Source organism: Pan paniscus, chromosome 16, assembly GCF_029289425.2.
Source record: "Pan paniscus chromosome 16, NHGRI_mPanPan1-v2.0_pri, whole genome shotgun sequence".
Classification (NCBI taxonomy): domain Eukaryota; kingdom Metazoa; phylum Chordata; class Mammalia; order Primates; family Hominidae; genus Pan; species Pan paniscus.
The window spans coordinates 82,167,521-82,239,609 of NC_073265.2; the positions used below are offsets into that span (position 1 = coordinate 82,167,521).

The following is a 72,089-nucleotide window of genomic DNA, read 5'->3' on the forward strand; positions in this document are numbered from 1 at the left end:
GGGACACAGACCACACCCCCAGCTTCTTGGTGACCTCCAAGGGAACCAGCTGGAACGGCAGCAAATGGGCTTTTCCCCTGGCTTTTTCTCAGCTCGCTGTGAACCCGGCCCAGATGCATCCCATGCTTACTCATAGAGTAAAGCAAGCCAGGTATGAGGCAGTTACAAGCTAGCAGTTTTTTATGTGATTGATTCTATCTTCTCTGGAGATGCCCCAAGATTCTCTGGAAACAGGCCTCAGTATTTCCCAGCCAAGGAGCAAGCTTCCAGGAAATGAGCGAGTGAGCCTCCAATTGTATACGTAAATGTAAATTGTGTATATAGACGTAAAAACAGCATGCATGCCCCTCCACCACCAAGCCTTTTTCATTTCCAAGCTTTTCTCTAATCACCAGGATCCAAACACCTCCAGCCCAGCTCCCATCCCCGCCCTCCTCCTCAGCCTTGGGCCCACCCACCTGTCTTCACAAAAGGTGCCTCGCTGGCCGGCACCACAGAAAACATCCAAGCCCAAGGTACTCATGGTTTGTGTGTAAAGGGTTTTTATTGGAGAGCCTGTAGCGCTGAAGTGCCACCAAGGATTTGGAAGGTCACTTTCAGCAGCCGCCACTTCTGCCAGGACCAGTGGCAAGCACCTGGCAGATGGAGCCCGGGTGTTTCTGCGTAAGGCAGAGGAATACAGCTTTTCCATGAGATTCAGCTGCTGTTGTCGAAAACCCCGTGTGAGCCAGCAGTTCCAGTTCAAAGGTTGAGGGGGCAAACAGCTGCGAAGTGGCCAGGCTCCCGTGAGTCACCACTCAGGCCTGAGTACACCGTGGAGAGGAGAGATAAAGCAGCCACGGCTGTTCTGTTGCCAGTCCCACCCCTCTGGCAAACAGATGGGGGAAAACAGAGAAGGAAAGTCAACAAAGAAGGTGAAATGCAGGGAGCAGAGACTACACGCAGGCCCCCCGTGGCTGGCAATACCATGCGTGCTGGGCCGGCTGCGCCACCCTCACCCAGGGCTTCCCACGGGCTTTGCTCTTTCCTGCAGAGGCGAAATTGCCTTCCTGGCAGGCGGAGGCTGCCGAGCTCCCATGCCCCTTCCCACATATCCCAACTCTTCTCAGAAAACTGAAGAACCGAAGATGGAGGTGAGTCAGGAAAGGCTGGAGTTTTCATCCAAAAAAAAAAAGAGCAGGACAATAAACAGGCAAATACACAAACCCTGGAGCAAAGCCAGGAAAAAAGGGGGAGATAAAAAATAAAAAAATAAAAAACACCTTTCTAGAGAGAGCAAAATCCCAGGGTCCCGAAGGCACTGCTAATAGACTAATAGAAGCATCTTTGTTGCAGCCAATCACCTCTAGCCTGGGAACACCGCTAGTCAGGAGGCCTCAATCAACCTGAGAAGTCAGCCCAAGGCCCTGTCTCCAGAAGCCAGCAGCAGATCTCTGGGTCATGTCACAGGCAAGTCCTCACTTCACCAGCTCAGAGGTGAGCCACTCTCACCTGAACCTCTGCCTTCCGGCAGGGACCTCCTGGGTCCTGTGGGGTCTCCTGGGTCCAGGTGGGTTCCTAGTCCAGCCCCGTCTAGACTGACTACAAATATAGTCCCCTGACAGTGTGCTTTTTTCCAGCCAGCCAAATCACCGTTCATTTTTAAAATGGTTTTTAAAAATCACATTTCTAAGGCAAACAACGTAGAACTGTGACAGAGCAGAGGAACAACAAAAAAGCACAAAGAATGTTGCTAATCACAGGCTGCCTAGCACTTTCCTTTCCCTTCAGAGAAGGAGAAACTGTTTTATAGGTATCACACACGTGCACACGCACACACGTGCGCGCACACACACACACACACACACGCACAGTTTTTCCCTGATACTGGAAATTCTTTGTGAACTAGCCATGCTGATTTCTGCCGAACCTTTTTTTTTAAAAAAAAAAAAAAAAAAGAAAGAAAGAAAAGGAGCCACAGACGTGTCCAGGTCTGGAAGGGGCTGACCAGCTCTAAGCACATCCACCTTGAACTCTGACACAGGTAACGCCAAAATGAGGCCAGGACCTGACCAAGCCAAAAAAGCAGCAAAGGATCAGATGGGGTCCAATGTGTAGATCCAGTAGAGAAGAATGTCAGAAATTCTAAATACACAGTTGGACATCCTTCAGGCTTGTTTTAGATTCTTGATCCTCCTGATCTCTTTTACTATTGTCAACAATTGTCTTAAAAAAACTTTTTTAAAATCAACATGTTTCTACCCTTTGCTCCTTAGCAAGGCACAAAGCCTCTTACGTGGGGAGTAGAAGTGGGGGGCACTTTAAAGGGATGCCCAAAGGGTGGCAGAAGCAACTCCACTGTGGTGACGTGGAAACGAGCTTGCCAGTGACAGTCTGAGCAGATGCCTGACACGCACGATGGAGCTGGGGTTTTATACATAACGTTCGTTTTGGTTTCAACACCTCCGACGCAAGAGGGCTTCCAGGTCCGGTCCTTCACACCCCAGGTTGCAGCTGACCAACTTTCCACAGGATGCCACCAGGCTGGGAAACAGGTTTTACCTAAAAGAAAGGGAAGGACAAGAGTAAGCCCCTTCTGGCAGAGCCTCGCACCCATTCTGACCCCTCCTGAACATCTCTATCCCTCACCCTCTCAGCCAGTGAAAAGGCCACAGTCCCCAGCCACAGGACCTTTGAGCGTGCTGTCTGGAAGGCGCAATCCACTCTTCCAGCAAACCCCCTCCCTCCCCACAGTTCCCAACTAAGGATCCCTCCCCCAGCTCCCCACACAGACTCCCTAGAACACAACCTCTTTCTCCTTATATCCCTCTCCTTGCCAGCACTTCCAGGGTGTTTACACTAGGGGTTGGAAAACTTCTTCTGTGACAGTCCAGACAGGAAATATTGTAAACTCTGCAGATCCCACAATCACGGTGATAACTCCTCAACCCTGCTGTTGGGGTGGAACAGCAGCCACAGCAAGAAATGCTTGGCCATGGCTGTGTTCCAGTAAAATCTTATTTATAGACACTGAAATTTGAATTGCATATTACTTTCTCATGTCATAAAATAGTATTCTTCCTTTGGTTCTTTTTCAACCATTAAAATGTGAAAATCATTCTCGGCTCCTGAGCTGTACAAAAACAGGCAGTGGGCTGGATTTGGCCCATGGGCCACAGTTTGCTGACTCCTGGTTTATGTATCTGATTAGTGTTGGTCTCTTGCTTAGACTGGGAGCTTGAGACAAAAGCCACATCTAAGCTTCCTTACCTTTAAACCCCGGGCCCACACCACAGTGTCAGAAAACATAAGAAGTACAAGAAATAAGTTTAGGCCAGGCACAGTAATCCCAGCACTTTGGGAGGCCGAGGCGGATGGATCACAAGGTCAGGAGATCGCCACCATCCTGGCTAACATGGTGAAACCCCATCTCTACTAAAAATACAAAAAATTAGCCGGGAGTGGTGGTGGGTGCCTGTAGTCCCAGCTACTCAGGAGGCTGAGGCAGGAGAATGGTGTGAACCCGGGAGGCAGAGCTCCCAGTGAGCAGAGATCGCACCACTGCACTCCAGCCTGGGCAACAGAGCAAGACTCCGTCTCAAAAAAATAAGCATAAGTTTAAAAACTAAATCTGTGGCCAGGCTTGGTGGCTTACACCTGTAATCCTAGAGCTGTGGGAGGCCACGGCGGGTGGATCACTTGAGGTAAGGGGTTCGAGACCAGCCTGGCCAACAAGGTGAAAACCTGTCTCTACTAAAAATACAAAAATTAGCCAGGTGTGGTGCTGCACGTCTGTAATCCCAGCTACTTGGGAGGCTAAGGCATGAGACTCACTTGAACCTGGAAGGCAGAGGTTGCAGTGAGCTGAGATGGCGCCACTGCACTCCAGCCTGGATGACAGAGCAAGACTCTGTCTCAAAAAAAAAAAAAAAAAAAAACGGACTCTGCTCAAGACATCATCTAAAGGGACTTAGAAAAGGAGGGAAAATTTGACCAGTTAAAGCTGCCACCATCACCTCCTGATGTTTGATTATGGGCATTATATAATCCCATGAGCAAAAATAACAAAGATTTAATAGAATTTATAAAATAATGAACTTCCTGTCATAATATTACATAATACCAAATATATTACCATATCAGGTAGCTATTTACTAGAAGATGTAAACATCCTATTTTTAGGAAATAGATACTTAATCATTTGCAGGAAAGGGCCATGGTATACATAACTTACCCTCTAATGGTTTAGTAAAAACCATTTGTGTGCACACACACATACATATACACACGGATGAATCAGAAAGCAAACAGGCAAAAAATGTTAACAGGAAAATATGAGTTAAAAGTATAGGGTGTTCCCTACGCTATTTTTATTTTTGCATGAAGTTTAATTTTTTTTTCCAAATAAAAAGTTGTTTAAAGAGAAAACATAAGCCAGGCACAGTGGGTCGCGCCCGTAATCCCAGAACTTTGGGAGGTCAAGGCAGGAGAATCGCTTGAACCCAGTAGTTAGAGACCAGCCTGGGCAACATACTGAGAGCTTGTCTCTACAAAAACTACAAAAATTAGCTGGACATGGTGGCGTGTGCCTGTAGTCCCAGCTACCCAAGAGGCTGAGTGAGATGATCACTTGAGCCTGGGAAGTTGAGGCTACATTGAGCCAATATCTTGCCACTGCACTCCAGCCTGGGTGACAGAGCAAGATCGTCTCAAAAAAAAAAAAAAAAAAAATTGAGTATCTTCATATTAGCCACTAAAGTCCCCTACTCAACCGACTAGAGAAAGAGAAAAAGAAATCTCCAGCAAGCCATGTCCAAGTTGTGTAGGAGGCTGGCTTTCTTACAGTGACCCCCTGGCCCCTTCTGTGGGTTGGGGAGTCGGGGGAACTAACCTCACAAAACCAACATCTCGGAGCCCAAGCACTCACATCTCCCACTGCAAAGAGGAAGGGACTAAGGACCCCCAACATTAAGGTTCCTACCAGGTCTGACTCCACCATCAGGCCTTCCACGGCATCTTGCTGGAAGGTCAATGTCAAGGATGAAGGGTGGGGGCACAGGAACTGAGGAGGAGCAGTGAAGATTTTAAAGACCAAGAATCGGAGCTGAGGGCAGGGACCTGATCGCCATAGCTGTGCCAGAGCAGATCTGGCCACGGCAGGCCTGCGGGCTCTGGGGAAAGCAGCCGGCAGAATCAACGGAGATGCAAACTCTGTACCGCTGCCATGCTGAAATTCACCTCCGTAAGTGTCTGGGCATCCCACGGGACTGCTCTGAATCTTACGGGGATCCCCTACCAGGCTCTCTGCCCTTACCTCACCCCCAGGTTGCTGTCTACATCCATGTGCTTAAGAAACGCCCGCACATACACAAGGTAGGGAGCCACACTGCTCATCGCAGAATCCTTCATGCGCCTCCACGGGGAGAAGTCCACCCGCACACACCAACGCCTGCCCAGGTCAGGCCTGGACACCGGCTCTCTGGGTCTCTCCAGGAGGTGGTAGAGCCATACCCCAAGTTTCAGCCGTGTAGTTGGCTGGGCCTTCAGGCTCTCTGGGGTGACTGGCACTCAGGAACAATACTCCAGGGACAGCGGAGGGGACAAGCTGTCTCCAGAGGAGGCTGGCTGTAAAGTCCTGGCTCTCTCAATGTCATCTAGCTGTTTCCCTGTGGCCATCTATTGGCCAGAAGCTTTGAGGTTCCCCCAAGGAGGGGCTTGGGGGGCAGGGGCTCAAAGCTGCCACTCACTGAAGATCCCTATGCTGGCTCAAACGTCCCTGTGCCTGCACCTGCTGTTACTTCTCCCTGGAATGCCCTCACTGCTCCCTGCATGTTGAGCCACCTTGGGCTCACTTCCTGGTCCTCTCGAACTTGTAGGTTTCACCTCCTCTGGGAAGAACTTATTGCCCCTTCCTGGCTGCCCACAGCACCCTGTTCCTTCCTCTGTGAGAGGGCTTGCCAGGTGGTCTTAGAAGTGGCCATGCTTGGCCAGGTGCGGTAGCTCACACCTGCCCAGCATTTCGGGAAGCCAAGACGGGCAGATCACTTGAGGTCAGGAGTTCGAGACCTGCCTGGCCAATATGGGGAAACCTCATCTTTATTAAAAACATAAAAATTAGCTGGGCATGGTGGCAGGCGCCTGTGATCCCAGCTACTCAGGAGGCTGAGGCAGGAGAATCACTTGATCCCGGGAGGCAGAGGTTGCAATGAGCCAAGATTGTGCCACTGCACTCCAGCCTGGGCAATAAGAGTGAGACTCCGTCTCAAAAAAAAAAAGAAAAAAGTGGCCATGCTCCTGCTGTCTCCCACTCTCAACACAGGCCCCTCGAGGGCAGGGCCAGGCTTACCCAGCCTGTACTCATGGTGAAGGGAATTATCAGGCTTACCAACTAGACATGCGCTAGGTGACAAGCAGAGATTCCAAGAGGCCTCTCTCAGCCCCCTTCTCATCCCCCAGAACCGCCAAACTGCTAGTGACATTCCTGCTTCATCATTAACATAAGTCAGAAAGAGTCAATGCTGACCACCACCCCCACCAAAGTCTCTATAGGAAGTGAAGGCATATTTAGCTGCCACGGCCCAGGCTTGTTCAGATTTCCCACCGTGCCGTAGGATGACACTGGGTTACAACCATCCCACACAAGGAGAGTGACAGGTCCCAACTTGCGTCTGGCCCATGTTTTACAAGAAGCTTGTCCGGCAGGCAAAATAGCCCTCAACACAGGAGCACCTGTTGCAGCACCTGTCAGTGGCGTCCGGCACCCTGGCAGCTGACCTCTCAGTGCAGCCGGCAAGGACACCCTGGGAAGAGGACGCAGTGGCCCTACGAGTGAACGACGGAGAAGCCGGAGGGAGGAGGCCTGGCCTGTCTGTGAGTATGTCTGAGACAGAGAAACGTGGGGACACCACCACCACGTGACAGGGAAGCCCCTGGCAGTTCTACTGCTTCCATCCAGGGACACACAAGAAAAGAACATCCGAAAAACATGGCTTGCTTTTGCAAAAGCATTGATACTTAGGATGATTTGTGTTGTTCATCTTTCCTTCCTTCCTTCCCTCTTTTCTTTTTCTTTCTTTCTCTTACCTTTTTGTTTATTTGATCAGATTCCTGTTCACACAGGCTCCATCCTCATAGACATAGACACAAGAATTTTTAAGGTGCCCTGGCTTTGAGTGAGACACCCTAAATGAAAATTGCCCGCAGGCTGCCAATATTGCTTTCCAAAGAAACAAAAATTCTCCATGAGATGCCCATTTTTAACACATATGCTCTGCATTTTGCAAGGAAGAGGACTGGCAGAGGTTTATTCACACTGGTCTGGGGATGGCTTCCGATGCTGTTTCAGATACAGTTACCCTGCAGGTCACCGGCTCCTCTCTGGTTCCTTCCAGGCCTTGGAAGCTCATGATGCCCATTGTTTCTATACCCACCGCCCAGGCAGCTGTCCATCTGCTGATGCTCCTAATAGTTTGCCCTCAGAAGACCACGAGGAAGCATGGGGTGCCTGGCCATTCAGAGGTCCTCAGTAAGTAGAAGCAGCTCCAAGAAGTCACTGCCTTGAGTGTGCTTAGCAACTGCCATGAGGGCATCCATGGGGACTCAGAGCTCTCGGGTAGCAAGCCAGGTCTGTTTTCCCATACTCCCTGCCTACCCTGCAGAGGCCTCATGCTGCAAACTGCACAAAAATGCCCTTTGTTTCCAAGACAAGACACTAGCCAAAGCCCGCAGCATTACAGTGGAAATCTCATGGGTTTCTAATTATACTCCCAAAGGAAGCCCTACCCACAAGAGGGTGGGAAGCAGGGATTTCTAGAATGCACGTCCACACCCCCACGGGGCCACATCTTTTCCACACATAAGAAGCGGGGACAGGGACCTCCCTCTTGGCGGGGAGGCAGGGCTGGCAGGAGCAGCGCGTTCTCCCAGCAGTATGCCTTTGGGCTGCGCCTGTCACAGCTGCCGGGCCGCCTGCCACACACACAGGAGGAGAAGCCCACATCTGTCTCTTCCTGGAGGACGCCTAGAGGGTGTAACAAAGTCTTCTGTAATAAACCGGGAATGCAAAGAGGCCCAGAGCATCCACACAACTGCACACTAGGCAACAAAGCTCAAAACACATGCAGCCGAAACCCAAACGCCTCTTGAAAGAACCATTTCGAAACCCCAGGGCACTCTTGTACTCTGGTTAGCTATCATTTCTTCTTTCTAATTAGCCTTTTTAAGTACAGAGTTAGAGATTCATTTCTATAGAACTCCCTCCCTCCCTCCCCAAACTCTGGCCCTACGCACTTGAGGTCTTATCTCCTACCCTGCCTGTATTCTTCCTCCTTCATTTCCTACCTGGCTGAAAACTTCGAGAAAAAAAAGCCTGTCTGATAGGCACAGGCTCTAAGTCACAAGATGTTACCAGAGAGTTACCTGGGAAATAAGAAGCAGGTTACTCTGCCTTACTGCCCTGGTGCCAAAAACATGATTTTCCTCTTTCCACTCAATCATAAAATAACCCAAAGCCATGATTCATCTGATTTAAATGTAGTCTGTTTCCTAGAGAGAACTGAAACATTTGGTTGAGTTATGTCTAAATGGGAAAAACAAGTACCTGTGAACAGATTAGCCATGTGCAGACAAAGAAGTTCACAAAAACACTAAACCAAACATGCAACGTCTGAAACTCTTTGTTCTTTCACACCTATTGGCCTGAAAAGTTGCTCATGATTCATTGTTTGGGTAGAAAAACGTGCCAAAACAGCATGTATAATACAGTCTTATTTCTATAAAAAAGAAAGTTTCACATCTATGTACTCACACACACTCTAGTGGTTACTGTTAAGTAGTGAGATGACAAGTAACTGTGTCTTTCCTGTTTATTATCTGTATTTTCTACAGCTTAACATTACCTCTGTAATAAGAAAAGCCAGCACTACTTAGTCTTTCCAAACAGTCAGTCATCTTTAGGCCTGAGGACTGCAGTGGGCTTGTGTCTAGTGACTCACCTCCAAGTTCACTCACATTCTGATTTTATTTCAACCACAAACAGCACAAACTTCTCAAGGAAGGGAAGCAGAAAAGGCAAAAGAAAAGCAAAAGAAGAGATAAAACGTTTAAGGACTTGGGAGCAGGGACAGGGACTCTTCTTCGTCCCAGATGACATATCTACACAGAAAACCCAAAGATTCCACATTTATCCTACAAGAATTAATAAAAGTTTAGCAAGGTTGCTGGATTTTTTTTTTTTTTTTTTTTTTGAGACGGAGTCTCGCTCTTTCGCCCAGGCCGGAGTGCACTGGCACGATCTTGGCTCACTGCAAGCTCCGCCTCCTGGGTTCACGCCATTCTCCTGCCTCAGCTTCCCGAGTAGCTGGGACTACAGGCGCCAGCCACCGCGCCCGGCTAATTTTTTGTATTTTTAGTAGAGACGGGGTTTCCCCGTGTTAGCCAGGATGGTCTCGATCTCCTGACCTCGTGATCCACCCACCTCGGCCTCCCAAAGTGCTGGGATTATAGGCGCGCGCCACCACACCCAGCCAGTTGCTGGATTTTTTTTAAAAAAATCAGCATCTTTTAAAAATAACTGCAATAAACAAAAAGTTTAAAAATAATATTTTTTAAGAGACATCAAAGTCATGAATCATGAGATGGCGGCTTGCAGAGAAATCTGTTTTTGACACTGTCCCCAAAATGACAGCAGAGAGAAGCTGGCAGCCCCAGAAGCAGAAACCCAGGCATGGAGACTGGTCAGTGGGACAAAGGGGTTCTTTACGGCTGATGGTCTGGAGCGGGAAACTTATACAGAGGGATTTGCAGGGTCCTGAGTTTCTGCCTAGAAGAGGGGCAGAGGAGACACTACTAAGGTGCTTCAGGGAGCTAACACTATTCCTGTATTAAAAACCACCAAGTGCTGGCTGGGCGCCATGGCTCACAACTGTAATCCCAGCACTTTGGGAGGCTGAGGCGGGTGGATCACGAGGTCAAGAGATCGAGACCATCCTGGCCAACATGGTGAAACCCCGTCACCACTAAAAATACAAAAAATTAGCTGGGCATGGTGGCACGTGCCTGTAGTCCCAGCTACTCAGGAGGCTGAGGCAGGAGAATCACTTGAACCCGAGGGGCGGAGGTTGCAGTGAGCCAAGATAGCGCCACTGCACTCTGGCCTGGGCAGCAGAGCGAGACTCCATCTCAAAAAAAAAAAAAAAAAAAAAAAAAAAAAAAAACCACCAAGTGTTGAAGGGCCCCGCACTATTGCTGTGTCAGATAGAGATGGAATGCACATCATTAAAGTGGCCAACGAAAATGACCCAGAGCGTGCCTGGAGACCAGATGTCTCGCTTACTTTTGCTCTCGCAACACGCCAGCCAGCAAGCCAACCTGGACTTTCAAAACACAAGCTTGGACTTATCTGTTAACTTTAACACCTACCAGGTGGTTTACCTTTAGTAGTTTGTTTGTTTCACAGCCAGCAGCAATGCCAATATGGCAGTCATTGTCAGCCTAGAAAAGGAACTCGCTCCATTATTTGAAGAACTGAGACAAGCTGTGGAAGTTTCTTAATCTGACACTGGTTTCAACGTGTGCCTTATCTTCATCATACCAGACACAATGTCAATCCAGCAACCAGGCCACAATAATATGGACGTCTATGCCCTCAGGGAAAGGCCCCTTTTCCCACCTTCTAGGAAACAGTCTATAAAGAGAATTTCTCAGCAGATCGATTGTCATATTTCCTTGTTTAGGGTCTTCTCTTATTTAGTGGGATGTGGAGACACCACAAAAATAGTTCTGTCTATCATGCTTCCCATGGAGTTAGTTCAGTCACCAAAGATTGATGAGACGCTGTTCACTGGCTCAGAATCAAAACAGTACATTGATCCACTCGAACCATTAAACGCTCCCTATTGTACAATATTCCCAGCCGTGCAGGAGGAAGCAGACTCTTTTGACTGTGAATAGTAATAAGGACATGGTTTTCTTCACATTATATTTTACTTCTTTGTAGTGAATGTGAGACAGATAAAATGGCTTAGCGATAAAATCAATACAATCACTAACTTTCCTATGTACACAGTCATCCCTTGGTATCCTCAGAGAATTGGTTCCAAGACCTCCTGCAAAGACCAAAATCCACAGATGCTCAAGTCTTTTATATAAAACGGTGTAGTATTTGCGTGTATCCTATGCACATTCTCTAGTATACTTTAAATCATCCCTAAATTATTCCTAATACCTAATACAATGTAAATAGTTGTTATACTGTATTGTTCTTTGGATTTGTATTATTTTCATTGTTGTATTGTTTTTTTCCCAAAATTTTCTTTTTTTTTTTTTTTGAGATGGGGTCTTGCTCTGTTGCCCAGGCTGGAGTGCAGTGGCATGTTCATGGCTCACTGCAGCCTTGATCTCCCAGGCTCCAGTGATCCTCCCACCTCAGCCTCCCAAGTAGCTGGGACTACAGGCATGCACCACCATGCCTGGCTAATTTTTGCTTTTTGTGTGTGTGTGTGTGTGTAGAGGTGGGGTTACACCATGTGGTCCAGGCTGGTCTCAAACCCCGGAGCTCAAGAGATCTGCACTCCTCGGCCTCTCAAAGTGCTGAGACTACAAGCATGAGCCACCATGCCCGAGCCCAAACATTTTCCATTTGTGGTTGCTTGAGCCTGCAGATGTGGAACCCTCAGGTACAGAGGGCTAACTGTGCATTATTTTGTGGTATGAATAAATATTACTAATTGATTTGATTCTTTTCAAAGGGTGCTGCCCTTTACCTAAAATGCAAATTACAGCTAATGGGATTTTTCTCCCATTCTGTTATCCATAACCAATCCGTTTTAATGCTTTCAGGTTCTTTATAAGATTTAGGTGTGATTCACTAACAAACTGAGCTTCCAAAACCAATATGTATGTAAACATGATAATACAGTCATTTTCTCCAGACATGAGTATAAATAGTACTTTAAAGTAAAAAATATACATATCAAAATGTAAAACACCGATGAGAATATATCTTAACAAAAATGTATAAAACATTTATACATAAATTTTTTAAAGTACTGAAAAACATTTTTTTAAATACCTAATAAATGGAAAATCATTCCGTATTCATGTATTGGGAAAGTCAATGTAAAAGTGCTGATTCTCCCTAAATTGATCCACAGGCAATGCAGTTCCAATCAAAATCCCAAACATTGTCTTCTTGAGTCTGACAACTGATTTATGCAGAAGGGCCAAGGACCGCCAAGGCTGTGCTGAGGAACACAGGTGTGGAAGGCTTGCCTTCCCAGACATGCAGAAGCCATGGAATCCGGGGAGCCAAGATAGGGACCAGCCTGCATTTCTGTTCCACTTTTACTACTAATTGGGACTTTGGCCAAGCAATGCCCTTTCTCTGGGTCTTCGAGCCCTCGTCTCAAAACTATGCTCATCCTCAGCTCTTCCATTAAGAAGCTCACATATTCAAAGTACACCTCAAAATGATCTGAAAACCCACACTACAATCCTAAAGTCACAAAGTCATTCTGACTTTCCTAGAGAAAGCCTTTAAGAAACACACCTGCCTTTGGAGCTCATCGGTAAACTCCATCCAAGCAGGAACGCCACCCACCCAGCCACCCACCCAGCCACCCACATCCTCAGCTATTGACATAAGCGAGGCTGAAAGAGAAGTTTCTGTTTGGGTGCCTGGTGTGTGGCACACACGGCTGCCTGGGCCGGACCCCCGACAACCAGTGGACAACTAGCTTGCTGTCTGAGGCACAATCCTCCTTTTCCTTCTATAAAGGTGACTTTGTGTTCTCCTTTGGGAAAAGTAATAAATAAGCAATTCTCTGCTGGGTTTCTGGGTGCAGTGTGTTCTAGGAAGGGATCTGATATGGTTTGGCTGTGTCTCCACCCAAATCTCATATTGAACTGTAGCTCCCACAACTCCCACGTGTTGTGGGAGGGACCCGGTAGGTAACTGAATCACAGGGCTGGGCATTCCCGGGCTACTCTCGTCCTGACAGTGAATAAGTCTCACAAGACCTGATGGTTTTCTAAGGGGGAGTTCCCCTTCATAAGCTCTCTTGCCTGCCGTCATCCACGTAAGATGTGACTTTGCTCCTCCTTGCCTTCCACCATGATTGTGAGGCCACTGCAGCCATGTGGAAATGTGAGTCAATTAAACTTCTCTTTATAGATTTCCTAGTCCCAGGTATGTCTTTATTAGCAGCACGAAAATGGACTCACACAAGATCAGAGCAGGTCTCTCCATGTGCAGAACACCCCAGGACCCAACACTTCACTAAAAAACAAGAACACATGGACACCATGCCTGACCTCGAGGTCCCACCAACCCACTGCCCCAAGCCCAGGAGGAAGCCTCTGTCTCCACCCTGTACCTGTATTTGATGTCAAATACTGTGGAGTCCTCATCTTCATCATCCTCTTCATTTAGTGGCGCCATTTCCACTCGCTCTGCTGGAGTGGTGATGATATCATACTTGCGTGTCTTCTTTAACCTCTTTCCTGACCTGCAGGAGAAGAAGCACATTCATGAGAACACAGCTGGGAGAGAAAGAGTCACTGGGCCCCAAGCCCCAGAGGACCCGACAGCAACTTAGCAGCTGGTGTTTAGTCACGTTTCCTTCCTCTGTCTGAGAGTGTGAAGATCTGATGGAAGGCAAACCACACTGCTGCCTCCAGCCTGGCTGCTGAGACTGCTCCCAGGAGATTCGGTTCACACCCTGCTGCCCCACTTATGGTCATGGGACCTCGAGTGAGTGACCGACCTCGCTAACCCTTAAAGCAGAGGTCCCTGGTCTGAGCACTAAAAACTCAGTAAGCAAGATAAATACACAAATGCAATGTATATTTTGTATATATATTATATAATATATATTTTGTATATATATTATATAATATATATTTTATATAATATATATTATAATATATTATATTATATATTATATTATTATATTATATATTATATATTATTAAATATATTATATATAATATATTACATATAATTTATAATATATTATATATAATATATTACATATAATTTATATTCTATATTACATATAATTTATAATAAATATTACATATAATTTATAATATAATATATATTATATTATATATTATATATTATATAATTTATAATATATTATATATAATATATAATTTATAATATATTATATATAATATATATAATTTATAATGTAATTTATATTATATATTCTATAATATATCATATATTTATATAATATAATATATTTATATAATATATTATATATTATATAATATATATTTATAATATTATATATTATATATTATATATAATTTATAATATATTATATATAATATATAATATAATTTATAATACATTATATATAATATATATAATTTATACTATATTATATATAATATATAATTTATACCATATTATATATAATATAATATATAATTTATACTATATTATATATAATATATATTATATATAATTTATTATAAATTATATATAATATAATATACATTATATAATTTATATTATATATAATGTAATATATATTATATAATTTATAATATATATAATATATAATTTATATTATATATAATTTATATATTATATATTATATATTATATAATTTATATTATATATAATAAATATATAATGTATATAATTTATATTATATACATTATATATATATATAATTCTTTTTTTTTTGAGATGGAGTCTCGCTCTTTCACCCAGGCTGGAGTGCAGTGGTGTGATCTCAGCTCACTGCAAGCTCTGCCTCCCAGGTTCACACCATTCTCCTGCCTCAGCCTCCCGAGTAGCTGGGACTACAGGCACCCACCACCACGCCCGGCTAATTTTCTTTTTGTATTTTTTGTAGAGACAGATTTCGCCTGTTAGCCAGGATGGTCTCGATCTCCTGACCTCGTGATCTGCCCACCTCGCCCTCCCAAAGTGCTGGGATCACAGGCGTGAGCCATTGCACCCAGCCACAAACGCAATATTTTAAGAAGGCAAAATTCATGCTTTAAAAAAAAGCCCCAAAGATCAAGATGGCCAATGAGGACCGGGTTTCTCACAGCCTGACGCTTGAGGGCGCCGCCCTATAGGCCAGCCAGGGGAGAGTTGGCTCAGAAACGGGCTGCTCTGTGCTTGTGTGATCAGGGGCAAGTCAGTTCATCTCCCTGAGCTTCCATTCCCTTACAAACCAAATTGGATAGGAATAGTCTTCCTCACAGGTGAGGGAGAATTGCATGAGATGATGCAGTTAAGCCGGCACACAGCAGGCTCTTGGCAAAAGTCACTATTAGGGATGATAAATAAAGAGGAGTTAAATACGCTACATCATTTCTCCTAGGTCAAGGGCTTGTGAAAATGAGTCAATTTTGTTTCCATCATGAGGATTCATGAGGAAAATGGTTACAACACTACAGTGTTCTGGTTTTGTTTTGTTGTTTTGTTTTGTATTTTAAAGACAGGCTCTCAGCCGGGTGCGGTGGCTCACGCCTGTAATCCTAGCACTTTGGGAGGCCAAGGCAGGTGGATCACGAGGTCAGGAGATCGAGACCATCCTGGCTAACATGGTGAAACCCTGTCTCTACTAAAAATACAAAAATTAGCTGGGCATGGTGGCATGTGCCTATAGTCCCAACTACTCAGGAGGCTGAGGCAGAGGTTGCAGTGAGCTGAGATTGCGCCACTGCCCTCCAGCCTGGGTGACAGAGTGAGACTCCATCTCAAAATAAAATAAAATAAAGACAGGGTCGCATTCTATCACCTAGGCTGGAGTGCAGTGGTGAAATCATAGCTCGCTGCAGCCTCAACCTCCTGGGCTTAAGCAATCCTTTCGCCTCAGCCTCCTGAGAAGCTGGGACTACAGGTGCACACCACCACACCTGGCTGGGTTTTTTTTTTTTTTTCTATCTGTAGTAGAGACGAGGTCTTGTTATGTTGCCCAGGCTGGTCTCGAACTCCTGAACTCAAGCGATTCTCCCGCCTCAGCCTCTCAGAATACTGGGGATGACAGGCTTGGGACACTGTGCCAGACCTAACACTATGTTTTTACCTTTAGGATGGTAGAGGGTCACTGTGGGCTGCAGGGAAAGCACTGACAGAAGCCACTTCAGCCTCTAGCCTAAGACTCTCTGCACGAAGGCTGCGATATGTATCAGAACATGGCTGGAAGGTCTAGGACGCCACTGGGAATAACACTATTAGTGTGATGACTGACGTTCTTTGTGTTTGTTCCTCCACTCTCTTGAACTTTCTCCTAACTGCTTTATATTCACTGATGTCCCTCCTTTTTCAGAATATTTAATACTGTCTATGAGAAACCAGCCAACCCAGAAAGTCATAAACGGGGCATTGAAGAATCAGGTTCCCTACACATTCTTCTTGCTGACCATAAGCTATTCCCGAGTGGAGACCACATCAAAGACACACGCGAGATCTCTTTGTCTTCAGCACGTAGAAACTCTCCAGTAAGTTGGCAAAATGAATGAAAACAAAACTTCACTTTCAGATTTTCTAAAAATTTCTTAACAACAGCAACTTGGTCTTGTCTTAACTGATATGATATGATTTACCAAAAACATGGTTTACCAAAGTGTCACGTCATGTCTTTGGCATAAAGCAACCGATACAACCCACAGCACCCACTTCTCATGGTTCCTTGGGTACGGAAAAGGAGTAAGATTTTGGAAGAGGGGGAACAATCAGCTGTAAAGTCTGATGATACCCAAGCCTTATCACAAAGCATTTTTCCTCTCTGCTTTCATCACCGGTATACACACACACGCACACACAGGCATGGGTGTGAATCTACCCGGATTCTGAACACAGGATAAAGCATGGTGCAAATGCCAAGCCTGGTGATAAGAGGATAAACCAAAGGGGCACACTGCCAGTCACCTTGCCAGTAGCCCTGGGACAACAGTATTTAGAAATCAAGCTTTGTGTGGGACTTAAATGCTAACTTTATAAACAGTTGGATCCACATTGTCTCTCCCAAGAGATTCTTCTCTCCACATCCCTCCAAAGGAGTAAAATAAATCTCTGCATTCTGCCCTAGATGACTTATAACCCCAGACCAATTCCATCTCAACACTGGCAGGAGGAAATTTAAGCCCAGAAGTGGATCCAAATGCCACAAGCAATCCAAGACAAAACCACATGAAAAACCACCCATCCTCAATCCTTTGAGACTAGGGTCAAACTCCCGATCTACACGCCTTTCTCAGAAAGACAGCCCTAAATCTCTGTCCGGACAAGTTGCGGCTGTCTGGCAGGAGAGCTTGGCTTCTGCAAAGGGACAAGGCTGGGCTGTCCATTTCTGACATGCAGCTAAACAAGCATCTGCAACGGGAGAAAAGAAATGTCCTTTAAACCCAAGGACATGAGAAAGTCCCCTGTGGACCCTCAAAAGGACACACCCAGATGGCTTCAGGCTGAGGAGTCATAGTCATGTTTGTGACTCTTTTTCAGGCACCACAAAGCCCAGAAAATGCAAAATCGGATTAGCAAACCTCATTGCATACTTGGAACTTGATGCCTCGTGTAGTCATTGGCCCTGGGGCAGGACTGATGGCTGACCCTGGGAGAAAGCTCCGGAGGCTCTGTCTTCAGCCCTAGCCCTGCCTCATGGGAGTGAATCCCTAACACCTATAAAATCACTTTCCTTCTCTATAATCTTATCATTCACGTATATAGAGTCTTACAATAAGAAAATTAGCCTGCTGAGCTAAAATAAGGCCCTTGAACACCAACCCATGGGAGAAGGAGGAAAACTACGCTAGCATCCAGAACACTGTGGCCCATGATGCTTTAATGCCAGCCTCTGCAGCCAAGCAACCCCAGGAAATAAAAAATCCCAAGATTATATACCAAAGGTGTGATGGCTAATGCTCTGTGACAACTTGAGTGGGCCACAGGGTGCCCAGACGTTTGGTCACACTGTCTGCGAGGATGGCCCTGGATGAGATTAACAGTGGAATCAACGGGCTCTGAGTACAGCAGATGGCCCTCCCTAATGTGGGTGGGCCCCATCCATGCAGTTGAAGGTTTGAATAGAACAAAAAAACACAGCTTTCCCTCAAGGAGTAGGAGAACTCCTCCTGTCTAACTGCCTTCCAACTGGGATATCAGTTTTTCTCCTGCCTTGGGACTCAAACTAAAACATCGGCTCTTTGTGAGTCTGCAGCTTGTCTGCATTTAGGCTGGACCTTATACCATCAGCCCTCCTGGGTCTCCAGCTTACAGATGGCAGATCTTGGGACCTGTCAGCCTCCATAATCACATCAGCTGATTCCTCACAATAAGCCTCTCTCTCTCTCTCTGTCTTTGTCTCTCTCTCTCTCCTCTCTTTCGCTCACTATCTCTCCACACACACACACACACACACACACACACACACACACACACCCTATTGATTCTGTTTCCCTGAAGAATCCAAATACAAAAGGCTATTAGCAAGAGTCCTCATGTATGCTTCAAATGCCAGTTTTGACATAGTGAGCTGGAGAAATTACATTTCAAACAATCAACTCTCTGAAACACAACTCTCTTTACAAAAGAAGAGCAATTTCTGCTGTTTCCACTGCTGGGTGTGTTAACAGGGATAAAACTGAGACTCCTGAGAAGTTTAAAGACATCGAGACACGTTCCCAGCTGTGGTGCACCGGCTGTGTGGACAAGGGTCTCCGTGGATGGTAGCAGGAAACCTCATAGCGTATAAATGGAGTTGGGGGTGCAGGGACAGGGAAGTGGGATTGAGGGTGCAGGAAATCTTCACATATTTCTTTCTTTTTTTTTTTTTTTTTTTTTTTTTTTGAGACAGAGTCTCGCTCTGTAGCCCAGGCTGGAGTGCAGTGGCACAATCTTGGCTAACTGCAACCTCCACCTCCCAGGTTCAAGCAATTCTCCCTGCTCCGCCTCCAGAGCAGCTGGGATTACAGGCGCCTGCCACCATGCCCAGCTAATTTTTGGATTTTTAGTAGAGATGGGTTTTCGCTATGTAGGCCAAACTAGTCTTGAACTCCTGACCTCAGGTGATCTGCCTGCCTCAGCCTCCCAAAGTGCTGGGATTACAGGCATGAGCCACCGTGCCCAGCACATTTCTCAAATTAAAAGGAGAATTCTTCCTTTACTAACTATGCACCAGTCAGAAGCTGGGAAATTTAGGAACAGAGCCAATCAGCATTTTCCACATACCTTCAGATCCGCAAGCCTGTCTGAACAGTGGGCTCAGAGAACAGTGCAGTTCTGCCTCAGAGAGAGAGAAAACGTGAGAAAATGGGAAAATAAAGTGCATTCGAAGCCTAAAAACCCTAACCAAGTCTGGCTCTCTCTTCTCTAAGTGTAGATTCTTTAACGTGTCTTTTTAAATAATAGTCCATAAGGCTGGGCACAGTGGCTCACGCCTGTAGTCCCAGCTACTTGGGAGGCTGAGGCAGGAGAATCACTTGAACCCAGGAGACGGAGGTTGCAACAAGCCAAGATCTCGCCACCACACTCCAGCCTGGGTGACAGAGTGAGACCCTGACTCAAAATAATAATAATAATAGTCCCTAAAAGTTTAACTTTTCCTGGGTGCCAGCTAAGCGATTTAAATTTGTGATCAAATGTAAAACATCTAAAGCACGCTTCAAGGCATGTGCTGCTGGTATCCCTGTCTAACAACTGAGGAGACTGAGGCTCAGGGAAGCCGACTTGCCCACAGCCATGTAGCTAATCAGTAGCAGAGCTAGGGTTTGAAGCAGGCAGTCCAGTGACCAGGAGACTTTCAGTGGGGCCTCCTTCCCACGTGGGTGAGTGACAGTGCCGCACAACTACCCATGGTCTGAAATGTGCCGCGGAGATAGGCTGCATGGGGCTTGAGAGTATAGACTGGAAGCAACTCGGGAAAATCACAGGGCATAGTGAGCACATATGACCCCTGAGAGGGCCAGGGGGTGCTCCAGCTCAGACCTCCCCAACAGGTCGCCTTGAGTCATCCCTGGTATGCCCTGCTCTGTCACTCCCACTCACTCCCATCCAAGAGCCCCACTCCCCGCCTCACCGGAGTTCGCAGCCACTTGACTTTAGCACCAAAAAACTCTTTGCCCTCCCTCATCACACTCTGGAATGTGTCACTTTGCACAGCCCACATTTTCATATTCCACACTAATCTGGACACACTTCTAACAAACCCTTCCTAAACTGTGACTCCCTCAGTTGTGCTGGTTTGCAGCCAGCCCACGCCCACTTCCTCCCTCCTTTTGGCATCTGTATCCTCTGTGCCCTGGGTGAAGCCCCTCCCACATGGGCCTGGCCACACCCCCAGTTCCAGGAGTGGACGTGAGCCTGGAGCCTGAGCCAATCCAGGCATTGCTACCCCCAGGCCATGGCAATGGCAGAGGAGCAGGGCAGTGGGCAGGGGAAGGCACGACCAACCCGAGCCAATGACTCTCTGCTGTGAAGGCTGGAACAGGGCAGGTGGGTGTCCCTCCCACTGGCCTTGAGGCCCAGATGACATAAGCCATCATGCCACCATCTAGAAGCAGAAAGTAAAGGCAATATGGTGGAGGGCAGATTGGAAAGAGAGAGACCAAGTCCTAAATCGACTACCAAGCCAGCTCTCCTTAAAAACTACAAGGCTACTCTCTCTTTCACCAAAGCCAGCCGGGGCCGGGTTTTCTGTCACACACACAACCTAGCAAACCTTAACTGCCTCGAGGTCTCAGGGAAGGTACTGCACGAAGGGAAACCACCACTGTAATCACAACACCTTCCTGGGGCTTTTTCCACATTTTAATAGTTAGCCTTCCATATGTAAGTATAATTTTCCTATATCCTCAAGCCTGTTTAAACCCCAGGACTCTGCCCCTTATAGAAACAATGAACCACACACACAGAAGCAGAGTTGACATTTTTTGCTTAGGGCTACCTGTAAGCAGGCTTTCAATGAGGACAAACAACCGGCAACTGCACCTCCCAGAACTGCCATGAGCCTGAGGCAAAGGCAGATACTACACGGCTGTGATGAAGCTGAAATCCCTGGGTCCATTTGTGGGCAGTGGGCCAGCCTTGGGGACAGGGCCCTCATTTTACTCAAAGACACACGCAGCTCAAGGACAAAGTGCCTGGTTCTAGAAAGAGCCCAGGTTTGCAGTCAGACTTGGGTTCGCAGCCCAGTGCCCCCATGTCCAGAGCCTGTCCCCTCAGCTGTGTACTGGGTGGTGCTGGGGGCCAGTGGGACGGCAGCCTACAAGGACAGACCAGCTAGCACTCCCCATCGAAGAACGAACTTTGGGAAATAAAGAAGTGAAAAGACTGCTGGCCCATCTTCCACAGCAGGAATCCTTCTTTTCTGAGATAGGCTACTGTTAACCAGGAGGCCTCAACCTGATTGAGATGTAAAGTGGTCGTTTTATTAATAAATAAATGTCCATATTGTCTTCACAGGAATAGGCAAGGCCAGGTAATTTCTAGAAGAGATAAAGCAACCTTCCATCTGAACCAAAACTCATTTCTAACAAGAGAGAGGAGAGGTTCAAAATTCTTTTAGTCTGAAATATAATCCTGAAGCCAGAGGGTTTGTTTACTCAACGGACTATTCACCAGCTGCTCAGAAACAGGTTTCGTGTGAGTGCTCATACGTCCCACTTATACAAACAAGGAGGCCGAGGGAGGACACCAGGCCCTGGCAGCCTACAGAGGGGGAGGCCTTCCTTCCTCGCCCTCACCCACAAAGAGAATAAAACAGGACTAAACCCTTTAGACTCAGTTCCGTTTTGAGTGTGACAGTCAGAGCCACCAACTCTAAGTGCAGAGACTGAGGTTCAGGGGTCAGCCCTGCAATTCCCCTGTCGGTGTGCTTCTGAGCAAGCCTCTCGTCATGAACCCGAATTTCTTCATCCATTTCTACTTCCTGCCAGGTGTGGTCCGGGTTCTGATGACACAGCCTCTAACACCTCTCACTCTACTTACTCCAGGGGGCCACAGGCTTTCTCACTTCTCCTGAGGCCATTCCAGGACATCACAACCAGGCTGGGTTTTCTCCTTCTTCCGAATCCTGCAGCCCCTCTTCATAGGCACATCCCTGCCACGGGGCACTGTCTACACATGACCTCCAGGCACACAGGCCCCTCCTGCATCATCCACAGCACTGGGGTGACGGTACCAGCAGGCACTGTGAGGCGACAACCCTGAGTGCCAGGTAATGCACATGTGATCTCATCACAGCCTCCCGCCAGTGAGGCAAGGAGGGCTCCCATTATCAAGGCAAGGAAACCAAGGCCAGAAGGCACTGAGTGACCTGTCCCAGGAAGCAAGCAGAGCTCGAATCCAGATGCATCACACTCCACAACATGAGCCCTTCACACTCCAACAAGAGGGTAGGAACTCACCTCGGACCTCTGGATGTGCCCCAACCCTACAACTCGGCATTCAACAGACACTTCTCAGGACCCAGAGGTGCCCCTGCAAGTTCTTTTGGTTGCCAGCCAGCTCCCACGATGACCAAAAGCAACCAAAACAAGCTTGTGTCAACAGAAGGAGGGCACGCTGCGCCTCTGACTAGGAAGTTTCAATCTCATAAAGATTTCAAGCCATCTAAATTAATCTGCAAGCTCAGTGAAATGCAGTAAGATACCGACCAATTTCTGCTGGGGATCTAAATGAGCTGATTCCAAAATTCATGAGGATGGGAGAAGCAGCAAGAATGGAATAGCCATGAAAATTCTATAAAGGAGTTAGATAGTAAAACATGCTGTAAAACTACAATAACTGAACACAGCGTGATATGGTTTGGAACTGTGTCCCCAACCAAATCTCATGTTGAACTGTAATCCCCAGTGCTGTAGGTGGGGCCTGGTGGAAGGTGACTGGATCATGGGGGTGGGCCTTCATGAACGGTTTGGCACCATCCTCTTCGCGCTGTTCTTATGATAGTGAGTGGGTGAGTGCCTGAGAGATCTGGTGGTTTAAAAGTGGGTGATACCTCCCGCCTTGCTCTTTCTCTTGCTCCTGCTCCCACCATGTGAGTGCCTGCTCCCCCTTTGCCTTCCACCATGACTGGAAGTTTCCTGAGGCCTCCCCAGAAGCAGAAGCTGCTATGCTTCCTGTACAGCATGCAGAAACATTAGCCAATTAAACCTCTTTTCTTTATAAATTACCCAGTCTCAGGTATTTCTTTATAGCAGTGCAAGAACAGACTAATACACAGTGGCATCCCACATTAACAATCAGATGCTATAGCAGAATAGAAAGTCCAGAAATACACCCAAATACACAATGGAATCTAGTATAGGATAAAGATGGCATTTCAAATGAGTGAGAAAAAGGTAACTCATTAAATATTTTGTTGATAACTACCCATATCTCACACTTTGTATCAGCATAAATTAGATGGATCAGACTTAAATGTAGAAAATAAAACCATAAAAGTACTAGAAGAAAACATGGGAGAAATCCAAAATCCATTTTTTTTAAAAAGGATGATAAATGTAAACACATAAAAATGTCTTAAAGTCAAGGTAAATAGGCAGGGAGCAGTGGCTCACACTTGTAATCCCAGCACTTTGGGAGGCTGAGGTGGGCAGATCACCTGAGGTCAGGAGTTTGAGACCAGCCTAGCTAACATGGTGAAACCCCCTCTCTACTAAAAATACAAAAATTAGCCGGGCATGGTGGTGGGCACCTGTCATCCCAGCTATTCGGGAGGCTGAGGCAAGAGAATTGCTTGAGCCCATGAGGCAGAGGTTGCAGTGAGTGGAGATTGTGCCACTGCACTCCAGCCTGGATGACAAAGTGAGACTCCATCTCAAAAAAAAAAAAAAGTCAAAGGAAATGATATACTGGGAGAACTATTTCCAACTCACTATAAATTTTGGTTTTTGTTTTTTGGTTCTTTTTTTTTAAGACACAGTCTCACTCTGTCACCCAGGCAGGAGTGCAGTGGCACGATTTTGGCTCACTGCAACCTCTGCCTCCCAGGTTAAAGTGATTCTCCTGCCTCAGCCTCCCAAGTAGCTGGGATTACAGGCACGCACCACCACACTCAGCCAATTTTTGTATTTTTAGTAGAGATGGGGTTTCACCATGTTGGCTAGGCTGGTTTTGAACTCCTGACCTCAAGTGATCCACCCGCCTCAGCCTCCCAAAGTGCTGGGATTACAGGCATGAGCCACCGCGCCTGGCTAACTCATTATAAATGTTTTAAAATTTAATCTCCTTAATATATATATAGTCCCTACAAACCAATAAAAAAGATCAATAATCTAATTGAAAAATTGGTAAAGAACATAACACAGGCAGTTCACACACACACACACACACACACAAACCCAAATGGCTCCACATTCTTAACTATGAAAAAATGTCCAATCTCACTTTCAATAAGATAAATGTAATTTTGATCTTCACAGAGATTCAATTTTTCACCTATTAATTTAGCAAAAATAGAAATGTCTGAAAACACACTGTTGGCAAGGATGTAGAGAAACACTCTCTCATTACTTGTTTGTGGACATGTAAATTGTTACAACATATAGAGAGAGCAGTGTGACAATATCCATCAGTTACAAAAGGTATAGCCCTTAGTCGGCAATTCCATTTCTAGGAATTTGTCCTACAGGTATGTTTCCACATGTGTGAAATGACACCTACATGCCCATTAACAGAAGACTGATTAAATAAATTATGTTACATCCATATAATGAACACTGAGCACCTATATAAATGAATGAAGAGCTTTTTAGGAATAACCACCCAGACACACAAGATATTTTTATAAAGCAAGGTAACAAGCATAGTGTATGTGTAAGAGATAGAAAAGATATCCACATGCAAAAGAATAAAGTTGGACTCCTATAAATCATGTAAAAAAATTAACTCGCACAATATACAAAAATTACCTCAAAATGGAACTTACATATAAGTATGTAAGACTTATATGTAAGAGCTAAATTTTTAGAAAAAAAAGCATAAATCTTTGCGACACTGGATTAGACAATGGCTTATTAAATATGACACCAGAAGCAAAAGCAACAAAAGAAAAACTAGATAAATTGGACTCATCAAAATTTAAAATTTTTGTGCTTCAAAGGATATAATCAAGAAAGTGAAAAGACACCCCCATAGAATGGGAGGAATCACTTGCAAACTATACATCTGATTAAAGTATTTGTATGTAGAATACATGAAGAACTCTTACCCATCAATAATAAAAAGACAAATAACCCAATGTAAAATGGGCAAAAGACCTGAATAGACAGTTCTCAAAAGAAGATTTACAAATGCACAATACACGAAGGCAAACAAGGTCAACATCACTAGCCATCAATGCATTGCAAATTAAACACACAACGAGATACCACTTTATACCTTAGGATGGCTATAAGCAAAAAGACAGACAATAACAAATGTTGGCGAGGATATAAGAAACCATAACCCTCATACACTTCTAGTGAGATGTAAACTAGTACAGCAATTTGGAAAACCATTTGGCAGTTTGTCAAAAGGTTAAACACGGAGTTATCATATGACCCAGCAATTCCACTCCTAGGTATATTCCCAAGAGCCATCAAAATACATGTCCACACAAAAACTCATATACTTGTTCAGAGCAGCATTATTCATAATAGCCCCAAAAAGGAAACAACTTAAATATGTGATATGGTTTGGCTGTGTCCCCACCCAAAGCTCATCTTGAATTGTAGTTCCCATAATCCCCATGTGTTGTGAGAGGGACCTTGTGGGAGGTGATTAGATTATGGGGGTGGTTCCCCCCATGCTCTTCTCATGATAGTGAGTTCTCACAAGATTTGATGGTTTTATAAGGGGATTTTCCCCAATCCACTTTGCACTTCTCTCTCCTGCCACCATGAGGACATGTTTGCTTCCCCTTCTGCCATGATTATAAGTTCCCTGAGGCCACCCCTGCCATGCAGAACTGTGAGGCAATTAAACCTCTTTCCTTCATAAATTTCCCAGTCTCAGGCAGTTCTTTATAGCAGCCCCTGAAAACAGGCTAGTACAATATCTATCTATTGATGAATGGGTAAATAAAAGATGGTATACCCATTCGATGGAACATAATGGCAATAAAAAGAAATGATACATGCTACACATAGATGAACCCTGAAAACATTATACTAAATAAAATAAGCTATTCACAAAAGACCACACATTGTATGGTCCCATGTATATGAAAGACCAGAAAAAGGGAAATCTATACACAGAAAGAAAATTTGGAGACACACAGAGATTAACTACTACGGATTCATGGTTTCAGTCTGGAGTGATGAATGTATTCTAAAATTGATTTTAGTGATAGATGCACAACTCTCTAAATATACGAAAAACCATTGAGTTGGACACTTTATTTGTTTTTTTTAGAGAGGTGGGGTCTGGCTATGTTGACCAGGCTGGTCCAAACTCCTGGCATCAAGCAATCCTCCCATCTTGGCCCCCAAAGTGCTAGGATTACAGGCATGAGCCACCATGCCTGGCTGGGTTGGACACTTTAAATGAGTGAATATGGTGTATAAGTTATATCTCACTAAAGTCATTATAAGAAATAGGGAAGGAATGTGTGTGTGTGTGTGTGTGTGTGTGTGTGTATGCATGTATATATTACACTCACTTGCTTCTATATTTATAAAATCTCCCTAGAAAGATTTGACAAGAAATTGACAACACAAAGTGAAGAAAACTGTGTGGCTAAAAGGTAAGAATACTTTTTGCCATATCCTCTTTTGTTCTTTGTGAATTTTGAACCATGTGAACATATGACCTATTTTAAAACCAAGTAAATAAATAAAATTCTATGTAAATCATTAAAATAAATTTTGAAATGGACTAAGTCTGTGTCAGGCTGCCCCTCTGGCAGGAGACCCTTCTCCCAGGGCCCACCCATGGCTGCCTCCATGTGGCTTTGCCCGGCTCTCCTGGTGACTTCAGAACCCAAACTCAGTGACTCAAACCTTTCCTCCACCTCGGCTGTTTCCATTTTTAAGCCCACTAAAGTAGTTCTGTAGCGCAAGGACCAGCGTTCTGCCAAAACCATATTACTTGTCAATGAACAGCACACATGAACTCTGACATTTGGAAAAAGTAATCAAGAAAATGAAAATGGATCATGGGAGAGGAAGACTGAAGCACACAGGTGCCGCCAGTGTAGACAGGAGGACTAGCAGGCGATCCTGAGCCAAGCGGTCCCTCCAATGCTCTGAGGACACAGACCTGTTTCACTTTTACCCTCTGAGCTCTACGCTGCACCTCCTCCTCAGGACATAAGAAGTAACAGAGCTTCCCCCAGAAAACCAGCTACACTTGAAGAAATGAAGAACATGACTCAGAACCCACTCTTCAGCCCTAGCCTCTGCCCCACCCTGTAAGGAACCAGGTGTTGGAGGCCCCTGGACAATCAACAGGCTAGCCAGGGTCTCACCACCATGGCCTGCCACCAAGACACATTCCCAATAACCAGCCTACCTCCCTTTCTGCCCTGGGCACAGCCCTCTGAGCTCCACCCGACACCTTCCACCTAGAGCATTTTCGACAAGCCACTGAGAGGCAAACACCGGTGTGATAGAAATCTCATCTTACTCCACTGCAGATGGGCCACTTCAGACAAATAAGTCACATGAGGCAAAAGCACTTTCCTCTAGTGCAGCAAGAGCCTCCAGATCTCCAGCAGCCAAGCTCCAACACCATCCAGCTCCGGCAGAACCCTCCCCAACACAGAGGCTGGGGAGACCCTGGATGCACCCTCGCCTCACCCCTGTCCTAGGGCACCCCCTCCCACCACGCTGCAGCCCCTCAGTTCCAGCACCCAGCACCCAGTCACCAGTCAAGCACCATGGCTCAACATACCAGGTCAATAACTCAAATGCCCCAAGGCCTTATAGATAAAAGAAACCAGAGCAGCAGGACTGCTGAGACCTAAACAAGGGAACAAACAACAGTGACAAGTGGTGGACAATACTCTGTCTTCAAGTCAAAAAGGCACAAATAGTGGCACCCTGCCCAGCCTAGGTGGAGTGGCAGCCACCAAGCTCCTGCCCGGCTGCCCCGGAACAGAGGTCTTGCACTTCCATGTATCCCCACCTGTCAAAAGAAGCAGGAAATCTAGATTTTTATATAAAGGCTCCTAACTTTTAAGTGTTCTCAACTATCTTAGTTTTTAAAACACTGTGCAGATCAAAAAACAAAACAAATGTCTGTGGGCCACATTTTTCGGCCCCAGGCCATCAGTTTACCATCTCTGACTTGGTTCTCTGACCATGGTTCATTAGGTCCTATGTGCCAAGCATGAGTGATATTTAGTAATTCAGCTCAAAATCATGAGCCCAGAGAGATGTAATGATATGCACGTTCCACTAAATCCTTCCTTATCTCTGTTCACCAACAGTTCAACCATGACTAAGGAGTATTGACCATTATTTATATAATCTAGCTGCTTCCTCTCCCTCCTGGGCACCATCCCATTGGGGTTAACCAAGTGTTAGCACTGTTGGTTGACCCCAGGATGGGCAGGCAGCACACAGCACAGACTGTGCCCCTGGGGGCTTACGCTTCATAGAGGATCATCCAGCATGGGCCAGACAACCCTGAAGAGCTCAATGACAAGTCTTCAGGTTTTTCTTCATTACACTAAAGTGTTTAGCCTCCATCTGCTCCCCATCCTGTTTCTCTTTCCCTCTCTCAGTCCCTGAGGGATAAATCCAATGCTTACTCTTCCAAGACAAAAGCAGCACACAGTAAATCCGGCAACAGCAAATGCCCCAAGACCTGTTCCTCCAGCTCTCGGGTGTGTTTGCAAAGGGTTGGTTCTGCTTTGTTTTTATATAAGGGGCCAGGGAAGGGAAGTGAGGTTTAAAGCAGAGAAGGTAGCCCCTAGGGGCAGCCCCATGGGGTCAAGGACAGGGGCAAGATGACCCAGAGGGGCCCTTGGTGGACCCAGGGGACCTGACCACCACCTGGAAACTCTGAGGTCACAGTGCTTTGGGGCACATGTCATAAGGGGCCCTTTCAGTACCACTTATCCCTGCCGCCCAGGTAGGGGAGGGTGGGAATGTCAGTCCTCACCACCCACTCCTTCTAGGCAGATGCTCCCAATGCCCCTCCACCCAGCCCCAAGGCCCAGCTGCATGGCTGGAGTTTTCATGAGCAAGTTTCACCTGTGAGTCCTCTTCTTCCTCACCAAACCTATCCCTTTCCCTGCCTGGTCACCCCCTTCACAATGTCCCCCTTCTCTATGCCCTTCAGGACAGCCTGACACTTTCCTCTTTCTCCTCTTCATCCATTCAGGCCTCCAGTCCTCCCAAGTGGTCCTTCCAGCACCTTCCACGGGTCTCCCCAGACATCCTGCACCCCCCACACCAGCCACGTCACTACTCATGCATTCTTGGTAAATCCTTGGTACAACCTAATCTGGACCAACATTTCTAGAGAAGCCCTGTGATTACTTCACTCTTGTATTAAAATCCTCCATTTGCTCCTCTCACCCACTACAAATCCCCTAGTCCTCCAGCTGGAATTGGCTTCCAAAATCCAGCTGCAATGGGAAGGGTGAGGCGGACTCCTCCCCTTCCCCAGCTGCTCATCCTTGAGCAAGACACTTCAACAATTGAGCCTTGGTTTTCTCATCTGTGAAATGGGGATGATAAACCAAAATTGAAATTCTAAGCCCCCAAACCATCTGAATGAACCCCTCCTCTCAGCAAGGCTATTGACAGCAATTTGGAATCTCAGCAGTGCCAAAGCTAACCTGAAAAACTAATTCAGGCCATGATGGGAAGGGTGGGGGGTTGGACATACCTGATTCTACCCTCCTCCCTTTTGGATTTATTGATAGACCCTCTAAGTCTGACAAGAAACATTTACAGTCTATTCTCTCCAAAGCCTGCTACCTGGAGGCTTCGCCTGCATAATAAAACCTTGGTCTCCACACCCACTTATCTTAACCCAGACATTTCTAAGTTTTAGACAATAACTTAACTCTTTCAACCAATTGCCAATCAGAAAATCTGTGAATCTACCTATGGCCTGGAAGTTATCCCCCCTTCCACTTATCCTGCCTTTCTGGACCAAACCAATGTACATCTTACATGTATTTGATATCTCATGTCTCCCTAATATGTATAAAACTAAGCTGTACCCCAACCACCTTGGGCACATGTTCTCAGGATCTCCTGAGGGCTGAGTCATGGGCCAGTGGCCACTCATATTTGGCTCAGAATAAATCTCTTTAAATATTTTACAGAGCTTGACTCTTTTTGTCGACAGGACTGACAGTGCACCACTCATAGGAGTGAGGAAAACATATAAAATGCTTATCACAGAGTCCATTACACAGTAAGGGCTTAATAAATACTAGTTGCTGTTATTGTCATCAACATCACAATTTCCAAGTGATTTCACAAACCCTACCCTCAGCAAAGCTTGCTTCACCCATCTGGTCCTGGAAGAACCTCTTCTTCCTCCCATCCTGCCAAGTCCTAATCGTCCCCCTCTCCTCCACCATGCCTTCCCAGACCATTCTGGTCCCTGACCCATCCTTTCTCAGTTTACCTAGCATTGCTTTTAATACATGGCTCCCCTGTGGGACTGGACGGCTCCTTATCTGCCAAGTAGAATCATTCAAGCCATAAGCCAAAAATAAAATTCTAAGCCCCCCAGCCAGTTGAACAGACCTGGCCAAGAGGACCCCACAGAAACCTGAAAAACTAACTTGCAGGCCTAGACAAGAAAGGAGGTCAGACACGCCACATTATACCCCTCCCTTTTGGAGTTTAGGCACAAATGACCAGCATTAATAATGAAATAGAGATCATAAGACTGGCAAAACAAGGCTCTTTGTGGCAATAAGATACCAAATTCCAACCTGATTCTGTGTAGCATCACATGACAGATAGCAGGCCCTGAAGGAAATGAAATTTTACCCAAAAATGTCTGTGACATGGTTTGAAATGGCCCTGCAAAGCCATCTTTTGTGGGAAAAGTTTTGCATCTATAGAGAATCTTCATTAATGCAGCTAGGCCTTTGGTGGATCTAGGAGAGATTAACTAAAAGTCTGGCACCTTTTAAGATCTGAAAAGAGGCATTTACCATCTATTCTCTCTGAAGCCTGCTACCTGGAGGCTTCATCTACATAACAAGAACCTTGGTCTCCACAACCCCCCTTATCTTAACTCAAGCATTCCTTTCTATTGACTTCAAGTCTTCAGACAAAGCTTAACTCTTTCAACCAACTGCCAATCAAAACCTCTTTGAATCTGCCTATGGTCTATAAGCCCCACTTCAAGAAGCCCTGCCTTTCCGGGCTGAACCAAAGTAAACCATCCATATATTGATTCATGTCTTTGCCTGTAACTTCTATCTCCCTAAAATGTATAAAACCAGGCTGAAACCTGACCACCTCGGGCCCACGTTCTCAGGACCTCTTGATATTGTTCCCCAGGTCAATATGGTCACTCATATTGGCTCACAATAAACCTCTTTAAATATTTGTAGAGTTTGGGGTTTTTGTCAACAAAGGGCATTATCCTATGCCTTAGATTGAGCTGGATGGTCCTTGACCTCTGATGTGTTCCATGGCACCTCTATGTTCACAGTGGGTGCTAATTAAACACCCTGGGAAGAACACTGTTTACTCAGCCGTGTTTGCTCCTAGGTGCTGGGTTCAGTGTTGGGGAGACCTGGCTGGACAGGGCCCAACTCAGCCCACCACATCTTGGAGGCCCAAAAAGGGCCAAGCTGAGCATCCAAGCCCCTAGGTTTAAGTCCTATTTTTCCTACAAACTCACTCAGTGACCTTAACCAAGCCTCCCCACTCTGGGCCTCAGTTTTCTCATCTGTACAATGAGTGTAGGGAGGTAGGCGGAAGGAGCTCTGAATGCAAAGAAACGCCTACCTGAGAAGGAGGGGTCTAGAAGGGCTCTGCCAGGCCTACAAGAGCCCTGCCCAAGCACTTTGCCATGGTCCCTCCTCTGTGCCACACCTGCCCATGAGAAAGGGTTTCCTCCTCCCTGCACCCTCAGGAAAATAAATAGCAAATCTAGATTCCTAGCAGATTGCCCTTAGATTAAGTATAGTTTATTTTTTAAGTGAAACAATAATAACATGATCCTAAATTCATGGTCCCAGGATTTCCCTTTGCAAATGGTTAGACCCAAAACCTCAGTCATAAAACTAAAGTACTAACACAATCCATGAAGGCTTCTTTGCCTAAATCCAGGAGTGTTCCCCTCTCTTGACACTCGCCCTACAGGATGCTCTACAGATACTGACATTGGAGTTCCCTTAGTCCCCACTGCTTACCCTAGATTTGCCTGGTGTCTCAAGAAGAACCTGCATTTGCAAAGACACCCATACACAAAGCCTACATGGGCATGAAAGTCTATGGGTAATGCCACATAAGTCAGGAGGCTCAGGCTTAAATTAAAGAGGGATGTTCTTCCCTTTCCAATTTGATAGAAGGAATCCACGTCAGGTGCCAGGTCTTCACAGTCCTGTTAATGGGGGCAGTCAGGAGGCGCCTCCTTCATCAGGGAATTAAGTAGTCAAGGAGGCTCACTTGGGCTAAAGAGTCAGCAATTCCATTTGAAAGAGCCTCAGAAACAGATGCACCTGCCTGATCATTGTGGCCATATGGCTGCATCCTCATTTATGGACAGAAGCAAGACCAAAAGGTTGGGTGTAAATTACATCTGTTTTCAGAATCGTATTTTTCAATATAATAGGACACTTGACTGCTTAAAGGGGAGCCAGAGACTTAGTTGACACAATCTCATTCTAAACCTGCAATAGCCCTTGGAAGCATGTACTCTAATTAATGATGAGAAATGGTGCCCAGAAAGGTTCAATAAACTGCCCGTATCAGACAACCAGCAGGCCTTGAAGCCGAGATTCTCGGCATCTCTCAACCCTGGCACCCTTGACATTTGGGGCTGCATAATTCTTTGGGTGGGGGTGGGGGTGCTGTTCCGTGCACTGTAGGATGTTTAGCAGCATCCTGGCCTCTACCCACTAGATGCCAGTAGTAAATTCCCCCTACCCCTACCCCCGCTCCCCATCCTGACAATCCAAAATGTCTCCAGATATAACCAAATAACACCAGGGGGCAAAATCCTTCCCAGTTAAGAACCATTTGAGCGATCTTGTTCTCTCCCTATACCGTGATGTTTTGGAGAATTGAATCAAGGGCTTGCTCTCTACTCTCTTTTTTAAAGAATCTGGATTTTGGCTGTATCCGATTTGCTTAACACTTCTTCACTGTGGCATATAATATCAAACATGAAAGAAGATGAACATTTGTCACTTCTATAGTTTTTTCCTTCAATTCAAAGCCTTGGGGAAGCAATGAGAAATGACCAGCTGATGCTAAACAAGTCCCATAACCTCTCTCAAATCAAAATGGAGCTGGACCTTCTGACCATGGCTCCACCCAGAACTCCAATTTACTAAAATAATATTGATATACTATGAGATAATAAGCAATGACAAAAAAATTTTTAAATGGTAACTTTCCCTAAATGCTAAAAGTATTAAGCTTTTATATTTTCTTTTAAATAACTTTTTTTATAACAAATGTAAATACACACACAATAGAAAATTTAGGAAATACAAGGTAAGTAGGAAAGTTCTCGTTCCTTTTCAAAGACCTGGCTTAGTAAAATTAACGAAGCATCTGTGGTTCCAATGTCTTCAGGGCATAGCAGTATGCACCTTTCCCACTGACAGCTGGGCAACGTCAGACCGCTTAGAATTCAACCTCCCGATCCCTCGGGAAGCACCAAAAAGAACCCTCCTTTCAGATAAGAGGATTTTACAGAGATTTTGAAGTAAGAAGTGGCTGGGCATGCAGCCAACAGACATCTAGGGGAACTGGAGCCTGCACCGTGGAGTTCAGAGACTCTCCAAGACTGGGAAAGGATCCCCAGGATGAAAGGAACGTTGTGGTTTCGAGGTGGCAGGGTTTTCCTGACTTGCCCCCGCTCTGCTCATGAGACACCAGAGCGTAAAGTCAGATTCCTTCCAGAACTCGGACAATAAAGTGTTCTGAGTGAATGTAGGGGGCAAAAGGTACTGATACCAGCAGTCCTTGGCTTATGTGTATTATCCTGAATCCATGCAACATCACCAGTTGTTTCCCAATATCAAAAAATTAGGAGCAATCACAGCTTTCTACTTCCTAGAGACAGCCTCTTTGCTAATTCCCTTTCAGCTCCCATAAACCTGCCAAGTAGCAGACCCGGGGGTCCACCACACCAGGTATCTGTAGGACCACTCTCACACACGTGAAGGTACCCACCAGAGGGCACTCGGTCTCCGGCCAGCTTTCCCTCCTTCCAATTTTTGTCTCCTGTCTAAAAATGGTTTGCCTTAATGATGAAATACATTTTAAAAGGTGGACGTGATTCTGCAGATGGGGAAATCAGATTGATTAAGGAGAACATTTGGAAGAGACAGAGGCTCAACTTTGGTAGAAAATGAAGAAATACAAAACAAAGCAATGAATACCAAATTATACCCATCAGATTGGAAAGCATTAGAAAGTAAGATAATACTAAGTGTTGGATATGATATGAGAATCTGAGAACCCTCAGGCTCTGCAGATGGAAACCTACACTGGTGCCTGCTCAAGGAAATCAAGAATGAGCACCCCCTAGGATCCAGAAGCCCCACTCCCAGGTGTACACCCCAGATGCTCTCATACTGGTCCTCAGAAAGACACATCCAAGAATGCAGCCAGGAGCTGAGTATACACACAGGGATACTCAACATACACACATCATAACTACATGCTTCTGGATTGTAGAAGAATTCAAACTATGCAGAAACATCGTGAATAATAAAAAAATATGATAATCACCCACATGCACAGACACACAGATTTATCTGCACATTCATATATACGTTTATAATTTAAATGAGCTGATACTATACATGTCACTTTGTGACCTGTTTCAGACTCAAAAATATATAGCAAGTATTATCTCAATGTCATCATTTTGAACAGCTGCACAGTATTCTGCCATAAAGATTGCCATGATTTGCTTAACCAATGCCCAGTTGTTGGACACTTGGATTATTTAAACCTTTTCACTATCAAACAGAGCTTCTCTGAATATCATTGCACTTACATCTTGGCTTTCTCTTCTAATCATTACGTTAGAAGCAAAGAATATATAGTGCAGTGGAAAATGTACATACTTTAAGAATGGAATCGCTTGATTAAAAGTATACATCTTTTTCATTAAAAGACACATTCTTTGCTTCTAATTTCCTTGGATCCAATTTTTTTCTGTTGTCTGGTAAGGTGACTCCTTCAGAGAAAACAGATAAATAGGCTAGGACTGCCATTTTATACGCAATCATACTTACTACACTCTCCTTTATCTACATTGTACAAATTCCTACCTCGCAGGTATCCCAGCATCAGTCATGCAGCTAGTCTAGCACATTTTGAGAGACATCAGCAATGTAAAATCCTTGAGAGCTCAACATTCTTTTGCTAAAAATATCTTTATTAAATGCCAGCTTGTGCCTGGAACCACACTAGGTATTAGGGAAACACAGAAGATTAATGCCTAGTCCTGCTCAGAAGAAGTTGGGCAGCACTTGACTCTGAAGAGGGAATTCAAAAATCGAGTGTGCTTTGGAAGCACAGAGGGGCCCCAGCTGCAGAGGCTTCTCAGAGGAGGCAACGGCAACGAGGTCAAACAGCACCGAACTGACCACGCAGTCTTAGTGACAGAGGGGACTCCAGGCACAGGGTTAGAGTGGGACAACATGCTCAGGCCACGCAGTGCCTCCGGAGAACCCCCGGAAGTCCAGCAAAGCAGGAGGCGCACTGAGCAGAGCCAAGATGGGGGCTCAAGAGGGAGGCAGCACCCTGATCTGAAGAGTCAGCCTTGCCCATACATCAAGGAGTCCGTATGCAGGGAGAATTGGCGGGGAGGGGTAGAAGAAGGATGAGACAGGCATTCCTGCAGATGAGGGAGGACAGACTGGAGAGGGACAAGGTTGGAGGCAGGAACCCCAGCTTAAGAGATATTATTGCAATTCAGGAGCGACAAGGTAGAAACAGTGGCAGGTGGCGAAGCTTCACCGGGGAAGGTGGTGTGGGCAGAGGTGAGACAGTCTCTTGGAGACTCAGGTGGTGGAATCTTCAGGACTCGGTGCCCACAGGCTAAGGAGTTGCAGAGGGAGAAAGGAAGGAGGGCCCCCAGCCAGCATAGCAGGCATTTGGTGAGCTGACTAACCAAGGCTACAGGGGAGCGTGGGACAGGGGAAAGGCCACAGTACAGACCAAATAGCACAGATGAGGTGCTGGCCCTGCCTTGGCTACACAGACTTGCAGAGTGTTCTAGAATCTAGCAATGACTTATTCCACTTCCTGGGATGCAACTTTCTCAACTGCAAAGAAACACATGCGGACTGTGCACCATCAGGGCCCTTGCAAGCTGTAAAATATTACAAAGTCCTCTCTAGATCAGAATCTGGGGTGGCAGCTGTCCACCTGAAAACTCACCCTAACAAGATTGCCTTCCTGGGAAGAGACGCAGATCATGTCCATAACCAGCTTCTCCTATGAAGTCGTAAACTTCTTTCAACACTCCACACCCAAGCCACTAAAGACCCATCTCTTCCAGGCTAGAGTGCTGGCTTACCCACTCCAACATGAGTCAGGCACCCCTCACATCTGGGTGCATGCTGCCTTCTTTTCTACCCTACTCCTGAGTAATAAACAGCAGACTAGCAAAATTGTTCAAATACCTTCTAAAAAAAATACACAGCCTTGTGGACTCCATGGCCTATTTTGAGCTAAATGTTTCAAACCTCCAGACTCAGAGCTGCTCTAGGCATTAACCTTCACTCCAACTGAACAACCAGGAAGTCCGTAGATGACAATGGCACCTCTGCTGAATGGCAGGCCCGCATCGGGCATGGAGACACGAAGATGAACTGGACTTCCCAACCTCCAGGGCCCTCTGCTGAGTGCAGAAGCCAGCATGGCATGGTTGGACTGAAGGATGCACAGATTAGGGATGAGGAGGTCAGAAAATAGTGACAGCCTCATTCAAATGTCCAGGAAAACTATACAGAGGAAGGAGGATGGGAGCTGGGCCTTGGTGGCTGCACGCACTTGTAGAATATAGAGGCAAGAATTAGGCTAGAAGCGGGAAACCACAGAGCATAAGGAGCAAGTGACAAGGGACTAGGCTCAGAAGCGCTGGTTGATGTCTGCATTGCGGATGGGGGCCAGCTTGCAAGGGCCCCGAATGCCACACCCAGGTATTGCCATGCCTAGGTAGTGGCCACAGAGAGCTGCTAGAGTTTGTAAACAGAGGATTGAGGCCAGTGAGTAGAGTGGGAAGAAGACAGGAGCATTTCAACCCAGAGAACATCAAGGAGACCAGCAGAGTGAGGAACGATGTGGCCTGAGACAAGGCAGGGAATGGTGGAGTGAGCGTGGGACCATACTTCCCCTTTCTCCATTTTCTCAGACCACTGGCATCTAATCCTACAGACACAGAAGGAAACACCTGGACTCAAAGTCACACACAACTGACAGCAAAGCTCAATACATAGATGGCTCCCAACTCTGCCTTTTCCTGGTCTGGTTTCTGCTGTTGCACTGAAAATGCTACCCAGGAGAGCAAGCCCTGAAGCCCAACCTTCCACAGCTGATCAAACACCAAAGCACAATGTGTAGGCTTGGAAGCAGAGGGAGGCAGCAGTGAACAGCTGACACACACACCCAGACTTCCAGGCGGGCCTCAGTAACAGGACAGGTTTGGTTCATTTCCTGCAAAAACAGGATTTCCCAGGCATTAAAGGAAATGTCCTTGCATTCCTCTTAGCCCTGTCCACCAGGATGGACAGGGATCAAGGACCTGGGACATCCTTCCTAATTTACCAGACACTTTATCCCTGAACGTGAGCAACCTACAAAAGGCTCTCCAAGATCCCTCATGCCCCTGTGAATGTTCATCTAGCGCAACTTAGGCAGGAGCCTAGGAAAGCCGTCTGTGTCCCCCACCAACAGAAAATAAGGGAGGCCACCAAGGGTCGCCTAGAATCCTGAAGCCCAGCTCCAACCCCTGGTGCAAAGCACCTTTCCAGAGTAATTCTGGAGGCAATTCTACTACCCCCCACGCTAGAAACTGCTTCTTTCAGTAGCAAAAAAAAAAAAAAAGAAGAAGAAGAAGAAGAAAAAGTAGGCGGGGCGTGAGGGAGCTGCAGATGGTAGAAGGGAGAGGTAGTAGCGAGATTAGACAGGCCTGGGTTCAAGTCCTACCTCCACCACTGAGTTTACCTTAGATGAGCCATTTTGCCTCTCTGAAAATGTTTTCCTCATCTGTGAAATGATTATAAAAATAAATTATGGGAAACGCTGTCAGAATTCAGAGCGCTATTGTTAGTGTTCAGCATCAGCAGAAAGCCAACAAACGGAACCACATATTTATTTTATATATATAGTTAAAGAGAGGAAAGAAAATTCCTAAAACATGTACCAGGAAAATCCAGACGAGCACACCCCGGCCCCCCACCCACTCTCCCGGGCAGGGCAGGAGGCACACAGCTGGCTGGGGCGCACCAGGGCACCTGTGCGTGCAGGTGGGGCGGGCGCGCGGCGACAGCAGGTTGGCGATGCCGCCCTGTCGGCCGGCGGGGGAAGGAAGAGGGCGGGAGGGCCCACCTGAAGACGCGCAGCAGCAGGCAGGCGATGAGGAGGGTGGTAAAGGCGAACGCCACGATCACGGCTGCCTTGAGGGTGGGTAGGTCGCGGAGGAGGATGGAAATGCGGGTCACCAAGGCGTCGCCGCTGCTGTTGGAGCTGCCGCTGCCGCCCGCCGCCCCAGACCCAATCCGGGTGGTGTTCCCGGGCCCCGGGCCGGGCGGTGGCCGCGACTCGCGCTCGGGTTCGGGCCGCGGCGCGGAGACGGACTCGGCTCTGCTGGCGCGGGCGGCGGGAGCGGCCAGGAGCGCGAGCAGCAGCAGCGGCAGGAGCGAGGCGGGCAGCGGCACGGCGCGCATAGTGCGGTGGGTCGGCACAGGATCGGGCAGGGCGCGCGCGGCTGAGCTCCAGGATCCGCACCAGCACGGAGGCCTGCACCGGGGGATCCTGCGGCGGAGGCGGCTGCGCGGTGCTTGGCAGGAAGCTGCGGCGCCCGGAAGAGCCCGCGCCACCGCCGCCGCCACCACCAACACGTTGCAAGGAGTCATTCGACGGGCCGCGGCCCCACGTGGGCGGGGCAGGCCACCCGGCCTGGGTCCCGGCTGCGCTCCGCTCGCCCGCGACCCCAATTCCTCGGGACGTGAGACCCCGTGGTGAAGCAGCAACTGCCACGATGACACTTGGGCTGGCCCTGTGCTACACATTTCACGTGTTTTATTTATTTCATTTAATTCTACAACCCCCTTTGAAGACAGGTATTCTGTTACCCACATTTGATAGTTGACTTGGCACCCAAAGAGCCAGCTCACAGCAACCCACATTGTGTCAGACTAAGAATCAAAAACTATGGGACCTAGAAGTAGACTCCCATCTTGAAGATCAAAAACTGAAGCCGACAGTGAAGTGGTTGCCTGATGTCCTACGCAGCGCATAATTTCAGTATCTCCCCTAATTTCCCTCTTTCTCAAAAGGAGTTTCTTATTTCATGCGCCTCTGCTTATGAACCGGACTGGGATGTGAATCTCTGCCTCTCATACCTTTGTTGTAGAACACCAGCTGGTGTGGTTAATGCCCCCCTGCCTGGCTGAAGTTTCTCCAGGGAATAATTGGCTTGCTGCCTCTGGTTTGTAAGCTAAATGATGCTTAGGTGGAGAAAGACAATAGGAAGTTCTAGTGGGAGGCCCAAAGGTGGAAACTGATGGGGGCACAGAGCCCCTACCTGAAGTACTAGGAGCCATTCCCAGGGCTTCAGGGTTCCCCTTTTACACTGCAGATGGGTCCTGGCAGGAAGCTTTTCGGTGGTGGGTAAACAGTTAAATACACATGACAAGGTCCCAGGTACCTTAAACAGCCCACTTCTGGTCCTGCTGGAAAGAGACAAATATAGTACAGTGTATTAGTTGTCTACTGCAGCATAACAAATTGCCCTAAAACCTAGCAGCTTAAAACAACATGCATTTAGTATCTCACAGTCTGTGGGTCAGGAAACTGACCATAGGTTACCTGGGTTCTCTGCTTCAGAGCCTCTCCCAAAGGTGCAATCAAGGTGTCAGCTGGGGCTGGGGTCTCCTCTGAAGGCTCAACTGGGGAAGGATCTGCTTCCAAGCTCAATCAGCATTTTTTGGCCAGATTCAGCCCTGCACTGGCTGTTGGACTGGAGCCTCAGTTTCCCTGGGGCAGTTGGCCAGAGGCTGCCCTCAGTTCCTTGGCATGGGGCCCTTCCAACATAGCAACTTGCTTCATCAAAGTATGCAAGTCAAGATAGCAATAGAAAGAGTCACCTACCAAGACAGAAGTCACTGTCTTATGAAACCTCATCACAGAAGTGACATTTTCACACCTTTGTCATATTCTATCGGTTAGAAGCAAGTCACAGGTTTTATCCACACTCAAGGAGAAGGAATTACACAACGGTATGAATATCAGGAAGCAGGGATCATTGGGGCCATCCTAGAAGCTGCCTGCCACATACAGTGTAATTCATTTTGATCTGGGGGGATGGAAAACAATCAGATTATCAGAAGTCATCATCCAGAAGGTACTTCTGAAATGCATGTTAAATATGCATTCCATGTTAAATATGCCCCAGTGATAAGAGATATGGATAGATCACATGATTTACGTCTCTTCTAACTCTGAAATATCACCTTCTGGTATGTTAAAAATGTTGCATTAGTAGAGAGTCAACATCATCATATCAGTATGATAGAATATATAAAAGTAAGTTTTTAAAGAAACACCTCTGATTCCATGATTTTGGAGAACTGTTCTCCAAGGCATAAACCTCAGCTATCACAGCCTCTTATTTTTGTACTTATCAGAAATTCCTGCACGATACAGCAAAGAGGTCCTGGGCTTTGAGCCTCTTAGCCAGGATGAAAGGTTTGACCACTGAATGGCCTTGGCCAAGTATTTAACCACTGAATATCAGGTTTTTAATATCTGAAATAGGCTGGGCGTGGTGGCTACGCCTGTAATCCCAGCACTTTGGGAGGCCAAGGTAAGTGGATCACCTGAGGTCAGGAGTTCGAGACCATGGTGAAACCCCATCTCTACTAAAAATAAAAATTAGCTGGGTGTGGTGGTGCATATCTGTATTCCCAGCTATTTGGGAGGCTGAGGCAGGAGAATCGCTTGAACCCGGGAGGCAGAGGTTGCGGTGAGCCAAGATCGCGCCATTGCACTCCAATCTGGGCAACAAAAGCAAAACTCTGCCTCAAAAAAAAAAAAAAATCTGAAGTAGGGACAAATAGTACCCAGCTCAAGGCCACTGGAAGCTTCCATAGGACATAGAAAATATTAGTGCCGTTTTCCTTATTTTGCCACAATTTGTGGACTGATGGTCTACATCAGTCATTAAACAATGCTTGATTGTTTTAATGCTAACATCAAGAATGTAGAAAGCATAAATGTTAGACTTTTTTCATAACGTGAAACTTTAGAATCTTTCCTTCTAATCATTTGCTTACTTAAAAATTGCCCTCAATTAGAGTTCCTTAAAAACATTTTAATTCAAATAACCATAAACAATGACATTTTTAACATGGTAAACGGGCAACAAAACCAAATCTGGTTGATTTCAGAGAAGGGGAGATTATTGGAAGCATGTCATGTTGCTTCCAGAATTGACTGTAAGCTAAAGCAGAAGTTCTAACAGTGGGATTTGTGGACTCCTGGGGTCTCTGAGACCCTTTCAGGGAATCTTCAAAGTGAAAACTAATTCAATAATGATAATAAGATGTTATGTGTCTTTTTCACTATGTTGACATTTGCACTAATAGTGCAAAAGCAACAGTGAGGAAAACTGATGGTGCCTTAGCACAAATCGAGGTAAACAATATTCATAGTCATTGTATTCTTCACAACTATACACTATAGGAAAAAAAAAATCAGTTTCACTTTAGAATGCCCTTGAGGTAGCCATTAAATTATTAAATCTTGCCCTTAAGATCATTTTAATATTATACATGATAAAATGGGAAATACGAATAAATCACTTCTGCTGTACATTCATGCATAATGATTGACTCAAGAAAAAGCATGTTTACAATTCCTAGAGTTGCAAACTGAACTAGCCACTTTTTTCACGGAAGACCATTTTTAATCAAGAGAGTGACTGACAAACTTTACACTTGGTCTTTGGCAGGCATTTTCTCAAAAATGAGCAAAATGAGGCTGTCATTTCAAGGACACCCACTGCCAGTATTGTAGCCAATGATAAAATACAAGCCTTCAGGTGAAAATTAGAATTTTTAAGAAAACTTGTCAATTGGGATGTTTTTGCTGTGAGCCTGACAGCTTCCCAATGCTTCAAAATTTTTCTGATGATCTTGGTGGTGATATTAAAAAGTATGGGTTTTTTATATTATGTAATGAAACATATCAAAATTTGAAATATCTGCATAAATTTTTCCAAATGGCCAATGCACAGTGTTACAAAATCATTTCTGAGTAAATGATCCACTCAAAGTATAAGACAGACCAATAGACTCTGATGAAACAAAATATAAAATATTCATTACTATGGTTTCATATTCCACATTGCAAATAATCTTTAAGAAACTACAACCTGCAAATTTTGGTATAGTATCAAAGAAGAATCTCCACAACTACCTGAAAAGGCTACTAAAATTTTCCTCCCTTTTCTGACTAAATATCTAGGTGAGGCTGGATTTTCTTCATGTTCTTCAACCAAAACAACAAATTGCAACAGATTGAATGCAAAAGCAGATATAAGAATCCAGCTATTTTCTATTAAGCCAGACATTAGAGAGATTTGCAAAAAAATGTTAAAGAAAGGCACGCTTTTCTCTAACATTTTTGTTTTAGAAAATTAGTTATTTTTCATTAAAATATCTCTCATTCTTTTTTGGTAGAAACAGGGTCTTGCTATGTTGCCCAGGCTGGTCTTGGAGTCCTGGCCTTAAGCCATCCTTTGGCCTCAGCCCCCCAAAGCACTGGGGTTACAGGCATGAGCCACTGCACCCAGCCAAAAAATATCTTATTGATGTTAATGTGTTATTTTTGTTTTTAAATATTTTAGACTTCATTTTAATTTATAATGCAGCAAATATCAATATGTATATTGATATAAAACAAAATAAACAAAAGCTCTTCGAGGTCCTCAATATTTCTTAGCATGGAAAGGATTCCTGAGACCAAAAAGTTATCTAAGAAATGCTGACTTCAGAGAAACAGGCTTAGGGAAACAAAACCAAATTAAACAAGCAAACCAATTAGGATATTTTCTGCTATAAGAAACAGAAAACTCACTTGAACTGACTTAAATAAAAAAGGACATTTCACCCCAATTACTCTGATGTGATTATTACACATGTGATGAGAACATCACATGTACCCCATGAATATACACATGAATATGACGTACCGGTAATATTTTTAAATTGTTTACATAAAATGTTTTTTTAAATCACATTGTACCAAAAATAAAAAATAAAAATGAAATATCTTCTTGCACATAAAGGAAGCGCCTGGGAGGAGAGGTTTAGGATTGGTTGATTCAGCCATGTGCATGATGTCAAGGGTCCCAGGGATCTTTCCATCTCTCCACTGCTGGCCGCAGCAGTGACTTCAACCTTAGAAGGGTGGCCGCCTGGTCACAAGATCCACAAGGATGGCTGGAGTGGCAATCAGGGTGGAATGCTTTCTTGCTCACATATAGCAGGTGAGAGAGGAAAATACTTTTTCCAACTATGGAACATAAACCCTCCTCTCAGTCTGATGGGTCCATCTTGAGTTACAGCCAGGGGGCTATCATGCCCTGATTGGACTAGACCTGCCTTGGAACTAGGGTTGGGGCACCGCCCCTAGGAAAATTAAAGAAAGAAAAGTTTGTGTTAGGAACAAGGAAGGGGAAGACATGGATACTGAGTAGGCTACAACGCCCATTCCAACAAGCAAGAAACAAGGAACTGAGTCTGTCTGGATTTGTAGAATCAAAGCCCAAATCAGACCCAGGAAGGATCTGGTTAGGAAAAAGCACTGTCCAGCAGATGTCTCGTGGGCTCCGCCATTACCACTGACTCCTAAAGCCACCAGACAGTAGATGCCACTGCTGTGACCACGGCTCAAAGAGTGAATTTTTATTTATTTATTTATTTATTTATTTATTTTATTTTATTTTTTTGAGACAAGGTCTCACTCACTCTGTTGTCCAGGCTGGAGTGCAGCGGCGTGATCTCGGATCTCGGCTCACTGCAACCTCTGCCTCCCAGGTTCAAGCGATTCTCCCACCTCAGATCAGCTTCCTGAGTAGCTGGGACTACAGGCACGTGCCACCACTTTTTGTATTTTTTGGTAGAGAGAGGGTTTCACCATGTTGGCCAGACTGGTCTCAAACTCCTGACCTCAAGTAATCTGCCCGCCTGGGCCTCCCAAAGTGCTGGGATTACAAGCGTGAGCCACGGCGCCGGCGCTGGAAGAGTGTCTCCTTAACTTCCTGTGAGTTGCGTCACTGGCTTGAAATTAAAGGTCCTAAAACGCAGCACCTGATTGGCTACCCCAGTCACGTGGCACTGTCCGAGAAGGGGAGAGGGCATATCCCACCCTCTTCATCTTCCAAACGGGAAGAGCGGGGGTCCTCCTCCACCACGGATCACACCACTGAGGAGTCCACCACAATAAGGACATCTGGATGCGGGTAGCCAAAGCCAAAACTAGTAAACGGCCACTTCAAATACAGAGGAAAATTCTTCAGAAATAATTAGATCAAAAAAGGAAGTAGATAGTTTCTTAAAAATAAATACATAAATACAAGACAGGGTCTCGCTGTGTTGCCCAGACTGGTCTTGAACTCCTGGACTCAAGTGATCCTCCTGTCTTGGCCTCCCAAAGTGCTGGGATTACAGGGATGAGCCACCATGCCCAGCCAAGGTGGGTAGATATTGATGAGAGAGATATAAAGATAGATAGATAGATGTTAGAGATAAACGATAGAGAGGTGATAGATGGGCATATAGGTAGAAGAGAGAAATTTATACATATTTTCTATATACTGTACATACATTCATATATGCACATTTTTATATGCACAATAAATAGAAGTCATTTAATTCCAGTACACCACTAACTGTGTGGTCTTGTTTAAACCTTATGCCTCAGTTTCCTGGTCTTGTTTAAACCTTATGCCTCAGTTTCCTCATCTGTAAAATAGGGCTAATAAGAGAACCTATCTCATGAGAGTATTTCAAGGACCAAATAAGTTAATACTTGGAACATGCTTAGCAAAATATCTAAACAATGGTTAAGTGCTCAGCAAATGTTAATTATTAATAAAATATCAGAGCAATGAAGAAGGATCATTGAAATAGCATTTAACTATAAATCACTTTTCCAGCCTTCAAGGTTCACCAATATCTGAGGGAGGGAGTTTCTGATGCCCTGGCTGGGACACCTCCAGGAGACAACAGCTATGGAGCAAAACCAGATCCCTGAGTTAATAATGCCTAAACCACCTTGGAATTCAGAGCAGGAACACCCTTTGGACACCTCTCACCTATTTGCTGTTTTATACATATGTAGCCCAGAGGACATAGGTCTCAGTGAAGTAACCTAACTGTTTGGAAGACAGACATTCTCCATTCTCTGTGACTAGCAGCTGACTTAAAACAGAAGGACACAAGAAAATATATTGGAAGAAAATATACCAACATGGTTCGGTTTGGTTTGAGATGGAGTCTCTCACTGTCGCCCAGGCTGGAGTGCAGTGGCCGATCGTGGCTCATTGCTACCTCCACCTCCCAGGTTCAAGCCATCCTCGTGCCTCAGCCTCCCAGGTAGCTGAGATTACAGGCACGCACCACCACACTTGGCTAATTTTTTGTATTTTAGTACAGACGGGGTTTCACCATGTTGGCCAGGCTGGTCTTGAATTTCTAGGCTCAAGTGATCCGCCCACTTAGGCCTCCCAAAGTGCTGGGATTACAGGCATGAGCCACAGTGCCCAGCCCTGGAAATATACCAACATGTTAATAGCAATTATCGCTAGATGTGTGATCATGGGGCATTTGTGTTGTCTTTACTGCATCAGACTTTACTGCAACAGACTCTAGGCTCTGTAATAAATATGTACTAATTTTGCAGTTTTCTTACATGCAGTACATATATTAATCTTATTTTATTTCCTAAAATGAATATGACATGACTCACCTTTGTTTTTAACATACCCTCAGGCAAAGGGCTTACAAAGATGACCAGAGATCAAACTCTGGAGCATGCGTAAGGAGAATGTGAGAGGCAGACTCTCTGTTCCCGCTGCACCCCATACTGCTGACACAGTGTAGGGAAAATAATTTTTAAGGGTAGACTGAAGAGGGGTAAGGAAATTCCAGATAACAACGTCCACCATGCATTGAGCTTTGCAGGCATAATCACACATACCTTTCAACCTTATGGGAAACAGGCATTAGCATCTCTATTTTACAGAAGGGGAAACAGAGGCTTGTCAATTTAGGGACCTGACAGAGGCACATGTGCGTGGGCAGTGGAAGAAAGGTCTGGCCTGGTAAGGAAATCCCCTTCAGCCCTTGGAGAGTTATTTCTGTTCCAATTTGGAGAAGCTGCTGACTACACATCTACCTGAGGGGGACCCACAGCAAAGGAGTGGAGGGGAGTCCAAGACGACTCAGCCAGAAACCCAGCGAGCAACCCCACGGAGTGTTCCAGCCCATCCTTCATTTCTTCCTAGACATCATCAGCACTCGTCATCTGGAATGTTTCTTCCCACAGCAACAGATATGTTTTGTGCCCCTGTTACGGGCTGGACACTTTCGGGAAAGGAATAAATATATTGCATGTGGCCTCTAGCCTTAAGCACAGCCATTCTGATTTGCAGACAAGACATGTTGACTGTTGAGCTAATCACTAGTAAATAAAATTTCCAGACCCAAGAGAAAAGGATGAGAAGGAGTAGAGGATCCGTCCTGAGTATATTCCACAATCATTGCTAGAGACGTTCAGATGCAAGATCTCGTGTTGGTTGCATGCCCACTGTGTGCCACACTCACCTCACATGTGTCTCAATAGTCCTCACAGCAACCCTCTGTACCCCATCATAGCCTCCCCGGTTGACACGCAAGGAAATGAAGACCTGCGGGGTCCTACAGTGTCTGGGGCCACACCAGCACCAGGGCACAGACCCCAAGCTCAGTCTTTCCAACTCCTAAGCGAGACTGGGGTTGTCTCCAAAGACAGTGAGGCATTGCTCCATTAGAAATACCCCGTCTCGCTCCACGGTGCTGGGAATATCAGAGAGTACGCTTGGAAAAGTAGAGCTGAGTAGTGGGAGAACCCTCTGCAACCCCAGTGAAACCTGCGTGCAGGCCGCAAGCACTCGTGTAAAACGCAGGCCCCAAATACTAGTAAATGTCATGATCAAATCCACTTCTCAGACAGACTCCTTTACACACAGTTGTTATCATCCACATAATAAAAGGAATTGGATTTCCCTCATTTGTCTTAAGTCTTTGCACAATTTCCTCCCACCTTTCCTGGGCCTGCTGGGAGGCTCCGCACAACCCCACTGGGTGGAAGGCAGAGTAGGCAGGGGAACCCTGGGCCTGGCAGTTTTGTTACAATACTGTGTCACAACACAGACAGGTGGGGTGGCCAGAGTCAGGCAGAGCGACACAGGGTGTGTCAGGTGGCTCTCTTGCCGCTGCCTGTGCACACACATGATGGAACCCTGGTACAGTAACTCAGCATTAAGTTGAGACCAGAGGAAGAATAAACGAGGGACAATTCATCCTAACCTAACTCAGGACAGCCGCCAACCCTCTGGTTTGCCTGGGTCTGAGAGATTTCCAAGGATGCAGGACTCTGTTTTTAAAAGCAGGTTAGTCCCAGACAAACCAGGAAGAGCCGGTCAGCTCAGCTGACCTCTCTACCCTCAGGTAATGCAGCCCCTTGCCTTTATATTCTCCAGTCCTTTCTCAGCCCACACGCTCACCTCGCCCCTCTGTGTCTCTGAGCAGGCAGGCAAGCTTGAATACCAGCTAATATTTATTGAGCATTTACTTAGCGTCAGGCGCTTTACATCAGGCCTAAGGAGAAAATACGGTTATCACCTCCTGTCACAGATGAAGAAACTGAGGCTGGCAGAATTAGTGTATACAAATAATTCCATAAAACCAGCTTCTGCGCACACTTGAGCTTATAAAAGGTCTCCATACTTTGCCTTCCCAAGTCTGCCAGAGAGACGGAGACAGACAAAGAGAGAGAGAGAGAGAGAAAATGAGTGATGAGTGAGAGAGAGAATGAGAATTAAAGGTCTCTCCCTCCATCCTGGAGGGGGACAGGCTGCATCTCAGACATCAGCCCCTCTCAAGGGATCAGAGGATCAAGCCCATCCTCCGCTTGCTCTCTGCACCTCGCCTGTGGAGCTGACACAGCACCAGCTGCAGCTCATTTTACTCCCCGCCAGAAACGAGGGTGTTATCGTGTGATATTTTTGCCTCTTTTTATAAATAATTCATCCTTTTTTGCACAAAAGTAAGATAGCCTGAAGCTAGAACATTTAAAAGGAACGTCAGCCCCTTATACATAAAACAATAAAGTGCTAGTTTGCCAGAAAGTTTGCGAAAGTCCCGAAGCTAAAATACACCTCGTTCTAGGTCTATTTTTAGCCTGGAAAAGGCTTTCCGATGTCTTTCTCAGTTCACACGTGATAAGGGCTGTGTTATGCTTTCTCTGAAATGGGGCTTTCCCAAATCAGTTACATTTGCACAGGGAAATCTAAAAGATAACTTGCCAAGTAAGCATACTTATGAAATCCAAATCCCAAGTACACAAATGCTTTTTTTAACTCCACAAAAATAAATTATAAACAAATGGATAATGGAGTCTACGGTCAACCACGGCTATGAGAAACGGGGCCACAGATTGTTAACGTTTACAGGAGTCTTTTTCCCAAGACTGAGAGGGAGTTTTCCTTTGCAGAAGGATAGCAATTCTGGAGCTGGAAATTACAATCGTAAGAACAATTATGGGAAAAACAACTATGTTTGATGATAAGATTTGGGCCTCCATGTTATTGTGGGCTCCCTTATCCCCTTGATGTCATGCATTAGTTTGGTTTTTTGTTTGTTTGTTTGTATTTGGGACGGAGTCTTGCTCTGTCACCCAGGCTGGAGCGCAGTGGCGTGATCTCGGCTCACTGCAGCCTATGCCTCCCAGGTTCAAGCGATTCTCCTGCCTCAGCCTCCCAAGTAGCTGGGACTACAGGCACCCGCAACCACGCCCGACTAATTGTTGTATTTTTAGTAAAGACGGGGTTTCACCATGTTGGCCAGGCTAGTCTCAAACTCCTGACCTCAGGTGATCCACTCGCCTCAGCCTCCTGAAGTGCTAGGATTACAGGCATGAGCCACCATGCCCAGCCTCATGCATTGGTGTTTTATGAGAAAGACATTTTATTTCTTTACCTAAAAGGATTTTTTTTAATACTAACATTGCCGTTGTCAAAATGTCTTCAAAAGGACACATGACAAACCCATAATGTTGGTTGCCTATGGCAGAGGGTGACCAACCATCCCAGTCTGCTGGGGTTTCAGGAGTCTCCTGGGATGAGGACATTTCAGAGCTAAAACAGAAAGTCCTAGACAAAGCAGGACCAGTTGGTCACCCTACCTAGGCAGGGGAACTCTGGATGGCTGGAACAGGGGCAGGAAAGGGAATAGTAACTGTATCCCTTCATGCATTTGGAATGTTGAACTATGTAAACTTATTGCTGGTTAAAAAAAAATAGGTTAAAAATGTTCTGTCAGTATCATATGAGAGGACTCTTTTTAAATCAGTAGATCGCTAAGCGTAGCAAAGAAAAGGTTACTAGACCTATGCAAAATTAATATCAGTACATTTAAGGTCTGCTTTATTATTTCATTTGTTTCTGAAATATGGCCTCCAAAAGACTTCACAATTATTCACCAAAAAAACTCAAAAATTTGCAGTTCTTTAATCCTCATTCTCACAACACCAGGCCACTGAGGCTCACACTGTTGTTCCATTTTGAAGATTAGGAAATGGAGACCTAATGAGGTTATCTGACTTGCCCCAGGGCTGGAAATGAGTGTGCCATGCAGCCCGTGTCCCCAGGGCCGGCCTCTCCCGTGCTGGCCTACTTTATAGCTGGCTAGTATCGTCAAACCATGGAAACAGCGAGCTGTTGCCAAAGAGAAATATTTCTATGAAAGTTTCTCAAGTGTCCCCTAGGAGAGCCTGCAGACGTCAGTGACGACATAATATTGCTGACAGAGCCCTCCCCGCCAATCGTGCTGCTCAGAGAGTGCCACCCATGGAGCAACTTTTTAGGAGATTCCAACAGGACGGAAAGTCCTGAGGTGCATACGTGGAGGGACCCCACCTTTGAGCTCCGGTGGACCATCTGTCCACAGTTCCTTTCACAGTGCAGTACTTTTCCCATACACATCAAAGTTGTTTGGATCGAGAGGCGAAGACCAGCAGGGCAGAGCTAAGCAGGCCACAGACATCTTTCCCCAGAAAAGCTGAGGGTGAGAGGCAGGGCGGTTCACCCTCCGGATGGCTGTTTGTAAAGTAAATATTGATTTTGAGCCATCCCCCAACCTGCTCAGGAAAACACACCAGCTGTTGCTTCTGCCTGCAGCTCCAAGTGGCAGTCACTCCCATGTCCAGAAACATCCTCTCCATACCTGTCCCCACTGCAATTCCCACAGCTGGCGTCGTCAGCCTCTCCGTGACAGTGGAGTTAGACCTCACATTTGCAGGAATTTGTGTTTTAATTCCCAGGCAGAGCTCGGGCCTCTGAGGGTTAGGGACACAGAAAAGGTCAGTTTGGGGATGGCCCCGGGTGGATGGCTGTTTCTCCTGTTCCCCACAGTGTGGAGCCCAAACCTTCACCCCTGTGTTGATGCATCCTAGACCCATTTTGGACATTTCCACCTCACAAGTAACGTTGGCAGCCACTTCCTGAGAGGCGCTGCTCTGCGTTCCTGACCATTTTTTTCTCACTCCCCTCCAGCCTCAGGGATACACCCTCCTGTTTGAGACCAGCCCCCACACGTTGGCCCTGAGTTCAACCCTCCTCCACCTCCTCTGAGGCTCTGCTTCACGCATTACCTCTGCTTCCTCCTGTATCTTCACCCTCCAGTAGATATTTCCCATTCTGGTTTCTCACTGAGAAAGAAAAGAAAAGAGAAACCAAGAGGGAGAGAGGGAGAGAGAAAGAGAGAGAGAGGGGAAGAGGAGAGAAGGAAGGAATGAAGGAAGGAAGGAAGGAAGGAAGGAAGGGAGGAAGGGAGGGAGGGAGGGAGGGAGGGGGAGCGGGAGGGGAGAGCCTACAACTTTGTGTGTCTCCCTTTTGCCCTCCCTGAACCTCTAAGTGGCATTTGATGATGCCAGGGCTTCCTGCCTCGGAGGTCTCCAGTTTTCTATCTTCCCTCTGACCTCTGTCCCCTCTCTCGGGAGCTGGCTCCTCTCCCTTTTAACTCAGTCCCCAGGGCTTCCTGCTGAGTTCTTTTCTCACTCTGGCCCCTCTCCCTGGGTTCTCAGGCACCCAGCATGTCCCACACAAGATTCTTCATCGTTCCCCAAAACCTGCCCTACCTCCAGAGCTCCTAGGCTCTGCTGGCCACCACACTGCACTTGGCGGAGGCAGAAACCTAGGGGTCCCCCTACAATCCCCCCATTACTAAGTCCTTCCTCTTCTCTCCTACAAACAGTCCAAATCCAACCACGAGTAAGTTAGTGTAACTTGTTTATTTGTTTATACGTCTCTCAACACACACACACACGTAATGTCCATCAAATCAGGAGTTGTGTCTGTTTTGTTCATTGGCTATTTCTTCATCAACCAGAAATGTATCTGGCACACAGTAAGTGCTCAATAAATGTTGCTGGACTGAATGGATAAGTACCTACTGCCGTAGTTTATAGCAAGCAACAGGAGTTGAGTGCACATATTTAAAGTCAGAAGGCAAGAGCTGGAATCTGGGCTTTGCCATTTACTCTCAGTGTAACTTGCACTAAATTAACCTTAAGTCTCAATTTCCTCACCTGTAATATGGGCATAAAGATAGCAGCTCACTTACCATTAGGATTAAATGAGATAGCACATGTAGAGAACTTAGCATAATAACTGGTACATATTAGGTCATCAATAAACATTACATATTATGTTTCTTATTGTTATTCTTTCCTGTCCTCATGTGTCACCTGTATTATAATATCCTTCCAACCGTTCTCCAAGACTCCAGGCTCCTCTCTTCAGGAGAATTCCCACCCTAACATCGTAATCAGAGTGATCTGTCCAAATGCAAAATCAAGCATAATACTCCGTTGCCGAAAACCCTTATGGGGTTTAAACTCTGCCAGTAGAGTCCTAATTCCTTAGTATGGGCCCAGCTTCCCCACCCCCACCTCCCAGCACCCCAAACTCTAAATTCACTAAACTCCTAGCTTCATCTACCCTTACCTCCCAGCACCCCAAACTCTAAATTGACTAAACTCCTAGCTTCATCTACCCTTACCTCCCAGCACCCCAAACTCTTCACTTTACTAAACTCCTTCCATCCAAGCCTTTGCCTAAACTGCTCCCTGGTTCTTCCACCAGGAATGCTCTTCCTTAACCCTCTCCTCTCCATTTTTTGCTTAAAGAACTCCTCCGAATCATTCTACAAACAAGACATAAGCTCCTTTGTGAAGATTTTCCTAATCTCTTCTGCACAATCCCCCACCACCCCATACAAATTCACCCCTGCCCACACACATTCCTCTAGGACAGTTAAGGTGGACCAGCTGTCCCAGTCCAGGCAGGAATGAAGAAGTTGCCCAGAATGTGAGACTTTCAGCGCTAAAACTAGGAGAGTCCGGGGCAAACAAGGGCAACTCTAATAGCACAGATCACATTGTTTTGGAGTTAGCTGTCTTTCTGATAAGATTGGAGGCAGCAGAAAGCTTACTTTGATCATCTTCGTGTCCCCAACACCTATCCTGGTGTCAGGCACTTATACAGCCCATACTCAATAAATAGGTGCTGAACGCATTACTGAGGTAGTGTGGAGGCAGTGGAGGAACTAAAGGCCATGGTTCGGATCCCATCCCCTCGCTGTATGACCTTAGGCAAGTTATTATTTTCATTTGTATATTTGTTTGTTACTGAACGATTGAAGGCAAATTTCTTGGTCTCGGCCTCTGTTTCCTCATTTGTAAAATGGAGATAATACCAATTTCGTAAGAATGTTGTAAAGATTCAATGCATGTAGGGGCTGGGCGCGGTGGCTCACGCCTGTAATCCCAGCACTTTGGGAGGCCGAGGCGGGCGGATCACGAGGTCAGGAGATCGAGACCATCCTGGCTAACACGGTGAAACCCCATCTCTACTAAAAATACAAAAAATTAGCCGGGCGTGGTGGCGGGCGCCTGTAGTTCCAGCTGCTCGAGAGGCTGAGGCAGGAGAATGGCGTGAACCCGGGAGGCGGAGCTTGCAGTGAGCCGAGATCGCGCCACGGCACTCCAGCCTGGGCAATAGAGCGAAACTCCATCTCAAAAAAAAAAAAAAAAGCATGTAAAGTGCTTAACACAATGCCAGGCATATAACAAGCTTTCAATAAATGTTAGCTGCTATTTATATTCACTTTTTTTTAAAGAGTTAGCACAGTGCATTCAATAAGGGTTTGTTCCCTTCTCCCCATTAAATAAATTAATACAGGTGGCCTTAAATGTAATTATACCACAGAGAAGGCTTCCCTTAGGACAGGGATCAGCCACCTTGGTTACACATTAGAATCCCCTGGAGGACCTTACAAACACTGATGCTCAACTCCAGGCCAATTAATTCAAATTTTTGATGGATCCATGCATCAGCAGGTTTAAAGGGCTCCCCTGACGAGTCTAATAGGCAGCCAGTTGAGAACTTCTGCCTTAGGGCACTGGGTTGTGGCTCTTTACCTCTTAATTGCTGTACTGGGTCTTTCCAAAGTTATCCCTAATCTAGCTATTGTCAACCGCCAAGTGTTTAATACCCTCTGTTCCCTTCACTTTGTCTTCAGGGCAGGAACTGGAGAATTCTCAGCTCCCTAACCATTCCTGGCCTGTCCCCAAGTTCCTAACAGCTTTTCACACCTTGCCTATCCCTTCAGAGCCTTCACAGCTTGATATTCCCCCAGGAAGTTGAAGAAATGAAAAAGAGGTCACTTCATCTGTGTCTTCCTTAAGGGGACAGATGGTTCCATTTTCTAGCCAGTGTTTCTCAAACTGGAGTCCACAGACATGTTCTCAGGGACCCGCCAGTTCTGTATGAGGATTTTTTTTTCTTTGCATTTTCAATTTGCTAATAATCTAAAATATTACTATTGTCATTAACTGGTTGCCCCTTTATAAAAGACTGCAAGATTTGAGTGCCCCTACAAAATTCAGTATTTGAGGGGTTTTCATTTGTTTGCTTTGTGAGACAGGGCTCTCACTGTCACTCAGGCTGAAGTGCAGTGTTATGATCATAGCTCACTGCAGCCTCAAACTCCCAGACTCAAGCCATCCTCCCTCCTCAGCCTCCTGAGTAGCTAGAACTACAGGCGTGAGCCACCACACCTAGCTGATCTTTGAGTTTTGTAAAGGCAATGCACACATACAGATTTCAAATTAGTTCAGATAGAAGGACCAAGCAGGGAACCAAATCCTCCCATGGCACAAAGCAATTGAAGCAAAACAGACTCCAAATGACCAGCAAGTAGTTGTTAGTCTCAAATTAGCTGCAGAAACAGATGCAGTTTGTGCATCCTGTCAAAACGTAAGTGTTTGCAGCAGTTCATTAGCAGTGAGTAGTAAATATACATTTACTAAGATATTTTCTTCTCCCATTCCAAAAAAAATGGGAAGAGAAACCCCAGTTGAGGCAGATTTTAATAAAGCTATAATGCTAATTATGTCCTTAAGTGAATGTGAGCCATGTACACATTTATCAAGGGCCATATAGTGCCTGATTGTCCAGCAGTAGCAAATACAGCCTTGACGTTAAATACCATGTGTGCCTCATTCTAATAAGACACAGTCTTTGCATGGATATTATTAAAGTCAAAATACAGGAATAGATATAAAACTAGACCCAAGGCTGCATCTTTTCATTATTAAGCCAACAATAGGCATTTATTTTTAGTACAGCTCATCATAAGCCCCATCAAAATAATGTCGTTTAGATGTGCCTATGTACTCTCTTTTGCTTTCAATTTGTAAATTTGTTTTTGGTTTTATAGGTGCATAAGAGCTTGAAGCATAAACAGTTTATGCCTAGTTTTATTTTACACCTAATTAAGAGATGGTAAAAAAATAACTCTATTGTAGCTGTCAATCCTCAATGATCTTTTCCCTGGTGGTCTGGAACACTCGTGCTGGCTACAGATCAGAATCAGCCAGAGACTGTCAGACACACAGGCTGCCAGAGGTTGGAGACTCGGGGCTAGAGGACAGGACACTTCCCCGGGCTCCGGATCTGCTTTGTCACTAAGGGCAGAGGCTATTTGGTGATTTATGGACATGGGTTCTTGGTCCTGTCATTTCACCATCTGCCCTCTCCTCCCGCTCCCACTTCCACCTCCACCGGGCCTCAGTTTCCTCGATTCCCTGAGGTCTGTGATCCTATCTGTCCCTAATTTTCAGTGGTTCTGTGATTCTTGCCTTCAGTGCGTTATCAGCTGAAGGTAGAGGATAAAGCACCCGCAGGGCTTGGGGTCAGACCTGGCTGAGAATTCTGACCCAGGCACTGCCCCACCTGGGACATTTAAACTTGATGAGCCTTGGGCTCCTTGCTAATGGAGAGGATAACGCTGTCGCCACTAGATGCTGCACAGATTAAACGAGATCAGAAATGTCTGGGAGGCACAGCCACTCCTCCCTGCCCGACTGGGCATTCAGTGCGTGTTCGATACTGCCTTTAAAGTTCCTGTTTGTCTTCAGGAGGGGTTCCTGGGCCTAACTGAAAAGAAGAATTTGTTTTTGTTGTTTTTAAAGCTCAGCCCATAACCTCCTTTCAACCAAACAAGGTCTTCCTGAAACTTCTCTAGATTTCTGAATGTTTAGCTTCAGGATGCACCAAGGAGATGGGAGAAGCTCCCTGAGGGGCCTAGGCTGAAGCCAGGGGGTGATGGGTCCCAAGGACTGCCCTGAGACAAGCCCCTTTCAGGGACCAGAGGAGAAAGAATCATACTCGCTCCATTCCAGGACAAGTGAAAAGGAGGCGTGTGTTTCCTGTGCACTTTTCAGCTAGCTGTAATGAAGCAAGCTCATTTTATATTTGATTTTAACAAAGAGAGAATGACTGATGGCTTCAAACACACACATCTGCCATGCCTGTTTACCCACATGAAATTAATCAGAGGACTTCAGGGCTGATGCTGGAAACATGGGTGAGGAGGGCAGCGTTCGCTTGCCCCCACCCCCACCTAAGGTCAGCTTTGGAGTTCGGGAAAAGCTCTTAGCTCCAACTTTCTCAATGAAGAGAGGCTTCTCACACTGCAGAGAGTCAGGGAGGCTCCCGCAGCCCTAAGCCTAGGACCCCCAGAACTCTCTGAGCCCAGGTTCCCAACACCTGGTGGGTGGGTAGGAGGAAGCTTTCCATTCAGCCAAGATTCACAGAACCCCACACTGTGAGCCCTCCTCCCTGGCAGAGGTAGAGTTACTGCTGCCTGGACCCCTGAGGGCACAGGGAACCCAAGGGTTCTGAGACACTGGGTTTCATCGTCCTCACCTCCTCCCAGCTGTGCTACATAAAACATCAGTTGTGTAGGATATCGTGTTCATTTTCTGGGGCTACCATAACAATGTGCTACCGACTGGGTGGCTTTAACTACAGAAACTTATTCCCTCAGTTCTGGAAGCTAAAAGTCTGAGATCAAGGTTTTATAGGGTTGGTTCCTTTGGAGGCCTCGCTCCTTGGTTTGCAGATGGCTGCCTTCTCCAGTGGCTTCCTGTGGTCTTCCCTCTGTGTGTGTCTGTGTGCTGATCACCTTTTCTTATGAGAACGTCACTCATATTGGGTTAGGGCCCACCCTAATGTCCTCATTTTCACTTAATTACCTCTTTAAACACATTATCTCCATATATGGCTACATTCTGAAGTACTGGGAGTTAGGACTTCAACATATGAATTTTGAATAGATACAATTCAGCCTCTAGCAGATACTATAATGGGTTAATCTTATGTGTCAACTTGGCTAGTCTGTAATACCCAGTTGTTTCATCAAACTGCAGTTTAGATATTGTTGTGAAGTTATTTTTTTGGATACAAATAACATTTACAATCAGTAGACTTTTTTTTTTTTTTTTTGAAACGGAGTCTCACTCTGTCACCCAGGCTGGAGTGCAGTGGTGCAATCTCGGCTCACTGCGACCTCTGCCTCCGGGGTTCAAGCAATTCTCCTGCCTCAGCCTCCCAAGTAGTTGGGACCACAGGCATGAGCCACCATGCCCGGCTAATTTTTTTGTATTTTTAGTAGAGACAGGGTTTCATCATGTCAGCCAGGCTGGTCTCAAACTCCTGACCTCAGGTGATCAGCCCACCTCAGCCTCCCAAAGTGCTGGGATTACATGTGTAAGCCACCGTGCCCAGCCACAATCAGTAGACTCTGAATAAAGCAGATTACTCTTTATAATGTGGATGGGCCTCACCCAATCAGTTGAAGGCCTTAAGAACAAAGACCGAGGCCGCTCAAAGAGCAATTCTGCCTCCAGATTGCAACATAGGAATTATACCTGAGTTTCCAACCTCAAACCAAAGACTATAACATCAACTCTTGCCCAAATTTCCAGCCCGTCTGCCCACCCCACAGATTTCAGTCTGTCAGCCCCAACAATCACATGAGCCAGTTCCTTAAAACAAACCTCAGTCTCTCTTCCTATCCCTCTCCCACCCTCCCCCTTCATATCGATATTAGTCAAGCTTCTCCAGAGAAATAGAGCCAATTTCATACATATTGGCAGTCAAAGAGACCAACATATATGACCAACATCGGCAGGTCATAGGATATGACCTTAATTTGGTTAAGACCACCAGGTTGGCCTCCAAAGCCGCTGCACAGGTCAACCTTCCCACCAGCAGCACATGATTCCTTATGTCCCTACACACTCCCAATAACAGGTGGCATAATCCAACTGTCTAATTTTGGCATTCTAACAGGTCTAAGCGTCAGCTCTTTCTTGTTTAACTTGCCGTTCTTGAACAGTATTACTAATGATTTGGAGCATGTGCTCATGGTAGCCTTTTTGGTTTTGTCATGGAGATAAAATTTCTTCTCTACCTTCTTAGTGTTTCTGGCTGGGCCCAAGAATTAAATTGTCATAAGACAGATTAACAGGAGAAAAATACAAATTTTATTTATTTATTTATTTATTTATTTTCTTTGAGACAGAGTTTCGCTTTTGTTGCCCAGGCTGGAGTGCAATGGTGCGATCTCGGCTCACCGCAACCTCCGCCTCCCAGGTTCAAGCGATTCTCCTGCCTCAGCCTCCTGAGTAGCTGGGATTACAGTCATGCACCACCATGCCCAGCTAATTTTGTATTTTTAGTAGAGATGGGGTTTCTCCTTGTTGGTTAGGCTGGTCTCGAACTCCCAGCCTCAGGTGATCTGCCCGCCTCACCCTCCCAGAGTGCTGGGATTACAGGTGTGAGCCACTGCACCCGGCCACAAATTTTATTTAGTAATTTTTACATGTGTATGAGAGTCCCCACAAGCAAAATGAAGACCCAAGGAAGCAGTTAGAGGCTAACACTTACATACTAGGCTGGACAAAGAGCAGTATATTGTGAGAACATGACAAGACAAAGGAGCCTGGGCCAGGGCAGTTAGTGGTGGAGCTGTCACTGGGAAGATAAAGGCCAGTTTAACAAGGTTGGGTTGTGCAGATTTCTCTTGGCCTCAACTCCTCATCTCTGGTTATAAGAAGGTCTCTCTTCCTCCTGGTACAGAGGGGGCCCCTTTCACTAAGGAGTTTTGGCTCCCACTTTCGGGGAGAAAAAGAAGGATCAGAGTGTCATTCTTGCTTGTGCTGTTTTTCAAAGTGCCTTTAATTCAAAATAACCAGGCTGGGTGCAGTGGCTCACACCTGTAATCCCAGCACTTTGGGAGGCTGAGGCGGGTGGATCACGAGGTCAAGAGTTCAAGACCAGCCTGGCCAAGATGGTGAAACCCCGTCTCTACTAAAAATTCAAAAATTAGCCGGGTGCAGTGGCAGGCGCCTGTAATCCCAGCTACTTGGGAGGCCAAAGCAGGAGAATCACTTGAACTCAGAGGGCGGAGGTTGCAGTGAGCCAAGACTGCGCCACTGCACTCCAGCCTGGGCAACAGAGTGAGACTCCGTCTCAAAAAATAAATTAAATAAATAAAAATAACCGATATGCCAGAGTGGCAAGTTTGGGGCTGGAATATTTCGATTTCCTACAGTTTCTACTTTCATAAGTTGCTTCTTTGAATCCCTTTCCATGTTTCTAAGGACATTTCTGTATTGTTTTATTCTTCGGTAGAGTTTCTTGAATAGCTTAGGTATCTGCTATGGACTGAATTGCAACCCCCCAAAACTCATATGCTGACCTCCTAACCCACAATGTTATGGTATTTGAAGACGCGGTTTGGGGGAGGCAATTAGATCATGAGGGTGGAGCCCTCATGATGGTATTAGTGCCCTTGTAAGAAAAGATGCTCTCTCTTTTCCATGAAAGAAGGTAGCCATCTGCAAGCCTGGAAGAGAATCCTCAACCAGCACCCTGATATTGGACTTCCCAGCCTCTGAAACTGTGAGAAATAAAATACCCAATCTACAGTATTTTGTTATAGAAGCCCTAACTAAGACAATGTTAATCCCTTGTAAATCTCGGTCTCTCTCCCTCTCTTCTCTCCCACCCTCCCCCTTCATATCTGTAATAGTCACTGCTTAGATATCCTGCATATTTTAAATGGGACAGCTCCCTGTAGCAATAAAATGAGATACCAAGAAATGGATCACTATTTCTTTGTTATGGGAATTAGTAAAACCACGTTCTATGCTTTACTGTTTAAGCATTGCAACTTCACTGTTTTAATCATTGCCAACTATGCTATTATCTATTAGCTGCCATTCTGTTATCTATTAACTTTATAATGATGTCCTGTATTTTGATAGGATCAAGTATGTCTTCTGCTGAAAGGTTTTGTTTAGAAGGCTCTTCCCTATCTCTAAATCACAAAGATATTTTCCATTTTCAGCTTGTATTTTCTTTAATTTTTAATTATTGAATCCATCTGGAATCTGCCTTTACATGTGGTCTTATGTTCATATCCAGTTTTAATTTCCTTTATGTAGTGAGGCACAGTATGAAGGAATTTGGGGGTAAAAAAAAAAAAAGAAATATGTAATGAGGCAGCTTTCTCAATACCTTCTATTAAACAACCATTCTTTCCCCCATTGATTTTGTGGATTAAGTTCCCACATGTACCCGACTCTGTCTAAGAGCTCTCCTCTCTGTTCTCTTGGTCTATCCATCTTCCCAAGTCCATTCTATATTGTCTTTACTACTACGGCTTTGAAATTGTTCTAATATGGGGAGTGAATGTCCCCCCCTCACCTTCCATTCTTTGCTCTTTTTGTAGAGTTTGCTTAGTTATTTGTGGCCTTTTATTCTTCCTTATATTTTATAATTTATGTTAGTCTAAAATTATTATTGAGTTCACAAAAAATTTCAACTGAGATTTTTATTGGGATTGCATTGAGTTTAGAGATTAGGAGAAATTTAACATCTCTATAATATTAAATTATCCCATCAAAAGCATGGACTATGTTTCCATAGATGATCCTCTATGTCATTCTGAGTTTAAATTTATTTTCATAAAAATCTTGTGTATTTTTGTATATGTTAACACCTAAATACTTATCGATATTCTGAATAGTATCTTATTACTGTTAAAATTTCTAATTGGATATGACTGGTGTGAAGAAATACTATTTATTTTATTTCTGGATAATGTTATATCCAGCAAAATCTTCCAAGTCCATTTATTAGTTCTAATCATTGATCTTGTTAGACTATCAACATAGATATTTATATCATGTATAAACAGTTTTATTTCTTCCTTTCCAATCCTTTCTCCTCTTATTTCTTTATCCCACTGGCCAGAATCTCCATGCTGCGTTAAACAGTAGCTGCATAGGTGTCTTAGTCCATTTTCTGTTGCTTATAACAATCCCTGAAACTGAGAAGTTTATAAAGAAAAGGAACTTATTTCTTACCATCATGGGAACTAAGAAGTCCAGGGTCAAGGAGCCACATCTGGTGCGGACCGTCTTGCTGATCTTTTTACATAGAGACTCTGCAGAGTCATAAGGCAGCACAGGGCATCACATGACAAGTCGGCTGAGCATGCTAAGCTTAGGTCTGTTTTCCTCTTATAAAGCCACCAGTTCCTCTCCCGTGATGATCCATTAATCCATTTACCCATTAAGCTATGAATGGATTAATCTATTCATGACCCAATCACTTCTTAAAGGCCCCACCTCTCAATAATTGCACATTAGGAATTAAATTTCACTGTGAGTTCTGGAGGGAACAAATACTCAAACCACAGCAATAGGAATATCTTAAAGTAACATTTCTGTTCGCTCTTAGCAGTGAAAACTTGGTTGAGTTTCTTCACCATCCTGAATCTCCATTTCTCCAACTGATACGCCTTCCTTGCAAGGCTGTTGTAATGATCGTGATAATAACCCCAAATTTCCTGGCACACTGTAGGGGCTCAAAGCATAGAGTGTGGTTTCACTAATGCCCATAATAAAGACAAAGCTATCCATTTTCTTTTTTAAAAATTACTTCCACCTTCTATGTCTTTATTCTGTATGAATATATATACAAAGATACATTTAGAAAGAAACATAAATAGGTAGATAGATAAACACACATATACAGGATTATGTGAGTATGTGTAAATAAATATTCATGTATACAAAGGATGTTCCCCCAAAAGACATTTTCAATACCCCAGCATATTCTAAGCATGCAGACATAGACTTACTTCCCTTCCACATGGCTCAATAACATCCCAGATTGGAAGACAGCCCTACAGTATTGTTTGTATAAACAAAGCTTCACCTTTAGGGGCAAGGTCTGGGAAGTAAGCTGGCAGTACAGCCATGTAATGCTTTATGTCTAGGTTAGCATTTCAGGACCCAGCTTTCCTTCTCACCGTATGCCTATTCACATGCACCCTTTGGGGCCTGCCTTGATTCTTCAGCAGTCCGAATTTAGCTAATTGGCTGATTAAAATCACCTGGGCTGAGCTAATTGGCTGATTGGAAGCACCTGGGCTGGAGAGGATGGGCAGGGAAATGACCTCTGATCTACTTTTCTTTTGGGGATTTTTTACAAGACATATTCGCAAATGGACATTACATAGACATATTCCTATAACCCTGTGTGTTTTTGTATCTATTGACATATATCTGTATTTAAATCTACAGAAAAAAGACTCTAAAGAAAACTGATATTTGCTTTCAGTATCACGGTCTATCTTCAAGTCACAGACCTTTCTTCCCCTACCCAAGGAATCACTTCCCCAGCCACCAATACAGAAAGACAAGAGGGCACTTCTACATCACCCATTCAAAACAGAAGAAAAAAGAAGATCTGCTGAATTGATGGAAGCTTTCATGAGAAGTATTCAGCATTTTCAGATTTGAGTGAGGGCCTTTAAGCTGAAGCTAGTTCGTCTCTGGTCCCTTATTCACCAGAAGGGGAAGGGTCAACCTTGACCTGCAATGAATGACTCCCATGGCGTTAGTGCATTTTCTTCTTCTCACAGAAGTGAGCAACAAGGACCAATGCTTCCTTCCTTCCTTTATATACATTAAATGCAGCAGGATGTATGTCAGAGCATACCTTTATTTTGTACTACTGTGGATATCGTTTAGAGGACAAATAAGATTTTACATTATGGAAGCTTCTTTGTGTTTTTTGTTTGTTGTTTTTGTTGAGACGGAGTCTTGCTCTGTCACCCAGGCTGCAGTGCAGTGGCACAATCTCGGCTCACTGCAACCTCTGCCTCCCGGGTTCACGCCATTCTCCTGTCTCAGTCTCCTGAGTAGCTAGGACTACAGGCGCCCACCACCACGCCCGGCTAATTTTTTGTATTTTTAGTAGCGACGGGGCGTCACCGTGTTAGCCACTATGGTCTTGATCTCCTGACCTCGTGATCCACCCACCTTGGCCTCCCAGAGTGCTGGGATTACAGGCGTGAGCCACCGTGCCCGGCCCGGAAGTTTCTTTTTGTATTACTATCAGTACCACTATCTATCAATACTTCCACCTTCTATATCTTTATTCTGTATGAATATAGATAGAAATATAGATAGATCTGGATATAGATATACATAGGTCTATAAACACACACATACAAGCTTATATGAGTATGTCTATATAAATATTTATGTATACAAAAGATGTTCCCCAAGAGACATTTTCAGTTCTCCAGCCCATCCTACGGATGCAGACGTAGACTTACTTCACGCCTATCTGGCTCCATACCATCCCAGAATGGAACACAGCGATACAATGTTATGTATAAACATAACCAAATCTTTACCTTTAGGGATAAGACGTGGAAAATAAGCTGCTAGTACTGACATGTAACAGCCTTCCATTTTCTTGATATCCCATTCCCATTGTTATAGGGAGCTGCACCATTTAAAATATGTAGGATATCTAAAGTGGAGGGATGGTAATTATTATTTGAATCCAAAATGAATGATTTATAAGACTGGTGGAAAGGATTTCAGCCCCCTACTCTAAAACATTGTTCATTGAGCGTTTTTGCCAAGGGTAAGCAGAGTAAATTATCAATAGAAGCAGCAGGTACATAGATCACCTCAGCTTTTCACTTTAACTTTATAATGTATGTGTCAGCAAACTCATTATAGGCACATTTTAAAATAAGCTTTCATGATCAAGATGGTAGTGATAGAGAATATGGGATAAACTGAATTTTCTATGTTCTAAACTGTTGGGCAATGATTGAAAAAAAAATAATGTAAATGTCAGGTTTTTTTATTTAACCCAAATATTTGATGAGGAAAACCTGTTATTTAAACCATGTAAAGTTTTAATCTGTATATATTAGACAAGTGCTTAAAGTACTATAGTAATGTAAGTGCATTAATAAATTCTAAGTTTTACTCAATTCTGAAAAAATACATACAAGCCATTAGGCAATTTTGTTTATCAAATTTCATTAAGAAAAGATAGTATCTCCACTAATTGTTGATACATGCTGGTAGGCTGGTCTTCCCGCCTCCCCCCTCAACATGTGTACTGAAATGCTAATAAATGAATCATCAACAGTAATTACAAATATTCTGGGGATGTGATTTCACAGCTCCCATTTTCAGGAAATTGCATATTTTTGCTCTGTTTGGGTGAAAGCATGTTTATAGTAACAACTTAGTAATAAAAGCCATCTTTGAAAACTATTCTGGTTTTTTTATGTGACCGCAGGGATTTTTCTCACGGCTGACAGCTAAGATTTTAAACAACATTTGTACAACTTGGACAGATTTTCTGTTCTGCTTGGAAGTGGGTGATTTCACAATCCCCCTTAGTGACATCATGCTTAACAGAACTGCAATGAAAGCGATTCAGCCCCCTGTGCTCATTCCTCACTGTGGCTGAAAGATGGTTACAGCTGTGGAAATGAAGCTTGATTTCCCTATACCAGCAGCTTTGATTCTCTGCTTTCAGCACTTTTTCCCCTGTGATTATAAGCGGGAAGATAGTTTTGAATATGAACTACTAGAGTGCATGTAAAGTTGAATTGTGGAATTATAGTTTTAGAAATTACTTTCAGCCGGGCACGGTGGCTCAAGCCTGTAATCCCAGCACTTTGGGAGGCCGAGGTGGGCGAATCATGAGGTCAGGAGTTTGAGACCAGCCTGACCGCCAGAATGGTAAAACCCCGTCTCTACTAAAAATACAAAAAATTAGCCGCGCATGGTGGCACGCGCCTGTAGTCCCAGCTACTTAGGAGGCTGAGGCAGGAGAATTGTTTGAACCCGGCAGGCGGAGGTTGCAGTAAGCCGAGATCGTGCCACTGCACTCCAGCCTGGGTGACAGAGCGAGACTCTGTCTCAAAAAAAAAAAAAAAAAAAAAAAGGAAAGAAATTACTTTCAATGTCTACTAGCAATGCCCTACCACTACCATTATCTCCACAAAATATGTAACAGATGAAGTACAGAAAGAATTGTCAGGTATTTCAAAGCATGCATTAAGCACCTACTCTATCCCTACCTTAGTGAAAGGAGATTTGGCCTCATTGTGCCACGTAATCTTCCCAGTCGTCTTTTGAGATGGCTAATGGCAGTTAACACCAAAGTCCCAATAATAGCTATTGAGAAAGTATATTACAGGGGTTAAGGACTTGGTCTTGAGTCATAAACCCTGTCTTTTTTTAAAATTTTTTATTTCCACAGGTTATTGGGGAACAGATGGTGTTTGGTTACATGAACAAGTTCTTTAGTGGTGATTTGTGAGATTTTGGTGCACCCATCACCTGAGCAGTGTACACTGAACCCAATTTGTAGTCTTTTATCCCTCACCCCCTTCGCACTCTTTCCCCGAGTCCCCAAAGTCCATTGTGTCATTCTTATGCCTTTGCATCCTCAGAGCTTAGCTCCCACTCATGAGTGAAAACATACGATGTTTGGTTTTCCATTCCTGAGTTACTTCACTTAAAATAAGAGTCTCCAGTCTCATCCAGGAGAAACCCTGTCTTTAAACTCAGCTCTGCCACCTTAGTTGTGTGACTCTACTTTCATAACCTCTCTGTGTTTGGGTCTCCTTGTCTGTAAAATAGGAGTAATAATAGGCAGTTGTAGGGATTAAACCAGATAACGCAGGCAGCACACTCTATCAGTTACAAATTATTGTCAGCTGCAAAAACACATAAGGTTTTATTTTTCTCAAGTAAAAAAAAAATTCCAGAATTGTGCAAGCTGCTGATGATGGTTCAGCAGCTCCAGGAGTTAAGATCACAGACTCCAGGCCTTTTCCTCATGGCCCCAAGAATGGCCACACTGTTGTCCAGCTGTCAGGTCCAAATTCCTGGCAGGAAGAAGGACAAAAGGGCGAGCTTCACAACTCAGTCAGCCCAGCCCTTGAGGGGCCTTCCTAGAAGACCGTCTATCACCTCACTTCCCCCTCTCTCCCCCAAACCCCCACATGGCTTCCGGCTTGTCACTCCACTGACATGGCTCTAAGCTTAGTCATGATTCCATATTGCTAAATTTCACAGACATGTTCCTCCTCTTCCTTGACCTCCCTTTCTCAGCAGAGCAAGAGCCCCTTCTTGAAATACGCCCTTCTTGTGGCCTCCATGACACTGCACTCTTCTGCCTCTCTTCCTGGCTCTTTGCCCCCACATCCATCTCCTTTGCATATTCATTCTCCTCAGCGCCAAGACCCGCTTCTTTGCTCCCACGGTTTCCCTTCTTAGATCATCTCAGCACCTCCACCTTCATTTCCACCTACATGCTGATGATACCAACTTCCCCTCCAGGCCACACCTCTCCTCTGAACTCCAGACCTGGGTATCCCTCCCTTACCCACTCAAGACTTCATGGCCTTGTTTCCAAGGCTTCTCACACTCAATATATCCAAGAGTGTTTGTGATCCCCCTGCCCGTAAACATACAAACAACAACTCCACCAGACTTCAAGCCTGGCCCCGTCCGCTTGTTCCCCCACCAAGGGAATGGCACCATCTGCTGTCCAGTTGAGCAAGCTGAAACCTGGGAATCGTCCCTGACTGCTTCCCCTCGCTCTCCTCCCATGTCCTACAGGTCTAGGTGACTTTTATTCCTAAAGATCCCCCGAGTCTGTCCACTTGTCTTTGTCCTGCTCCAAGCCACCCTAATCTCTCACTGGCTTATGGAAACGGCCTCCTCACCAGCAAGCTTGGGTCTACTCTTGCTCTGGTCTTTTCTCTGCATGGGAGTCCTGGAGGTCTTTTCAATACACAAATTGATCAGGTCACCATCACCAACACATGTCACCCTCTCTGCCCTCACTTAAAAACTTTCTGTAGCGTCTCATTTCTCCTATAATACAGGCCAAAATCTTTAATACGACCGACAAAGCGCTGAGTGATGGGCCCTGCCTGATTATGGAGCCTCATCTTGCCCTGTAGGCTCCACAATCTGCTCTAACTGTAATGGCCATCTTTCAAGCCTCCAAGCCTTTGCCCTTGCTGTGCTCTCTGTCCATGGTGTGGCAATGGGAACAGGTCCCCTGAAGAGAACAGAGAGGAGAGCATTGGTATAGAGAAGACCCAGTTGCTGAGAGGCTGTGGTGCAGGAAAGGTCATCCATGTGGATAAGGAGGTGGTCCAGGATGCTGGGAAGAAGTGGAGAGGATCCCGGCTGTAATCCCAGCACTTTGGGAGGCTGAGGTGGGCCTCCCAAAGTGGAGATCACTTGAGGCCAGGAGTTCGAGACCAGCCTGACCAACATGGTGAAACCCCATCTCTACTAAAAATACAAAAATTAACATGGCATGTTGGCACGTGCCTGTAATCCTGGCTACTCGGGAGGCTGAGGCAGGAGAATCGCTTGAACCCAGGAGGCAGAGGTTGCAGTGAGCCAAGATCACACCACTGCACTCCAGTCTGGGTGATAGAGTGAGACTCTGTCTCAAAATAAATAAACAAAAGAAGACACGCAGGGGAAAAGACTCACGGTCATCTGACAAAGACTTTGGTGGATGTGCAGAAGAAACCCCAAAGTGTAGATGACAAACACAACCTTAGAGGAGTGAGATATTCCAACGGCAGGAGCCCTAAGACACTGGGAGTTTTTGGCTCATGAAGAACGATGTGGAAGCAGCCACGAAAAGCTAAGAGAATGCTAATCCATGCCCTGGCCTGCCCTTCCTCCAGGACCCATGAAACCAGGACCACCACAGAATAAACGGCCTCCACTCGAGAGAGACACAAGGGAAATGGAGACTTAAGCTCTCCCACTCCACCTCTGGCCTCATTTCCCTTTTCCGAGCCCTCCCTCTGTCCCCTTTCCACAGTCTCTTTCTTTCCCCCAGCTGCTTAGTGGCCTCCCCTGTAAAATAGGGATGGTAACATTGATCTTTAAAAAAGCCTCATATAGACTCTGGAATATGTATCCTAGAAGGATTCTCATACAGGGTCATAAGGGGACATGCGCGCTCATGGTAGTGTAGTCTGTGTTAGCAGGGAGGTGGAGCACTGGAGGAACAGACTTGAGTCATGTAGAGAATGCACACTATGGAATATGATGTAGCCTTCAAAAAAGCAGATTGGATGTACACAGGGCAACATGGATAAGGAATAAAAACAGTTCTCCTAGCACCCAGGCTGCGGCCTCAGAGTACAATTTCCCACTCATCAAAAACCAGGCCTCCTTGGAGAAATGACTGACTCTAGGTCTGAGGCAAGAAATGTGTAAGATGAGCCAGGAACATCTTATACCAGCCTGTAAGAAAGCTGTCAAAGACTGAAAAGGTGGTGTTAATAACAACTTTAGAAAAAACAACATGCAATGGCTCTCATCTGCCAAAGATAGGACAATTTAAGCATTGATTGAATAATAACTGCAAATAATATCATCAAAAAGTGTTTGAATTCATGGGTTTTATATTAATCTTAAGCCTTATTTCTATATCTTTGAAGGAACTCATTATTTTGAAAATTGATAAATAAAAGTATCAAGCACTTATCTTGCCTTTTCTATACAAACTATATCTCAGTGTTACTGAAGAATTAGTGAGGGAAAGTTTCCCTTTATAGAATATGCCAGCTAATAAACAAACAAGGAGTGATAGAATTAGATTATCAACATTTTGTAACCCCTAAGGAACTCATGGATCTAGGCACTGACCATCAACGTTGCTAACATAACAAACAAAAAAAAAAAAGAAAAGAAAAACCTCAATATTAGACACCTCTTAATGGAAGTCTAAAAGTTTACATACTAAGTATTTCCTGTCCCCCAAAAATTAGACCTGCATCCAACCAAGCATCTATATAATTACCAATTTGCAGGACATAGAGAGGACAGAGAAACATGTTAAACAGCAGCACAGAGATACAGTCAGAAAAATTCAGACTATAGAAAACTCCCTAAATATATTACCTGATCTTCAACAAATAAATTGCAAGATAAAAAAAGATCACAAACACAATGTATAAATCTTATTTGAATCTTGATTCAAGTAACTAAATAATGATGAGACAATTGGGAAACGCTGAGCAGCTGAATAGGTGATGATATTAAATGATCATTGCTAATATTAATATTTATGTATGATAATATGATACAGTGATTACATATTTTTAAAGTACTTATATTTTAGAGGTACATACCAAAATACTTACTGATGAAATAGTGATTCTGCCACTTACTTCAGAGCAATGCGTGAGGAGTAGGAAAAAAATGGGTATAGACAAAATATAATTGGCCACAAGTTTGTACTTGACTTTGAGTGATAAGTACATTAAAGTTAAGATACCATTTGATTTTTGAAAATGTTTGAAATTTTTGCATGATAAAAAGTTTTTTAAACAGTAGTGAGTGAAAAAAGAATGAAAACAGGATGAAAGCTACCATACCATTCATGTAAATTTAAAATACAAACACATAAAACAACACAAATAGAAGAACATACATCAAACATATTAGAATGGTTGCTGTTAGTAAGACTGGGGAATGGACATGGAGAATAAGCTAAAAGGGTAAAAAAATAAGTGAAGCAAGAGAGGGACATTGCACTGATCAACAATGAAGTATCACTAATCAACCAACCCTCACAATCTGAGGCCAAAAAAATTTGTCACACAGTTGTGAGGATTAAATGAAATATGTGGGTACTGTTCCTGGCATAGTGCACGGTACATCATAAGACCTTAATAAATGTTTATTTCCCTCCATTCCCTCCACTTTCCACCATCTCCCTACCCTGCAAAGGAATAATGTTATCTCCTAAGTTTATTTACTTTAAGGTACTAAGCCCTGATAACAACTCTACCCTCTGTTTCATTGGCTGAGGCTTACAAGAGAGGGCAATGCTTAAAAAAATGAATCTCTAGTAAGTGAAATTCTTGCATTCCAAGCCCTAAGAAGGCCAACCGTGTCCATTTGCAAAGGTGATTTTAGGAAGTTTCAGAACTGACCACCTGCCTACAACTCTTCAGGGTGACAGTTTGGACTCATTTCTATCTTCCTTCTTCTCAATCAAATGTATCTACACTAGAAAGTACACCAACTGCTAGCTCATCCCAGGAATCAGAGAACTCCGGGTTGTAGCTTGATCTTAGATGACCATCTAAGTGAAATATTTATGTGCTGAGTTTTGCTCTTCCACTTAACTGGAAAGATTTCCATTTCATGCGCCACCACCCCACATGCCAACCTCTACCATTTCCTCCTCTCTGACTCTTTAGCCATAACTGCCATATTCTTTCCAAACAATATATGAACTTTTCATTCAAAAATCATGTTCCAGGTGACTGGCTCACTGGAAATCATTCAGAGGTTGCCAATGACTCACCCAATAAATCTGAGGCCCAGAAATTGACTTGGAATCAGTGGCGCCTGACAGCTGCTCAGAGGCTGCTGGGGAAAAGAAGCAGGATCTACATTGGTTTATAATAGCTAGATGCTCCTGGCTCATCGTATAAAGTTGGTGGAGTGAAAAGCAATCAATCCCTGGCTGCAGTTTGACCCCAGCAGGTCAAAGTTAAATTTAGCTGTAAGCAGAGGGAAGGACATTTCACCATGGGAATAGAACCCAGCCAATCATTGTGCATGTTTTAATCTAGCACATTCTACATGTCCATCACTGTGCTAAAAGACACTGAGAAAGATTCACTCTAAGACCCCTGTGATATAGTTTGAATGTTTGTCCCCTTCTAGTCTCATGTTGAAATGTGATCCCCCATGTTGGAGGTGAAGTCTTACAGGAGGTATTTGCGTCATGGGGGTGGATCACTCATGAATGGCTTGGTGACTTCCCCATGGTAATGAGTTCATGCAAGAGCTGGTTGTCTAAAGAGCCTGGTATCTCTCTTGCTTCCCCTCTCATTATGTAACATCCCTGCTCTCCCTTATTGGTACCAAAAAGTGGGGCATTGCTATAAAGATATCTGAAAATGTGGAAGTAACCTTGGAACTGCTTGGGTAGAAGTTAGATGAGTTTAGAGGTCTCAGAAAAAGACAGGAAAATGAGGGAAGGTTCAGAACTTCTTAGAGACTGGTTATGTAGTTGTGACCAAAATGCTGATAGAAATATAGACAGTGAAGGCCAGGCTGATGAAGTCTCAGAGGGAAATGAGGAATTTATTGGGAACTGGATTAAAGGTCACCCTTGTTACACCCTAGCAAAGAGCTTGGCTGTATTGTGTCCATGTCCTGGGGATTTGTGGAAAGTTGAACTTAAGAGTGATGACTTAGGGTATCTGGTGGAAATAATTCCTAAGCAGCAAAGCATTCAAGATATAGCATGGCTGCTTCTAAAAGCCAACGACCAAATACAGGAGCAAAGAAATTACTTAAACTTAGAATTTACCATTAAAAGGGAAGCAGAATATAAAAGTTTGAAAAATTCACAACCTGGCCATGTGATAAGAGAAGGAAAGAACACTTTCAGGGGAGAAATCCAAAAGGGATGTGGAGCAACCACTTACCAAAGAGATTAGCATGACTAAAAGGGAACCAGGTGCTAATAGCCAAGAAAATGAGGAAAAGGCCTTGAAGGTATTTCAGAAATCTTTGGGATAGTCCCTCTCATCACAAGCCCAGAGGCCCAGGAGAATGGAATGGTTTGAGGAGCCAGGCTGGAGCCTGCTGCCCTGCTAAACTTTAGGACACTGCTCCACATATTCTAACTGCTCCAGCTCCAACCAGAGTTCTAATGGCATCAGTTAAAA

At 45.0% G+C, this 72,089-nt stretch overlaps 1 protein-coding gene across 1 annotated transcript; it reads right to left on the bottom strand.

Moving 5' to 3' along the window:
• Positions 1-525: 525 nt before the first annotated feature.
• FAM174B (family with sequence similarity 174 member B) lies at positions 526-39,167 on the bottom strand. Its single transcript, XM_003846143.6, has 3 exons — positions 38,662-39,167; positions 13,353-13,484; positions 526-2,541 (listed from the first exon to the last, which is right to left on the bottom strand). The coding sequence occupies exons 1-3, from the start codon at positions 38,997-38,999 to the stop codon at positions 2,538-2,540; spliced, it is 474 nt and encodes a 157-aa protein (XP_003846191.3). The 5' UTR covers positions 39,000-39,167; the 3' UTR covers positions 526-2,537.
• Positions 39,168-72,089: the final 32,922 nt, after the last annotated feature.

What these genes read in the sequence shown, in the direction of transcription:
- FAM174B (XM_003846143.6), bottom strand. Translation starts at nt 38,999, where the DNA reads ATGCGCGCCGTGCCGCTGCCCGCCTCGCTCCTGCCGCTGCTGCTGCTC. An exon ending in CTGCTGCTGCGCGTCTTCAG is followed by an intron (nt 13,485 to 38,661) that starts GTGGGCCCTCCC and finishes CTTCTCCTGCAG; the next exon opens with GTCAGGAAAGAGGTTAAAGA.